This window comes from Tenrec ecaudatus, chromosome 9, assembly GCF_050624435.1.
Source record: "Tenrec ecaudatus isolate mTenEca1 chromosome 9, mTenEca1.hap1, whole genome shotgun sequence".
Taxonomy (NCBI): Eukaryota; Metazoa; Chordata; class Mammalia; order Afrosoricida; family Tenrecidae; genus Tenrec; species Tenrec ecaudatus.
The window spans coordinates 14,281,236-14,353,324 of NC_134538.1; the positions used below are offsets into that span (position 1 = coordinate 14,281,236).

Here is a 72,089-nt window from a genome sequence, read left to right on the forward strand (position 1 = left end):
CTAAGAAGGATTGGGTAATGTGTCTAAAGTCATAACATAGCTAAGCATCACGGCTGGACCCTGAATTCAAGTGTATATGATACTAATTTGGTTGAAGCCCATTACTTCATCTCATGACTCGCTGACTAGAAACATTTACAATCCATGAACTTGTTCAATTATGAAGCATTTTATACTAAAATGTTTTAATTCTATACAGTTTCCAACTGCCACAGACAATACCCAGTTCTACTCTTTATACTTTCCCTCGTTCGTGGTTTATGAATATCTACCCCAATGGATGCCAGCCATTGGTTTAAATTTGCACCTGCTGTATCATATTTTCCTTTTCTGGATATCATATACATCCTTTAGATATGGCCAAGCTTAGAAAATCATATATACTATTACCTAGAAGTAAGACAAAGTAAATAAAACATAACAATTCCTCAGAGAATATTATGGGTACTTACACTTTCCATTATTTCTCTCTAGCATTGCTCCATACACATATTCCATTGTAATCATGTAGTCTCTATATGGCTTAGGATGAATTTGTTAGGCTGCTATTGCTCAGGTTTGAAATAACCTTAAATATGATGGTCAGCAATGTCACGCTATGAAAAAGGCAATTAAAAACACAATCCATTTTCCCCCTTTTTCCTCAAGATAAGGCAATTTTGGTTTTGTTTCCCCCTTCAGCTCCGTTGTACAGAGGTTGGATATACTTAGCTACACTGTAGTAACAATTAGTTCTACTATCTCAATGACTTGAAATAACTAAGGCTACTTTTTTCTCTAGTTGGTTCCCTGTCCAACACGGTTTGTCAGAATTCTACTTTTAGGAGACACTGGATTAATACAGTACGTCATAACACCAGCGTGGCGAAGGGTTCCTTCGGCAATGAGATCCTACATGTAGAAGTAGCCTACCTCCCTTTGCTTACAACTCATTGACTAGAACTTTATATGACCCTACCTACTCACAAGGGTGCTGTGTGCCTGGGAGACCTCTCCCTCTCCTATTTGGCATTTTGTATTCCTCTCCCAAAGGACTTTTCCTAAGTTCGCTGATATTAATTTTTGCCTCAACCTCCAAATAAGTCATTGTGGTACCATTGAACAAAATTCTGAGATAAAAGCAATTTAACCCGAGAATACTGATGGCCTACATCTTTATTAGACAAAGACTATTAAGAATCAATCATGTTATAACAAAAACCTATATTTATAATACATTTTCTTTTTGTGATATTCAGTAACTATGGTCTTATTTAATTATCCACATTGGTGTAACGTCGGTGTGTAGTGATTCTTTATAGAGGGTGATTATTTTTATCTAGTACATCGTAAAGTATCTGAAATAATCATTTTTAAGCAGAAATTAAAGAGTGCTACCCATTTAACCAAGAACAAAAGCATCGTTTTAAAATGCTAGCAAGCTATTTCACTCATTTTATGTAATTGGATTTAAGATATTCATTTTGTCACCTGTTTTTCTGGACATGGTGGTCTAACATATTTGGAACATGGCTGTGGCGTTTCCATCGGATTCGCTTGATCGAGTTTTCTCTTAATTTTGTCCTGCATAGTGAGCCCCCTTAAAATAACATGCAATGTTACAAAAGAGAGAAAAAGGACTTGTTTCTATTTTTTTCCTACTATAAATCTCAATGTACAATCTCTCCTCCTTTTCTTGAACCGCATCACTTTATTATTGGGGGAAGACAAAGTATTATGAACCAAAAAGCCCTAATTCATACAGATAATGTACCCAACTTTGAGCAATCCTGGGACACGTACATATTGTCTGTTATTTTAAAATCCTTTTGGACCTCTTAGCACAAGGCTCTATTCTCAACCTGCTTAATGCGAAGCCAGCCTACACTTAGCCAGATTTAGGGCAAATAATGTCAGCATGATAACCGTATAAAACTATATGGAGACACATAATTCGGTCTTATCCAAGCAATTGGTAGAGCCTGGTGGTGCAGAAATTCCGAGAGCCCCTTCTGGTAATACATAGGCAGCTGGAGAAGCGACCGGCAACTGCTCACTGGTTCCATCAGGGCCAGTCCTCTCTGAAGTTGTCTGCAAAGTCATTATATGAAGCTCACCATAGGAACACAGGGAGAGTTCTTTGCTGCAAGGACATGCACAGCTGTGATGTCACAGGCTCCGGGACAATAATACAATGTGGCTAGTGTGGTGTCAACTACACCTTGGGTCTTTTGTCTTCTTTCCCCCTCCTCCTGGAATGGTGTATCCTTGTGTGAATCGCCTCATTAGGGAAAGAGACTGAAAATTGGGGTCAGGGTATTTAAACCTGACCTGTGCAGAGGCCAGACAAGGCCGAGGCCCACTGAGGTTTCACTTCAGAGACCCAGACCACCCCTGAGGTGACACCAATTCAAGCTTCATTTTATAAAGGCCTTATTAATTATTGTCCTTATAAGAAGGAGAAGAAGCCTTATAAAGAAATGTGTCATTCTTCGAGTAGGAGTGGGCAGACCAAAAAAGGGAAGAGAGAGAGAGGGGGAGAGGGAGAGAGAAAGAAACATAAGATCAAAAGGGAGCTTTTTTTCCCTTTTGCTTTTCATGCCTCCAAACCTCAAAGGAGGTCGAGGAACAATCAGGCTTAGGGGTCTCGTGTGCTTGCTGGAAATTAGACTCAGCTGATGGGCTGAAAGGGATTGAATGGCAGGGTTCAGGACTCTTCTCCTGAGCCGCAGACAACAGGCTTTTCCAAAGCAGCCGGGCAGCAGACACCGTTGAAATCATTTCAAATGGAGACACACAGCGAGGATTCATTAATTCACTGGCCTCGACAATTACGGGAACATAGAATGTCTCTATAAACACTTTGATAAAAACTGTTATCTCAGACCTTCATTTTCCCTATTTTATTAGAGATTTTTTAATGCCATGTCGCAAAGGCAGCTTTTATTTCTCCAATTACTAAATTATAAACGTCTTTGCTGAAAATCACCCACCCTCAAATAATTGAATATTTCGTTTTTTAACATTTGGCTGCAAAAATCCTTGAAGTGGGGTGGGGGTGGGGGTGGGGATACAAATGATCCATTGTCCAATCTATAAAACTCAAGTTGTCATTTGCCTTAAGTGTAGCAAACTCACTCTCTGGTTTGATTATTCTTTCCTAGCCCATATTCCCTTTCAGGTTTGTCGCTTATCAACCTAATTTGTGAAGGGTGGGTGGAGAAAGTGAAATTTCACAGCTAACCTGAGGGGAGGAAAGTGCAGAAATCTGGCAGGGAGTTTAGGTCATTATAATTCGGACCTCATCTTTAATAATCAATAGAGACATATAAGAATACGCCTAAAATCCATTGACTTCGGAGCTAGGTGGAGGAGTAGAAACCTTATAGGAAAGTTCTGGGGCACACGCAAGTGCAGGACGAATGAATGAAGCTGGGAGTGAAGGACCCCACTTCCTAAGTGCAAGCCGCTCAAAATCATCGCGATGAGTTTGGTCACTAACCCCAGGCGTGGCAACGTGCAAGAGAGGACTGTCAACTAACCTTTCAAGCGCACGAGGCCGGCTTTGAAACACAAGGGGAGCGCTTGTGCGACCGGAGCTCCGTGTGGCGTTTTCACCTGCAACGCCTGGCGAGGCTTTGCTCAGAGGCAGTGCTTGCTGACCTGTCACAGGGCACCAGTAGGGGACAATGTCTCTCTGCGTGTGGTGTGGTCACATTGGGATGGGCAGCACAGCAAGGGCTCACTACTTACCCACTGCCAACTCCTTTCAACCTGGAACCAGGAACCACTGCGTGTGGGCAACCCCAGCAAGCGCGCGTGGGCTTTCGGTGATTATTGATGACGAAGTAATGATAAGAAATATGGCTGTGCTCCGAGTATCTTCCGTCTGCATGCAGCGGGGCCCTGGCTGCAGTGTGAGCTTTGACCTTTGCCATATTGGGAAGCCGAGGGCTCAGAAAGCATCCAGGCTGACCTGGCAACAGAACCCAAAGCGCGTGATTTATGCACCCCCTTTGGGGGAGAAGGGCTCTCTTTCAACCAAAAGAAAACTGGCGCGTGCTTTGGGGACGTCTCCTTCGGCCCTGTGCACCCTGTGGCGGAAAGAGAGTGAAGTGGGTGTGGCTACACAAATAACAAAATTTTTAAATGTGGTTTCCAAGAGAACGAATTCCTGGGCACCCCAGCCCTCAGGGTCTAGAGACAAACTTTCATCCGAAACATGCAGAGTGGATTAGAGTAATTCTGGGTTTTCAACCCTGGGATGTGGAACTTTTGTGGTGTATATTTAAAATCATCCTCTTGACTTTCTGTACTAGGACAGGAGTGTGCACGTCTGCAAGCATGACTGTGGAGCTGTTGGCACGTTCACCTGTGACCCCAACGCCCTTCCCGGGCAGTCACTGTGAATCAGAGCCACCCCATTGGGCGGAGCAGAACTGCTCCATAGCCTTTCCAGGCTGCACCATGATGGAGGCAAGCCACACCTTTCTTCCGCAGAAGCTGAGGGTGGGTTTTAACCGCTGACCATTGGGGCGGCAGTCCGTCTATGGTCCCCCACGGCGCCACCAAGGCTGCGCCCAGCTGTTTGGTCCTTCAGAAACGTTGTGCACTGTCAACTACAGCAATAAACACCGGTCTCCGTGGTTTTGCCTTGTGGAATTTCTTTTCTTTTTCCTTTTTTTTTTGCAGCTTGCACACTGATGGCATTTCCTTTAGAGCAACGATGTCACTGAGGGGATGTAGGGATTCATGTCCCCACCAAACGTCAATGTCTGAGGGGTGATACCGAAATGAGGGACTCTAAAATGTTTGTGTGCTTTGTCAGGAATTGATCATATCTTAGTTTTAAAAATCCCATTGTTACAAAACATGATTCATGAACCCAGTTCATATGCATTCATATGCCAATCAGGCAGAATGTCTGTGCTTTTGTTTTACTTATAAATGTACACCAGTCAGAACTGTCCTGACTTCCTGAGCAAAATGATACTTCATATCTCCGAGCTTTGCTTGCATTTGTTACAAGCATGTGCAATTGTGTTTATTACTGCTGATATTTCTATCGCCAATCATTTGGTCAAATATACCGGCATTTTCACTACAAGATGTGGTGATTAGCATTTGCGAACCCAGATCCATAGCTTTTTTTTTTTTTGAGAATGAAGTAGTAATTAAAGAAAATGAATGAAGAAAAAGCAGAAAAGTTTCCTCTCAGTTACAAATAATGATGTAACTAATAATGTTCTTCCAAGAATAAAGAAAAATGTATGTTGTTACTACCCAGCTAATGCAAGAGATATTATATTTAGGTAATTTACAACCACAGCGTCACCTTTTACAAGATTAAAATTGATAGGACAGAGTGCAAAGGGGTCTGCAGGTTCTAGCATTGGAGGAGGTCCGTGGGTTGTGAGGTGATGAGAGGAGAGAGCAGGTGACAAAAATGAGCTGCTGAACTGGGGTGGGGACCAATCGGACTCCAAACCAATCTTTCCTCTGCTACAGAGACTGTGTGGTACTCCCACGTTCGGGTCCTCCATATCCCTGCACGTGGTTGAGAGGGATGCCGTCCTGGCCTTCCTGGCTCCCTGAAAGAAGGAGGGTCATGATCATTTTCTGAAGGCCAACTGCTTGCTGATTTGCTTTCTAATCAAACCCCTGCCTTCCTCGGAAACCAAGCCGTGGGATTCAAGAGCATGCAGCTCACAGAGCTGGAAATAAATGCTCCACCAACCAGGCTTTGAGCAACTCATTTTCCTTCAGGGGTAGCTTCTTCCCACTTCACTCATTACCTAGCTCCTTCGTTTCTCCACTTCGTCATCCATCTTTTCCCTCAAAAATAATGCCTTGCAAAAGCGCTGAGTTTATACACTGGGCTGCATAGCTCCAGAGACTACAGTGAATACTACACCTACTTTTATAAGTAGCAAAATCTTAAACCAAATGAAGCATAATTTTTCTTTGTGGCCCAGATTCAACCCAAATAACCCAATTCAACCCAGATTCAACCCCAAATAATCCTGTAACGTAGACTGTGACTAAGCTTATCGAAATATATTAATTGTCTAAGATGGGTAGGTAAACACACATTCTATTTGCTGATGTGGTGAAAGCATTAGACCTATTGGATAAAATTTGCAGAGACTAACACTAAATCAAGTTGTGAGAGTTCAAGATTTCACTAAATTTATTCTAATTCATGTGCTGGATAATTGCTGTCTTTATGGGGTTTTTGTTGTTGTTGCTTTTGTTTCATCTTATTACAGTTGAATTTTAAATTTTAAAAGAAAAAAAGGCAGTTCTGTTGGGAATATAAATATCTTCTCTTAAATCTTGCTGAATGCATTTTATTTCTCAAAATTATATTCTAAATTCCCCATTTGTTAATTTCTGTAAATGTCCTCAAAATTCACATTTAAACTACATACATTCTTCCTTTTGTTTAGTGCCAATTAAATTTTGAGTCAGCCTTAGGCAGTCTCTTAGCTTCCCCCTTTCCAGTGAGTTCTCCTTCTAAGAGCGGGGCTCTGAGACGACAGGTCGCTGTCTCACTGTGTGACATGTAAGTTCTTCTCTGGTAACTGAAATATTAATGGCCAGCGTCAGGCAGCACATTACCAGAAGAAGCCCTAACTCGGAGATTTGAATTAGCTTCCTCACTCCTGTCTCCTAACAAGCTTGGCAAGCGTTGATATTCCGCTGAAAGAGATACATTTTAAAATCTACCAGGTAGATTGCAGCATTGAATTTCTTAAAATGCCAAGTTAAAAATTGTCAATTGTATCATCTTTTCAACAGGAGATTTAAATCATTTATTCACTTCTAATGATTTCCATGATCTGTCTTTGTTTTCTTTTTTGTGGCATTTTCTTTCTCCCCACCCTAAAGAAGACTAATGTAGTATCTTGGTTTAACAGGAGCAGAAGGAGACAGGGTCTGACTAAAGTGACAGGGAGGAAGAGGTCAGGGCGGCAAAGAGTCTGGAGTTTTTCCCATTCAGTCTCGTTATGCCCACCCCAAGGAACCTTTGAGCTATATTTAGGGAAAATGGGACATAGTTTGAAATGTTGATGGATTAATTTTGCTGTTGTCAATTCATTGTTATTTGGCTACTTCCAATGATCTCTTTGTTATGCAAAATACTGGACGGCACATTACCCTTCATGATATATGTAAGACATATTTTATTTCACCTTATCCTCCAAACTTACACTGCCTTCCAAAATCTTCCTCTACGTTATATCTCCAGAGTACAAAATCTCATTGGTTTTAACCCCATTCAAATCTTCAGATTCCATCCATTCTCTCTCCTAGCCCATCACCTATTTACCTATTTCCATCATAATAAACAGTTGTTATTTCCTTTCTGCCAGCCACCTAATCCTCTACATTTGGAAGCAGATTAATCATAAGCCTTTCTTATAGCGATTGGCTATTCTTCTCTGGCCTTGGATTTTGACTCAACATATGTGATGTATTCTGCCCATTTCTTGTGGCCAGTGGAACTATTTTGACACTATTTAGGCCACTTGCATGAATTCAGTATGCGTGCATTCAGCTTCCCCCTGGGGACCTTTAGACGTGAATCTGTCTCACTCGTGCCTTTGAGACATTGAGAGACTAGAGCACCTTAAAGCATGTACTTTTGGGTATGGATTAGAAGGCGACAAAAATCCATAAGTGCACTAAACAGGAAAGAAGCCATGACTGAGAGACTGCTGGGTCCCAGGTATTTTTTGGCTCCTTATTGATTTATTTTAGATGTTTGTGTCATCCCTGCAAGTCAGTACAATGTTATCAGATGAGAAAACTGAGTCTCAGAGAGGTGAGCTGAATGTGCTCTGATAGCAAAGAGAGTGCTCCTCCCGTTCTGATAGCAGGCCTTGGCACCACTCAACAAAGAAGGTGTAGGCCCACGATGCGCACAGCGACAGGACACCTCCCTACAAAGCGCACAGCTCCCTCACCACGGTCCTGCTTGTGATTTTCCTCCAACAGTCCCCTTTCATCTCGACTTCCATCCACTCTAAACATGCCCGCATGGCAGCGACTGGAAGACACACCGCGCCTTCCGTCAAATGGCATGAAACCCATGTAATGATTTCCTCTTGGATTCCAACAATTGCGCTGAGCTTCCGAGAGGGAGGCCACAGGCACCCAGCCCACCTGCATGGGGAAAGCGACTCTCTGCTCTCCCCGTAGAGAGGCCCCTTCTGGTAGACAAGGTAATGAAAATGCTCCAGGCTTGGGTCCGATCATCTGCAAAGGATATGTGGAAACGCTTAACATTTGGGTAAATTCTAAGAATTGATCTAGGATAAAAAAATAAATGAAGACTAATTAGAGTGTCTGCAGATACGTTAAATTCCCCAGGCAGTGGGGGGGGGGCACTTAGGAGAGAATTCCAGTCACATGATCTGTGTGTTCCAGACATTTTATGAAAGGAAACATTTTTGTAGATGATATTCAGGAATGCATGGGAGTGGAGGGAGGCATCGGCAGGGAGGGAGTTAACCGAATATGCCCCGAAGCCATCCAGAATTTTCAGCAAAGAGGGTGTTCACTCTGTTGCAAGCCCCAATTAAAAATAAAACCCCTAGCTGGGTGAGCCTGCCCCGTCCTTAGGATAAACAAGATTTGATTCACTGCAATTGCGCTGTACAAACGGTGTGGTAGAGTAATACAGTATATATGCCTCCTCTGGGCGGCACAAAAGAGGCGGCTTAATTATCATCTAGCCAGAAGGATGGGGCATAGTTAACACCTTTCTGGGTGGGCTGAAATTAATGACCCCTTCCCCCTACGATTGCCTACCTCCAAGCCCCTTTAGAAATGACTATACAACACAGTAGTTGGTATTCAGATCACAAGAGAGGGCATTTAGCCAAAGCATTTGTCTACAGGGTTTGATCTCTTTTTAATTTTATTCAGATTTACAACTGTGCTATTAAGTGAGATAACTGGATCCTGTCTGAAGTAGACCAGAGCCTTCCCTATGGCAGCCGGAATATTTGAAGTGAACATTAATTTTTGAGATTGGACTTAATGCTTTTCCCCTAAGTGTTTTTACAGGCCGCTCTCTGGTAGCCACACTGAATCACCCATTCTGTCGGGCTGTGCATACAGTCTGCCTGCTCGCTGTAGGCGCAGAGAACGGACTTTGGTGACAAAAAGACAAAACTTGCAAACTGTGTTGCAAAACTTTCAAATGTACAGACGGCCAAATGCCGAGGGCATTCTGCTTCCTCTCTGCGCAAGGAGGGGGCAGTGCCATATCTAATCATCGTGCTTGGATTTGATAGAGCATTTCTGCTTTTATATACACATATTTGTGTATGCTGTGCTGGTTAAGTGCCGTTCAGGCAGTTCTGATTCACAGTGACCCATGGATAATAGATTGAAACACCACCACGTCCAGCCCTGTCCACACAGTCCTTTGTATTTTGGAGCCCTGTTTTAGAGACAATATGTCAATCGATCTCTTTGAAGTCCTTTCTCTTTTTTACTGACCATATACTTTACCAAGCAGGATGTCTTTATCCAGCAACTGGTCCCTGTCGATAACATGTCCCAAGCACATAAGACCACATTTTTCCATCCTCACCTTTAAGGAGCCTTCTGGCCAAACTCTCCTGAAGTCCACGGTGTAGCCAATATTCTTCCCTAACACCATAAGTCAAAGGCATCAGTTCTTCTAAAGTTTTCCTAATTCATTGCCCAGATTTCATATGCTTATGAAGCTATTGGATGTACTGTGCCGTGGTACCAGGGCAGACTATGTGCACGGCACTTTAGTCTTCAAAGTGACATCTTTGATTTTGAATACTTTAAAGAGGCCTTTTGCAGGAGATTTGCCCAATTTAATGCATAGGTTGATTTCCTGACTGCTGTTTCCATGGGAATTGATTGTGGATCTGAGTAAAATGGAATACTTGAAAACGTCAATGTTTTCTTCATTTATGCTGAAGTTGATTATTGGTCTAGTTAGGAGGATTTTGAACCTTGGTGGCTAAGTGTTTACTCATTGGGCTGCGATCCACAAGGACAGCAGTTTGAAACCACCAACACCTCTGAGGGAGAAAGACAGGCCTTTCTACTCCTATAAAATGTCACCATCTCAGAAACTCACAGGGGCGGTGCTACCCTACCCTACCCTAGAGGATCACTATGCATCAGCATTGACTGGACGGTAGTGAGAGATTTTTTTTTTAAAAAAAAGAGCATATATATATTTTTTTCTCGTGGGGAATAATTCATATTTTAGTTTTTAATATTCATCAGTAAATGCTTTAATCTCTTCACTTTCAGGAAGTAAGCTTATGTGATCTGTTTATTGTAGTTTATTAATATCCTGTCTTCCTCTAATCAGAAGCTACATTTTTCACATAGCACAGCTTCTTAAATTATTTGGTTAGATGTTTCCCTAAATGTGGTTGGAAATATTTTGCCTGCTATGAATTCAATTATGTTCACTAAAGATATGCATTGCAAATCCTAATTTAAATCTTTTTTTTAATTGGTTGTTTTCCTCTGCCAATAAGGTCTCAGGTTTTGTTTGTTTGTGTTTAGAAAAAAAGAAGATTGGACAAGCAAACAGAGGAATTATTTCAAATAGGTGCTAAACCTATGGAGACCATCAAGAAATTGAAGGCCTTCCACTGGAACTGACAAAGGGAGGATGCCTTCGCCTAGGATTTACATTCTGAATCGAAACATCTAGCCTCCTACACTGGGAGGGAATAAATTCACTTACTAAAGTCATCCCTTGTGGTATTTCTGTTGCGACGACGCTGTATAACTAAGAAACCTTTCACTAATGGTATGCAAGGTGGTGACAGAATCAGATTTCTCCTTTGAACTGTGGGAATTGTGACTTTGAGAGACAAGTGTTGTAGGTAAGAGAGTGTGGCCATTTGGAAGAAGTTGAGATAAGTAAATAAAATGGAATGGTCTACGGTGGGAACTTACAGTGTTTGGCTGTGGTTGAGTCGTTTTGGAGATTCATTATAAAAAAAGACAAAAACAAATCCATTGCCATCAAGTTGATTGAGAGCATTCTCACCCTATCTAGACGAGCTGACAATACCAACCTTAGCAGGAGGAGAGAGCCTCACCTGGCTCCTGTGGAGCTGTCGGCAGGTTTGGACCACAGCCCTTCCTCGTGCCCGTCCAGTGCTTACCTGAAAGCACCACCAGGAGAGAGTCAGAGGTTTCAATTTGAAAATATTAGGAATCAAGTAGATTATTATATCAAACTGTGAGTCCTTAGCATTTGAGGTACATTAATGAGGCCATTGACACAGAGGGGATTGATTCAGGGTGAAGGAGAGAATGAAATGAAAAAGATAAGAGTATATTATGCATATAGTACGACGATAGCAAGTAGGTAGCTTTAGCAAACAGAAATATGTTTTCAAGAAGTCCACATTCAGGGCACTCCCTAAAGGAAGATTTGTCTCTGTCAGCTCTGGTGGAAGATTCTTTTCTCTCCTGGGATACTTCCTTGTGTCATGTTCACGTGACTTATGACTTCTCTTCCTCCATTTTTGCTTCTTCACTTTGCTTGTTGGTTTGTTTGTTTGTTTGTTTTATATCTCAAAGGAGATTGATTTAAGAAATGTCTTACATGATTCCTGTCTCATTAACATTATAAAGACAACCTGCTCTCAAATGGGAGTATAACCATGGGCATAGATGTTAGGATTGGACACACATGTTTTTGAGGGCTACCATTCAAATGCCACATTCCACCAACTGTTTCCCTCACCCTGAAATTCTTGTTCATGCCACATGCAAAAAATAAATAAAAATCCATCCCATCACATCATCCCTAAAGTCTTACATAAATTATAAGCTCAAATTCTCATCTTCTGTATCACATAAATGAACGATGATGAGGGCAAAGAATGTACAGATGTGCTTTGTACAATTGATTTATGTATGGATTGTGATAAGAATTGTATGAGTCCCTAATAAAATGTGTTTTTAAAGAATAATCAAAATAACCACTAAGATTACATTAAATCATAATTGACAACAACTACAAAAAATAAATTAATAAATGACCGATAGGTAAGACATTAGACATGGTGTCTTTAGGCAAAAATCCTTTTCTTTTGAAAACCTGTAATATCTAAGTACTGGTCATCTGCTTTCAAAACACAGTGGTAGAATAGGTGTAGGCACATATTTCCACCAGAGTTAGGAGAAAATGGAGGAAAAAGTTGGGATAATAAGCGAGTCCAAAGCCAGTGGAAGAATTTACATTTACTATCAGTGCTTGGTTTTCCACGAAAATCAAAAAGGAAGGTCGCACTTAGCACATGTTAACTGAATGAAAAAATAAGAAATTCAAGCCTCTAATTGCAACATATAAAGATTCCACGGCTATTGGCCAGGGCAGTGTTTCCTTCTGTTGTGCATAGGTTGCTATGAATCAGAGCTGACTAAATAGCATGAAGCTACAATGGGCCAAATATTGAATAAGGCAGGAGCTTAAAAAGAAGATGGAAAAACTGCAAAGAATTGCTGTATCAAAAAGAACTCGTCAACACTCAACCATTTCAAGAGGTAGTACATGAGCAAAAACCACTGGTGCTGAAGGAAGAAATCCAAGCTGCACCCAAGGCATTAGACAAAAACAAGGTCTCAGGAATTCAGGGGAATACTCATCGAAATGTTTTTACAAGCGGATGAAGCATTGGAAAGCACCCACTTGTCTTTGTGGGACATTGGGAAGATAGCTACATGGGCAACTGACTAGAAAACATTGATGTTTGATTCCATTCCGATGAAGGTATGACTCATAACAAACTATGGATATCCTTGAGAAGAAAGGGACTTCCAGAACAGGGAATTACACTCATGAGGAAACGTGTGCAAACTGAAAAGGGGAATCCTGCATGGTTTAAAATTTTTTTATAATGCACAAAAAGCTTGAAGTTAAAAAAAAAAAAGGTGATTTTAAAAACTTGCATGGAGTCCCCATTGCCTGTGAATAAAGTTAGCTTGCTGACAAAAAAAAAAAAAAATTAGGAAAGGTATGAGTCAGAGTGGTACTTCTCCCAATCCTTATTCAATCTGAAGGCTGAGCCAATAATCAGAGATGCCAGTTTATATGAAGAAGAATGTGGTATCAGGATTTGAAGAAGGCTTATTAACAACCTGTGATATGCAGATGATACAACTTTTTTTCTAAAAGGCCAGAGAATTTGAAGAATTTGCTAATGAAGATCAAGGATTGCAGCCTTCGGTGTGGATTACAACTCAGTTCCAGAAGAACCAAATCCTCACACTGGACCAATAGATAACGACATGATAAAGTTCTAAAAGTTTGAAGCTGCCAAGGGTTTTTGTCTTGCTTGGGTCTACAACCAAAGTTCATGGAAGCAGCAGTCAAGAGCTCAAAAGACACACTGCACTGAATAAACCTGGTGCACAAGATCTCTTTAAACTGTAGCAGAGCAGCCACGTCACATTGAGGATTAAGATGCACCAGACCCAAGCCATGGTACTTTTAATTGGCTTACATGCATGTGAAAGTTGGACACTGAATAACGAAGACTGAAGAATTGCTGCATTTGGACTCTGGTGCTGGTGAATATTGACAGTACTAGGCACTGCCCAAAGAACCAACACATCTGTCTTGAAAGCGCAGCCAGAGGGATGAACCACAAAAATGTGGGTGAGGGGAGACAGTGGATGGAGTAAGATATGAAAATAATTATAATTTAAAATTTATCCAGAGTTCACAGAGGTGGGACAGTGGGGGAGGAAGGGGAAAGAAAGAGTTGATACCAAGGGCTCAAATGGAAAGAAAATGGTTTGAAAATAATGAAGGCAACACATGCACAAATGTAACTTATACAATTGACATATGGGTTGTTTTAAGAACTGTAAGAGCCACCAATAAAGTGATTAAAAAAAAGAGCAGAGCCAGGGTGCTCCTTAGAGGCGAGAATGGGGAGACTTGATCTTGTTGTGTACTTTGGACATGTTGCAGGAAAGGCCAGGCTCTGAGCAAGGCCATCGTGATTAATAAAGCAGAGGGACAACAACAACAGAAAGAGAAGGTCCGTGACAAGATGGATTGACTTTGTGTCTGCGGCAATGGGCTCAACATGAAACCCATTGTGAGGTTGGTGCAGGACTGGACGGGGTTTCATTCTATTGTGCATGAGGAAGCTGTGAGTCACAAACATCGCGAGCAACAATAACGTCATGGTTTGAAAATAATATTCTGTTTTCTGATAACTCTGGGCCAGGGTCCTATCCTCCACTGTGGGTGCTATTCACCCTCTAGACTCAGGGTGAAAGCCCCTCTGTTTTGGACTTCAGTATTACCTACTTTGTACACCCACTGAGGCAGCAACTCTGCTCTATCAACTTTGGAAGGCTCCATTTAAAAAAAACATTTCATTGGGGTCTCATACAACTCTTATCACAATTCATACATACATCAATTGTGTAAGGCACATTTGTACATACATTGCCCTCATCATTCTCAAAACATTCACTCTCTACCCAAGCCCCTGGCATCAGTTCCTCATTTTTTCCCCTACGTCCCCACTCCCCACTTCCTCATGAACTCTTGATAATTTACAAGTTATTATTTTGTCATATCTTGCACTGTCCGATGTCTCCCTTCACCCACTTTTCTGTTGTCTGCGCCCCAGGGAGAGGTTTTATGTAGATCCTTGTAATTGTTTCCCCCTTATCAACCCACCCTCCTTTCATCCTCCCAGTATTGCCACTCACATCACTGGTCCTGAAGGGATCATCCGCCCTGGATTCCCTGCGTTTCCAGTTCCTATCTGTATCATTGTACATGCTCTGGTCTAGCCATATTGTAAGGTAGATTTGTGATCATGATAGTGGGGGGAGAGGAAGCATTTAGGAACTAGAGGAAAGTTGTATGTTTCAACGCTGCTACATCACACCATGACTGGTTCATCAGCTCCACGAGACCCTTTTGTAAGGGGATGTCCAGTGGCCTACAAATGGGCTTTGGGTCTCCACTACACACTCACCCCCTCATTCACTATGATAAGATGTTTTTGCTCTGATGATGCATGATAACTGATCCCTTCGGCACCTCGTGATCACACAGTCTGGTGTGCTTCTTCCATGTGGGCTTTGTTACTTCTGAGCTAGATAGCTGCTTGTTTATCTCCAAGCCCTTAAGACCCTAGATGCTATATCTTTTGATAACTGGCAACCATCAGCTTTCTTCACCACATTTGCTTATGCACCCACTTTGTCTTCAGCAATTGTGTCAGGAAGGTCAGGCTCCATTCTTGTAGTCAAACAGAGCATCAACCCAACCCACTCATCTTTGGGTGATGACTCTATTGCCCTGGAATGTCTTAAAAGAAGTCTCACACTTGAGAACTCAGTGGGAAAGATTCAACTCTCTGAAACTTGGTGACTGGGCCCCCATCCTTTGAAATCCAAGAGGCACTGCTTCCTAGACATACTCTGGGAATATTTCTTGTGTCTATTGCTTCAACTTGGCTAGGCTAGGGTTCTGAGAAGTTTGTCAATAATCCCTCACAATGTGATCTAACACAAAATAATCAACTCCATGATGGGTTCCAACATGCTAGAATCAACTTTGTGAACAGTCAACATGGTTTGTGGAGGACTGCAGCCCTGGTAGTCAGGCCACAGCAATTGTAAAAAAGACTCTTCAGGGTGTGGTCTACTCCTCTTAAGGCAGGCTCTCAAGGACAGCTTGTCACTTCTGTTGGATCTGGATCCTTCCATATGGCCTGCTGATCCCAGGAGCCAGCAGTGGCTTGCCAATGTTGGATTAAAACCAACTTTGCATTCCACCAGCGTATGGTCTTCCTGCATCCTGATTTGCCAGTGCCCTCGGCAATGTGAGTCAGGAAAAGGCTCCAGCTTACCATCTGACTCTACGACGTGAATCAGAATGAACTTATTAACTTCTACAACTGTGTGAGCCATTTTTTTATATAAATTTCTTCTAGACAAATCCACATACAAGCTTCACTGGTTTTTCTTCTGTAGACAATCCAGCTGGACACAACCCCTTTATTTTCTTGGAGGACAACAAATGCAGGTCCTTTGGCCTCTTCCTTGCCTGTAGATGATGAGAGGCAGTATTATTTTAATCATTTGTTTTCTGCAACCTTCAGTCTAAGCTATGCGTTTTCTGCTCTGGTAGTTCATTAAAGTCATCAACCACAGGGAGATTATTTAACCGTGCCCTTAGTGAACATTCTAGAACACTTTACCTCATTTTGTTCAATATGATTTTCCAAATCATTTTCCATTCTATAATTTGTTTTTATCATAAGCAATAAGGGATTTATTATAAACAGCAAGGAGAAACAATGTGATCACTTTAAGCTCTTGTTTAGAAAGTGCCTCAGGTAAATATCCAGGTTCATCAGTTCCAAGTTTTACTGTCCCCTAAACATCGGAACAGAATTCAAACAAATTGGGCTTTTTGGGGGTCACTGCATAAAAACAACTTTCCTTCACTGTCCAATAACATATTCATAATTTTTGCTTAAAGCCCCAGCAGAAGCAAGTTTAACATTCAAATTTCTAGCAACTTACTGTTTTTGGTGCCAAGTGATGATAAAAGAGACATTTTCTGTGTCTGAAGTAGTTTATTGTGCCACCCTGGCCGATAAACACATGTGGGGTTAATTGAAGGGCAGAGGGATAAATGACTCAGTGAGCCTCACCTTTCTAGTTCTCTGGTATCTTGCTTTGTGATGGTGGGACCAGGATGCAGTTGCCTTAGCCAATTCCCTGCTTTAGCTGGCAAGGCTGACTTCCTGCAAGACATCCCTGAGGATAAGCCACATGGACCTACCCCGATGCAGCCCTGGGTGCTGGAGCAGCCATGTGGAGACCCCCGCCAGCGCCGAGATGCGTACATGTTCACTGACTCCACTTTCCTCCTGCAGTCAGCATCATGTGTCTGTTTTGTGAGATGGAGGAGGACTTTGTGGATTGGTGTTAGACATATGGGTTAAGGTTGGACTTGTGGGCTTGGGCAGCACTGGGTTGGGATGCTTTCTTGATGTGCACTTAAAAAACTCTTTCGTATACAAGAGTTTCTGTGGATTTGTTTCACTAGAATACCCAGACTAATACACTGGCTCTCCTTATTTTTTCCTGCAAAAAACCAAAATCCCCAGATCTTCCTTGGCTGTCCATAATTCGACCAACAGACTCTTCAAGGCAATCTAGTAGTTTACTATTAGGCAACTGAAAATCCTTCCCACTACCACTCATCACTCAATTCCCAAACCACACTAGCAACCGTAGTTCTTGGTAGCAAATGGCCCATTATGGAGGGTTGCCATAAGGAAGGCTGCTGACGTAGAGGGCACATGTTAGGTGCTAACCACTGGTTCAAATCCACCAGCTGATCCAGGTGAGGGTGAGGAGAATTTATGCTCCCATAGGATTTACAGGCTTGAAAGCCCCAGAAGTCCCTGTGGCCTGTTCTCTAGGGTCACTGTGGGTTGGAATGGACTTCACAGCAGTCAGTGAGTGCTGCTGGCTAGCATTTGCAGAACTTTATGTCATTGCCATGTAGGAGGCCAGAGTCTGAATTTAGGGCATCAACGTTTGGAGAAGGTTTTCTTTTTCTGTTAGCTCTGGAGGAAAGTCATTAGCTCCTCTCAGTTTCTGCTAGGCGATATTCCCTTTTTTAAAAAGAACTCTTCGATCATATGCACCTGGGGGAATACAGGCAAGCCCCAGGCTGACTAGGGAAGGGCATGATCTTCTCCCTCTGCCTCCAGGTCTGCTTGGCACTGCTCTTGAGGTCACATCCACGAGTGGAGGTCAATGTCGGAAAGGACAAAAGCAAGGAGGGAGAAGGCAGGGCTTGCACTAGTCTCAGACGGTGGACGTCAGAACCGGTTCACTCAGCAAGGTCCTAGGAGCCTTCCACCCCACAGTTTTGTAAATGCGTCTGAGCCATATTCCTATCCTGAGTCATGCTCCACTCTTTGGCGGGACCCTCACAGACTAATTCACAGTTTTTGGTTTTCTTCACAGCCTCCTCAGCAGCTTCTCCATCATCATCTCCCTTCGGATTTGATGTCTGTTCATCCCATTAGCCGATGCAGCATCAGTTGCTTAAATCTCTTCTGGGCCTGTGGCGCCCTTCAGCTGCTACCACATTGATATCTTGTGTAGTACCGCCACCCCTGTCAGGTACAATTGCCCAGGGTTGGCCTCAGTCTTGAACTTCTTGGATGGGTTGCTCACATTTTGAACTCTCTCTACAGATAGGTGTGCCCCTATGAAATATCTTCTGAAACTTTAAAATTTTCTGGACCTTTCTCTGTTCTGCTGTAAGTTTGCGGACAGCATGGGCCTCTTCATGAGCTTTCTGTCATTCTGCCAGTTGAGCTCTGCCATGGGCTTCTACCTTGGTGGGGTCTTGAATCCCTTCTGTTCCTAATTAGAAAGCCTCACTTTGGGTGATGGAGGAGGCATTGGGGCCAGTGTGGAATACCTTCTGTGCGTCTTTCCTCATTTGTCTCTGAAGCTTCCTCTGTTCCTCCTTGGTGGGCTGTACGCCCAGAGTAACTAGTGTGTCACTGGCCACTGGAGGATTGGGCTGGGCTGGATGTTCAACAAGATTTGTGATTCCAAAATCATCTTCTCTCTTGGGAATTTCCTCTGTAAGATCAAAAGCTTTGGGGGTGATGCAGAAGTCCCACCACTCCATTTCAGAAATACCCTCTTCCTTTAGTTGTTTCTTAGGGGCAATGAGGGCCAGCTTAGTTGAAGTACGAATGCCTGTTTTTCAAGCTGCCTGGGAGATTTCTGCCTAGAGTTTCTCCAGTTGAGCCCTGCTCATAATCGTAAGGCAATCTTCTCAAATGTGCCTTTGTGGTGGAATTTAAAAGTGCGTCTCTGGTATAGGGAAGGGACAATGGAGACTCAGGGATCAAAGATTGTGCTGGCCTCCATGTCTTCTGGTGGCTGTTCTTTAAGCTATTGCTTGAGCTGTTCCCACGTCACAGCATGAATATTGGCTTTCAGAAGAGGCAGCCGGTGTATCACCCCAATCTCTTTGGGTGTTGCCTCTGTAGGGAGACTCTGCTCATCTAGAATCGGGTGTAGGCTTAGTTTGAGCTTTTAACTCCAACTTTCAGGGGAGCAATGCCCATAGCATGAAAACTGGTCAGCCCACCATGTGGGCATTGCCAACCAGGCGTGGCTTCAGTGCCAGCTGGACTTGGATGCGAGCTTGCAGTTCAGCTGCTTTTCTTGCCTTCTCGGTGGCATCCTTCATGAAGGTGGCAGCTTGGGAAGGCTGAGTATTGACGCCAATTGGAAGTCACTCTGGTTGGGAGGAAGAAGGAGTCTTTGCCTGAGGGGTAGGTGGGTTGATGCAGCTCAGCTGTTTGTCCCTCTCCTCAATTTGTCCCATTGCTGCTTCCATCATCTGATTGTTCTGGAGCTTGGTCAGCATCCTAGGGCTCTCTGATGGAGGCCCAGGGATCACCTCTGGCTCTTCTACTACCTCCTCAAAACGGGGTATCTGGCACTTCTCTACTCCTTAAGATTCTTTGGAGATCTCAGAGCCATCACCAAACCCCTCCTCTAACTCCCTCTTTGTGCTCCTGTCGCTGCTAGACTTGGAATGCTCAGAGCTCTGGCCTTCTTCTACAGCTTCAAACAGTCTGTCCACAAACTGAAGAGTGGAATCACCAAGGAAAGGTTTCAGATGGTCGGTGGGTTGTCTCCGTCTTGTCCATGCCCTTCCCCACAGTTCAATGGTGCAGTGACCACTGTGGGCTCTGAGAAGCCCCATCCCCTCTCCACTGTCTGCTCGATCCATGGTCTCAGCTCATCCAGCTCCCTTTAGACAGCACCGTTTTTATTATTTTTAAGGGAGACGGATCGCTCAAAGGAAAGTCGATTCGACACCTCACAAACTTCAGCCCCGGAGACAGATCCCAAACATTACACCCTAAGTGATAGGGTTTCTTTTGTTTGACTTGTCACCTCACTCCTTCATCTCTGCTTCATTTGCTTGGTTGTTTAATCTATTTTATATCTCAAAAGAAATGGCTTAAGACCTACTCCTTAGTGCTCTTGTATCACTGACAGGAAAAAGATAACCCAGACCCAAATGGGATTATAATCACTGGCATAAACATCAGTATTTAGAACACATAATTTTTGAGGGGCACAAATCAATTTCTAAAAGATACTTCAAATGGCAGAATATCTGTACAGATGGACAAGTGTGCAAAAGTGGCCCAGAAAGTGCAGCAAAAAAGAGTCAGAGGAGAATGTGAGAGAAAAAAATCAAAAGGAAATGAGTTCCTAAGTAAGATGGGAATTACTGTGGGAAATCAAAAGCTGAAAAATGATCCCACGGATGTAAGAAACAGTGACCGTGGTCCTGAAGAACTGCTTTGTCAAATCATGTAGAAATGCTCATTCATGGATTGTACTCGGGGCAAGTGGGAGTTTAGACAGTTGAAATAAGGAATGCGTGCAACTTTTTCAAGGCATTTGGCTATAAAGGCAATAAAGAAGTGTTTGGAAGATTTCACTCTATGCTCATTATATTTACATCGATGTAAACCTGTATTACCTGATGGATTCCCTCTATGATGTCAAATTCCTTTTCATTTGACTTATGGAATTCTTCAGAAAATCATACACAACTCAACTGCCTCAGGCTGAAAATGAAACTTGTCACAGTTCCTTTTGGCCCAGACCCCCTCTTCCCTGCTGTGACCTTCAGATCAGCAAATTACATTTTTTTATTCACCCAGATCCTCAACAGATAAATTTTACTTCATTCCCACTCCACCATTTGCATAACATCTTTATTTGTATTTAAAATTCATTTCTCCAATTGGCAGCGCAAACTGCCAACTTTTGGTTAACCTCCAAGCACTTAGGTAACCACTATACCAACAAAACTCTTTGCATATAGAATGCAGAACTTTCTCTTTGCGTGTAGAATACAGAAACAAAATAATTGTTTGGGCTGTCTGTGAACCTCCTGCTTCCCTCCCCTCGGGACTATTTGTAACCCTATGTATAACAGAGTGAAACACTGTCTTGATACTTAAACTTGATACTATGTTGCAGCTCATTGTTGCAGCTACTGTGTGAATCCATCTCTTAAGGGTCTTGTTCTATTTCATTGACTGAACACTTTATCAAGCTTGCTTTCTTTTTCCAGAGACTGCTCCTCTTGATGACATTTCAGAATCATATGAGACAGAACCGCACCATTCCCATTCCTAAGGAGCATTCTAGGTGTACTTACTCAAAGAGAGATTTATTTGTTCTTTGGGATGATCACGGCACATTCAGTATTTTTTGATAGCATCATAATTAAAATGCACCTGTTCTTCAATCTTCTTTATTTATTGTCCAGCTTTCATATATATATATAATCATATATATAATCATAAATATACTCATATATATCTCTGGTGTTTGACAATACCTTGGCATGAGTCAGGCACTCCTTAGCCCTCAAAATGACATCTTTGCCCTTTAACACATTAAATAGGTCTTGTGCAGCAGATTCGCGCAATGCATATCTTTTGATTTCTTGACTAGTGCTGCAATAAGCGTTAATTGTAGATCCAAGTAAACTAAAATCCTTGACAACTTCAAACTTTTCCCTACTTATCCTGATGCTATCTACTGCTCTAGTTGTGAGGACTTTCTTTTGCCCTTTCACATGCTGAAGGCTATTTTCTTTGACCTTTATCAATAAGTGCTTTAAGCCCTCTTGACTTTGTGCCTACCACATGCTGTTAAGAAACAGTCTTCCATTCGTGATGCTGCTTTATTTTTCATTGAGTCTAGCTTCTCAGATTATTTTCTGAGCATACAGATCAAGTGACTGATGGAAAGGTACAAAAAGGATTCATATCTTTCCTGATATTAAACCAGGTAGTGTTTCCTGGTTCTTTCTGAGTGGTGAAATAGTCACTTGGTCTAGCTAGCTCATACTTAAGTGTTCTGGATTCCAGTTATTTACAGAGCTATACAAGGATGTTTTTTAAATGTCTTTGCAAATAAATAACATAAATGAATACCTTACTGTTAATCTCTGACATCAATAATTATATATATGTTTCCACATTCTATTCTGAGTTTGGCTTGAATTTCTGGTAGTTTTTTTTTAATTTGGCAATTAAAATTTGGCAAATTTAAAAATTAGCTGCTGCAAACTTTTGGTATTTCTTGATGATTTTCATGTTCTGTTGGGTCCTCTTTCTTTGAAATGGGCATATGCCTATTGGTTGGCATGGCAGTTGTCTTGGCATAGACTGATAGGTGCTCCTAGTGCTGCAGCATCTTATTGAAACACTCAGTTTGTATTCGATTCCTGGAGCCTTGTTTTACACCAATGGCTTCAGTGCAACTGCTTTCAATGTTATTGATCTTGATACCTACGACCTCTTGAAATGGTTATATGTTGACCAATTCTTTTCAGTATAATGGCTTTGTGTCTGGCATTTTCTTCTGATGTTTTCTGCATTCGTTTTGTCCATAGAATTATTCAATGTTACAACTTGAGCCTTGAATTTTTTCTTCATTTCTTTCAGGTTGATATGTGCTTTCTAAAGTTCTAATTGTTGGATATCCACCTGCAGAAGTATGAAACACGACCCATATCTCATGCCACAAACAAAAAAAACTCAAGGTGGATCAAAGACATAGATGCCAAACTCAAAGCTATCAGGATCGCCAATGAGAAAAATTGGAACGAATTCAGGAGTCCTAGTGCAGAAATGAAAGACAAAATAAATGAGTGGGACCTATTAAAAATAAAACACTTGTGAACATTGAAAGACTTCATTAAATGAGTAAGAAAAGGGCCCTTAGACTGGAAGAAGATATTTAGGAATGACATAACAGAAAAAGGACTAATTATGAAAATCTACAGTACTTTACATGCCTGCAACAAGAAAACAACCTCATAACCTTCTGAGAAGTTGGGCAAAGGACCTGACCAGGCAATTCACAAAGGATCACACTCTAATAGCTAGTAACCACATGAGGAAATAAACACATGAGGTCACTAGCCATATGGGGAATGCAAGTCAAAACAATGATGAGATACCACCCAGAATTGTAGCATTGAGAACAACAAATGTTGGAGAGAGTGTGGTGACATTTAGAATTCTTGTCTACTGCTGGTGGGCTTTTATATACCTACAGTCACGGTGGAAGGTGATATGGCAATACCTAAAACAGAAGGCAATAGAAATACCATATGACCCAGCAACACCATTCCTGGGCATATATTACCCCCCCCCCCCAAAAGAAAAAACAGACACATTCACCCCCATGTTCATTATAGCACAGTTCTCTAATAGCAAAAAGCTGCAAACAGCTTCCATTCCCATCATTCGACTACCGGATAAAAACTCTGGTGTGTACACACAATGGGATACTACACATCCCTCTAAAACAGTGATGAAACCAAGGAACACCTCAACAAGTGGTAGAATTTGGAAGACATTATTCTGAGCAAAGTTAGCCAAGAGCAAAAGGGCAGATAGTGTATGAGTCCACTGCTGTAGGAGCGTGCAGCAGACTGGGCACAAGCTCAGGCTTGTAGGGCAGCGGGTCTCCTGACTGGGGGGCCAGACAGCTTGGTAGAGAGCCTGACCGGTACCAGTGATCCACATACCATTGGCTCTAGGTATGTATTTTGCAGGTCACTTGTATTTTAGAGGGCTCTGCCATATGCTGTTGCTGTGAACTGGAAATAACTTCATGGTAGCAATTTTGAGTTGGAGTTGAGACAAATTCAACATTTTCTGGTGGCAGACAAAGGATACGGATGTAGACACAGAAAGTGTAAACAAAACACTTGTGCACTTGGAATCAGGTGTAAGTGTCACATTTGAGAAATTTATGGCATGGATAGGAATTGCTATATCTGTTATAGAAGTCGTATGAGTGAAAAGCATAAAATTATGAATTTCTCACTTACTCCCCACTACTATTTGAAGTTGACTATAATTTCCTATTATGTCAGTGGTGAGTTCTTAATATTAATACATTATATTTTGTTCGAAGCATTAACTGAACTAAGTATGATGGTTGGACCCAACAAAGCAAATCCATTCTGTACAAAACTATAAATATTATTATCTAACCGATCTAGATAGAAAAAAAATCATTAGGTGTTCTGTGGAAGGCAAATTAGTCTTATGAGGGGAAATTTCCTCCCAATACGGAAGTGCATTTGAAGTCGCAGAGGAGCAGGTCCTCCCCTGAGGTCGTAGATGGTAGGGGAGGGGCAAGGCTTCCGATGTACCTTCTGCAGTCACAAGCTTTGTCAACGAGTTTGGTTTTGAGGACCGGAGTGAAGCAGGAATGAAGTGAGCATAATGAATGAATGGATTGGGAGAGATTATTCTACAGGTGAAGAGAAGTCAGGGAGGCAGGGTAAAGGAAGGAATCAGCAGCGGCACGGCCCTCCGGGGATTCAAGAAAGTCCGTCAGAAGCAGAGTTGAGAGAAATGGTTGAGCTTTCAGTGAATTCCTTCAAGTTTATAATCTCCGTCTGAGCAAAGCATGGCACGTTACCTACCTCCCTGCCCGCCGCCCCCTCTCCCTGCCTTTCCAATAAATCATTCATTCACAGCCCTGCCCAGGTAGAAAAGAAATGGTCCCATTTTGACTTCTAACTGGTACTTCCCCATCTCAGTAAGAGGAATGAGTTTTCACTCTATAAATATCCTCCAATTGTGAGTAACGCAGTAAGAAGATGTCGACACCTGTCTGGCAAACAACAACTGTTTTATTCTTGGCATTCAGAAACTGTCACTTCTGGGTTTCCTTTGTGAGAAACAGTTCCCATAACAGCATGCGAAGCCAGACCTCTGGGGGACCTCCTGTGGCGCCCTGGAATCTTCTTTGCTTCAGAGGTAGGGAGGAGGATACCTACCATCCTGCCCAGGCTCCCTTCTTGTCACACACTTGTATCTGGAAATGGGTCAATCCCCTCAACCCACAAACAAATCTACTCTTCTCCCAGATTGCAGTAAATTGTGTGGTATTTCAAATGGAAAAGTGATATTTTTAAAACTATTAACTGATGATGAGAGGAGAAGCTTATTATAAAACAGTCTCATAGTTTGTGAAGTAGAATGTGTCTCTGGGCATTTCAAACATTGAAATAGATAAATACTTTATGCATTTCAAATGCATAATATTCATCCTTACATACTTGCATCTATGTATATTCCTTTTAAAATATCATTCATCTTAAAATATCTTCTTTGTAATTGCTCCTTAGATATATATTTCTCCTTTCATGAACCCTAAAAGCAAGCAGGTATAAAAAGATATTTAAATTTAAATGAATTACAAAATATTTTATAAAACTATGTACAAATACACTTTATCTAATAAATACACTTTGCAATTGCTCTTAGCTTTAAATGATCATATTCTGGTTATTTACATATATGACTTAATGACAATATCGTCCATTTATATTTAAAATTTGGTTAGATAAAAATGATTATCGGGGCAGAGTAATGTCTGTGTAATGTGAGGTTGTGACAGTAGGCCACGGTCTCTTCACATTATTCTATATTTCTAGACCTGCTGAAAATAGCCCAAATGATTCCATTATACAGATACTTTTCATAATAATGTTAAATTACCTTTACTTTTCCATAAGTTGCACCTAATGATTCATGTTATATTCATCTTCTTTCTGCTGCTGGTTGAAATCAGAACTGCCATGTGATTTTTAACTCTAGCTCTTCCAAATGTATCCAGCCTTTGCTTGAAAAAAGTAAACAAAGAAATTGGAGCGAAGTTTAAAGGAATTTTGTAACCAGCCAACAAAAGATGAAAAAAAAAAAGAATTCTCCACAAGAAAGCCCAGATTTGACATTCTCTAATGTATTTAAGTCAGTTAATACACTTAAGTTTTGTTCCACTATAATACAATATTATGACATTAGGAGTATAATAGAATTTTAAGAATTCTGTCTTTATAAATATACATTCCTTACCCTGGTGTGACTAGTAATTAATTAAAATGTAACTTTATCCTACTACATTGGAGGACAAAATTCTACTTAATAAAATTATGAAAAAATTTTGTTTTAATTTCCTTTTAGTAAAATATGACATTGACACGTTTGACAAATGGAATAGTTTGGTTTTCAGATACATGTTTTTGCATGGTTTGCGTCAGACTGGATTCATTCTCGGTCAGATAGTGCATTAGAAATACGGTTTCCTTCTCCGCAGTCACCTCTGGGTGTGGATGATGCCCAGCTGTCTGTCTTTGGCAATTCCAAGTGTGATCCCCCCAGTCAAGAAACTATCTTATTCGTGCGTTGCATGTTGTGACCGGATGTCATTGAGCCCATCCGGACACAGGGCTGAACGTTTTACAGGAACACACCATTAGGTCTTTTCTCCTTGGGAGTCCCTGGCGATTTGCATCACCAACCTTTCTCTTGGCACAACGTCACCACTGTGCTAAGTGAAAGCTTCTCTCCATTTCCTAGTATCTATTTCTTCATTGCTATGACCCACATTCCTGGGTGCCCAATCGAGAGGCTAGCACTTCTGAAGGTTCGTCTGGTGGTGCCATGGAATAAGAGGCCTGACAGTAGGCTTCGGGACAGATTACAGTCGGGACAGCATTATGGAGTAATGCTGTTGTCGCCCCAGGAGCCACTAAATGGGGAATCCACTCAAGATCGGCTAAATAATCACATTATATGCTAAGCAATTTATGGGACGATGTTTTAAGATGATCCAATAAACCCACACCTCATCAAGTCCCCTCTAGACTGCTGTATTATTCTTTTCTCTACACCTTATTATATAGTGTTCCTCTGACAGTGTCTCTTAGTCTGTGTCTGTCTAGCTTTTGGAAGGTTCATTTGTCCTGGGACTCCAGTCTTTGGATGTATTTTAGAAAAGCTTGATACTCATAGTTTTTCCATGGGAAAAGGATGGACATTTCTGATGTTTAGTTATGTCTCTAAACTGCTATTCTAGGGCTCCATTTTTAATATTTAACTGTTCAGTCAATTTTCGGGTTGATTTCTTTATATGGACCTTACAGTTTATTTTTTTTAAATTTATACCCTTTTACTTTAACATGCGTGATTGCACATGTCACATATTAATACAGCGATAATAACTTCTACATCTAGAATGCTTTTTGTGAAATATAGCATTGCAATTTGAAAAAGAGAATATTGTGTTTCTGGGGTCAAGTTGCCTCTGAATGATTGAATACTGGCATGATTAGCATGGTGCACTGAGGGGCATTTTTATGACTCCCCAAACAACCAAAGATCAGTGAATAAGCATAACAACCAATGTGCCTGCAGGTGCAATGGCAACTCTACTACAAACCTAAGCGATATCAGTTCAGATCCACCCAGCAGCACTGCAGAAGAAAGTCCTGAACAACGCTTCCATTAAAACTGAAAACTAGGGGACGCTTTCAGTTTGTAACTTATGTGCCTACCCTAAGGTGGACTGAATCCAACAACAATTAGTAATCATAATAATATTTTAAATTCTCTAGTAAAAGGCTTGCTCAGAGTCTCTTTCAATATTTCTATGGCTATTTTCAGAGAATTGACTCTTTGCTATCAGCTTTAAGTCACTTAAATTCCTTTAATAAACTCTGGCTGAAAACAATTAGAGATAGGAGTTCAGGTTAAGTTGCTGCCTCTGTCTTGAATCTATATTCTTGTAGCCTTAGGTTCCATGCTTGACCTCTAAGGACTACTTTTTCCCCTGAGTCTGCACTAGTGCTTTTTGTCAGTTTACTGCATTCAGCATTTTGTCTTACGACCATCTCCACTTCCTGGAGACATCTGCCTTAACTATGCATCTACAGGGGATATTCTGCCTCCAGTATATTTTGCTTCTGTTTTTCATTTGTTCCACTTGGTTTGCCCAAATTTACACTGGATGGTATTATTGAATAGAAATTTGTTCTTCATATAGGCCACAAAAAAAAAAAACGTGGCTCTTATTTGAACTAAACTGGTGGCTTTAGTGATTCTTCTTCAAATACGTTTATGCACGTAGAGTTAGATAGAGTAAAGGCACTGTTGAGTTTATTGAGTGTATAACAAAACAAGCCTTGTGTAATTTTCATGACTGTTAATATGTGTGAACCGGTCTCATGTAAGGTTTCCATCACCCTTACTGTCCCTCCTTTCCACCAAACATGTCTTCCCTGCGAATGATCGCTCATGCTGATGTGTCTAAAGTAAGTGAGAAATAAAATGTTCTATTGTGATTCATAAGGTTTCTATTGACTAATTACCAGTAGATCCCCAGTTCTTTTTTCTTCATCTGTCTTGATCTGGAAGCTCTACTGAAACTTGTTGACTTTGGCTGCCTCTTGTCATATTTGAAATACCAGTGGCATCGCTTCTGGTATCACAATGACTCACCAGTTGCCACAATACAAGCTGACAGGTGGTAATGTTTCCCCCTACCTGAGTCTGAAGTAAACCTATGAAATCTACTAATGATGAATTCTTCAATTCTGAAACTTTATCACTTGTCTTCTTAATAAGCAACTTTAAAGTTCACCTTGTAGAACATAATGTTCTTGCTGACAATTTTTTTTAAGTTTAGCACTTATTTATATTTCACGTCTTTGTTACTGCCTCTTATGAGGGTGAGTCACAAAGTACTGCTACCAGTTGAAAAATACACAGAAGGATTTATTCCAAATAAAACATATATACGGATGTTGCTGTGATCAGAGAGCGGTTGCAGACATGTTCTCTACACAAATGTCATAATTTGTCTTTCTTATTAGGGGGCTTCCAAAAAAAAGATCTAATTATAATAGTGGCTTGTAAACAGATGTGTTGGGCCAGTTAAATTCAAATCAGAGTTGAACTCCAATGTTTATGGTGATTCCTTCAGGATCTCCAAATGGGTAATCTTGATATATCTTACTGAGGGACACAGACCACTAATCAGGGCTTATTATTGAAAAGTTTAAGAAAATTAAAAAAAAACTGTAATGGTGAGAAAAAGGCCAGGAAAATTGAGCTATACAAGTCAAAATTCACATATTGTGTTTTGTAGCCAGCCTAGACTTGGATGCTTTCCTTTTCTCAGCAGTGTGTTAAATCCTATAAACATTGAGTAAATGAATGACATTAGCAATAACTCCTTTATCTGCCAGGAAGATTACTGATACTGTTCTCCAACATAAAATGACAATGATGTCTCCTGGGTGAACCAGAAACCTATATAAACCATAGGTATATGAATAGAATTAGGGCTCACACTTAACACTAGCCCCTAAGAACAATTAACTCTAATGAGTTTGCCCTGCTCGATGCTCACCCTCATGAAGAGATCACTAAAGACATGGGTGCTACAGCAAGATGTGGGGAAGAAATTAGGTAGTGCCTGTCTGTCAGAAAGAGGTTTGTCTCTCAAACAAGCAGCTATCTAAGTGAGATGCCAACTAAGTTCTCATGGAAGAAGCACATTAGACTGCGTGATTCAAGGATTATAAATAATATTACCCAAATCTGCAGGAGGGGATGCTATCAGAGATTAAATTGTGGACATCTGGTTTGCAGAAAGCTATGGATGACAGTGGAACTCCAAACCAATTTTCAGGGTCCACCCAGAGCTTATTCAGAACACTCCATTGTGCTCCTGTGGAACTTGTATGTGGATGAAGAGGCTATAGTGAGGACAGAATCAGGGAATGTTGGCAGGCTTAAAATGAGGAAAGGTGTGTGTCAGAGTTGCATCCTCTCACCATACTTATTCAGTCTCTATGCTGAGCAGATCATCAGGGAAGCCGGATTCTAGAAGAAGAATGTGGCATCAGGACTGGAGGAAGAGTTATTAACAATTTGTGATAGGCAGATCTGAAATTGAGAAGAACTTGGAGTACATGTTGATGAAGCTAAAGGACTGCAGCCTTTATTATGGATTAAAAATCAATGCCAAAAAGACACAAATCCTCACAACAGGACCAATCGGTAACGTCATGACAAATGGAGAACAATTTGAAATTGTCCAGGATTTTGTCTTGCTTGGATTCAGAATCAATGCTTATGGAAGCACATCAAAATGTATGGTGCATTGGCTAAATCTGCTGCACAAGACCACTTTAGAGTATTGACGTATAAAGATATTACCTTGAGGACTAAGGTATGCCTGACCCAAACCGTGGTATTTTCAATCACCTCATGTGAAACATTGACATTGACTAAAGAAGAACAGAGAACAATCGATACATTTGAATTGCAGTGCTGGTGAAGAATATTGACATTCCATAGACTGCTGAAGGGACAAACATCTGTCTTAGACTTATCGCAGGAGTGTTCCTCCCAGGGAAGAAGAGGGAGACCTTGTCTTACACATTTGGGACATGTTTCCAGGAGAAGCCAGTCCCTAAAGAAGATCATCGTGTTTGCTAACGTAGAGAGGCAAGCAAAAGGAGGAGACTCTGAATTGGATACAGTGACACCATGACTGCATTGATGGCGGCATAGGAACCATCCAGAAGATGCATACTGTTGCTGTGGGTCAGAACCGGCTCTGTGGCACCTAACAGCAACAACACATAGCTTAAGCCTCAGGTGAATCCCCTCTGATTGTAGTCACCTGATACAAATAAGGTCATTATCAAGCAAAGAGCCTTGTATACTAAATCATGGAAGATACAGCTAGGCTACAATGTAATTTCATTTGCTTTCCCTTTTGACCCATTTAAACATTGTTTTAGATAGAAAAAAAGGGAAGGAAAATGCACAAGGACTAAATCCTGGTGAATTCCCTCTGACCATAGGCCAGGAGTGGAACAGCCTTGCTATCAGAGAGAGTACAGTGGAAAGTAGATTATTGAAGATGCGATTAGGTTAAAATAAACACCCACAGGACAGGGAGAGATTGGGGGAAAGTAGGGGAGTGTCGACAAACCCAGGGATGAATAAGTGATCTAAAATTGATGGCAAGGGGAGCATAGGATGCTTGGGGGGAGTGGGGCCTCGATCAAGGGCAATGTAGCTGAGAGGAATTACCAAAACCTGAATAAAGGCCAAACATGGTGGTGGGTCGGGAGGAAAGTAAAAGGAAATAGAGGGAAAAGCTGGGAAGCATAGGACAGTTATAGAGGTCTAAATACAGGCATGTATATATGTGAATATATTTATATACAATGACAGGAAAATAGAACTATGTACATATATTTATTTATTTATAAAGTATTATGGTAGAAGGTGGACATTGGGCCTCCACTCAAGTACTCCCTCAATGCAAGAGCAATCCATTCTACTAATATGGCACTCTCTGAGGTTCACCTTCCCTGACATGATCGCTGAAGGCAAAATGGGTGCATAAGAAAATGTGGTGAAGAAAGCTGACGGTGCATGGCTATCAAAGATATAACATCTGGAGACTTAAAGGCTTGAAGATAGACAAGCAGTCATCTAGCTGAGAAGCAACAAAACCCACATGGAGGAAGCACCCCAGCTGTGTAATCATGATGCTTTGACGGATCAGGTATCAGGCATCAAAGACCCAAAACAAACCAAACAAAAAATATACCAGTGGGAATGAGGAAGAGCGCAGAGTGGAGACCCAAAGACCATCAGTAGTCAATTAGACAGCCCTGTCAGAATGGCCACAAGGAAGAGAAGAGCCAGTCAGGGTACAGTATAGCACCAATGAAGCACACAACCTTCCTCTGGTTCTTTAATGCTTCCTTACCCCTACTAACATGACTCCAATTATATCTTACACATCTGGCTAGACCAGAACATGTATACTATTACAGGTAAGAGCTCACAACACAGGGAATCCAGAACAGATAACCCCTCAGGACCAATAAGGGGAGCAGCGATACTAGGAGGGTAAGGAAAGAGGGAAGTAAGGGAGAACCAATCACAATAATCGATGTATGGCCCTCATCCCAGGGGAACAAACAGCAGGAAAGTGGGTGAAATGAGAAAACAGTTGGCATAAAACATGAAAAAAATATAAGTTATCAAGGAGGCATGGGAGAGAAAAGGTAGGGTAGGGAGGGGGGAGATGAAGAGCTGATGTTAGGGGCTTAATTAGAAAGAAATTTTTTGGAAAAAGATAATGACAATGTATGTTCAGATGTGCTTAACAAAATGGATACATGTATAGATTGTATAAGAGCTGTAAGAGACCCAGTTAAATAAATTTTTTTTAAAAGAATTCTCTTTAGAAATTTCTAGTTCCCGAACCTATCAGGAAGTACCAGTCCCTGAAAAAGGTCAACATGCTTGGTAAAAAAAATCAAAATGAGCAAACTCACTGTCATCAAGTCAATTCCTCCTCATAGTTTCATAGACAGAAAAACATATGAAAACAACGTCAAGCTAGTAATTGTAAAAAACCCCAATTGCAAACAAAAGAGAAAATATCCAAAAATAAAACAATTTCTAAATTGGTCAAAAGATAGGACAAATAATGTGTTGATTTTTTTGAAGCATCTTACTGGGGGATATATCTTTGATAGCCATGCACCATCAGCTTTCTTCACCACATTTTCTTATGCACACATTTTGTCTTCAGTGATCATGTCAGGAAAGGTGAACCTCACAGAGTGCCATGTTAGAAGAAAAAATTGTTCTTGCATTGAGGGAGTACTTGAGTGGAGGCCCAATGTCCATCAGCTACTGTAATACTTTATGAATAAATAAATATATGTACATAGTTCTATTTGCCTGTCATTGTATATAAATGTATTCACATATGTACATGCCTATATTTAGACCTCTATAACTGTCCTAAGCATCCCAGTTTTTTCCTCTATTTCCTTTTACTTTCCTCCCGTCCCACTATCATGTTTGGCCTTCATGAAGGTTTTCATAATTCTAAAGAGCATTCTAAAAAGCATCTAAAACAGAGTTGTGTGTCCAATATTGGCCTTATGTGTGTGTGTGCGCTAACATCCTTCATCTCCAGTGAACTGCTTCTTTTCCCCGCCCCCTTCTCTCTACAAATATATATGAAATTTATATATATATTTACATATATTTTCTTCATTATTGGCGTTTCTCTTTCTTTTAAGATTCACTACCTATTAGTGAGGATCCCTGATGCTGTCATAGTCAATCATTGGGCTGCAAACTGCTAGGTCAGCAGTTCTAAACCATGAGCTGTTCTGAGGGAGAAAAAGGAGGCTTTCTACTCCTATAGTTACAATCTTAGAAACCCACCGAGGCAGTTTTAGGAGTCACTATGAATAAGAATTGATTTGATATCAGTGAGTTTTCTTTCCTTTTTAAATATGTCAACAGAAGTTGATGATTCTATTTTCCAAACTTGTATGGAATCTTTTGATGCACATTTACCACCATCACCTCTTGCCTGTTTCTGACTGATGTCTCCTAGCAGTAAGGACCTGGACAGTCTGAATTCTGGGGTATCCCCTTCTAGTCTTACTTCAGCCCCCTCGATTGCTGACATCCTGTTTCTTCAGAATGACATACAGCTCCATGTGTCATGAGCACTGCTTCTCACGCTCTCACGCTCTGCCAGGGTTTTCTCCACTTGACAAATGAATACACAAGTGCCATCTCTCCTGCAAAACACAGCTCAAATGCTCCCCGTTTCAGTAAAAATTCCCTGGTCCTCAAAATCAAAAGCAAACTAGCTCCTTGGAAACTCAAAGATCTATTTATACTTTTGTTACATCATTCTGTTTTAAACTACCTATTGCTATGTTTTAAATTAATAAAATAGAACAACTTTGTGTTGTAAGTTGAGACAACACCGAGGTATAAATTTTGAAACAGAAGTCTCTTTATTTCCCTTCTTTGGTCTATCCCTTTATTCCAACAAAAAACAGTGGGTAAAAATTTCTCCTACTGAAAACATATTTTTCAGTCATATACCTTTTGATTTTGTTTTTTTTCAATTGCTCTCACTTTGCTGAATGTTAAATTACTTTTACCTTCCTGAAGGCAGTCAGTATTGTTACCTTTTATAGCATGCAGTATCCATATAATAATCACAATGTCTTAGATATTGACAGTGTACAGCTAGTTTATATCATGGAAGAAAAAAACCCCAATGATATGCTACCAGAATTGTAAAGAGATTTCTTATTGAGCAGTGTTTAAACTGTAATACAGTCTATGATATATAATCAAAAGTCAGCACTTAAGCATGGATTTCTATAAATTTTTGTTATGCACCCCATAGCATGGCAATTTGTTATTGAGCTGATTTATAACAACCATACCCATCTCCCTTTTTAAGAAACCATTTAATTTTAACAAAGTACATGCCTAATGTTTCTGTCCTTGACCTTCTTATAGATATTACTGAAAAACCAAGCTAAAAACTCTGTAAAATCTCATAAATTACCTCACTTCTAAAGCTTACATCATCCTGCCTCTTCCTTGACAACTGTATTAATTTTATGAAGTCCCTTAGCGTCATCCTCAGCCATTCATTATCCCAGGTCTAAAACATAGTCCTATATAGACATTTGCCAAATTGCCCTTTTAGCCATCTCCGAATGACGATTTGACCTTGAGGTATTCTGCATTCTATCCCTGGCTCCTCGACGATGCACTTCTTCTCCTGCAGTCCATTGTTCCTTCTCATAGGGATATTATAGGAATCCAAAGTCCCACAACAGAAACAAAGACTAATGTAATCACTATTCATGCATCAGCTAGAATCATACAGTTCTATCAAATCAGTCCACGGATCATTCTGCTTCTCCTACCATATTTTAGCCCTGAGGTCATAAACTATTTCCCATCCCAATCATAGCCTTGCCTTATTCACACCTCTTTCTCAAGATTCATCCTTCCTTAAGATCCCTGCCCCTTTCTCCTTCATGATAAAGCTGACAATTTGAAAATATGGGTTTGATGTGATAAATGTGGTTCTCATTGAATGTCTGTGGATCAGGATATTATTTTATTTTTTAAAAAAGAAAATTGAGGGTAGAGTAACTTTCTTAGGCTCCACCATGAACAGTATCAGCCTACCTTTCCTTGCTCAATTACTCCATAAATATTTACTCAGAGGCAAGCACCTTTTACGCAGCTCCCTGTGCCTCAATTCAGAATCACGTTAGGAAAAGGAAGACCAGACTACATGTTTTATGAACCAACACTTAATCTCTCTTATGCTTGTGTCCAAGAACTGAGAGATCATAAAGGAAACATGAGATGGCGAGGAGCTGCTACTAGCCACTGTAGGCAGCCACCCCACATTGGGCTCAGGCATAAAGAAAAGGGGCTGATGGTGTCATAACACAAAAAGAGGAGAGCTCTAAGGAGCTGTGAGGCAGCTTCCTGAGAGGGTGGTGTTTCCTAGGATTGCTTGCGCCCTCAGGTAAGGCTGGTTAAGGGTTGAGCAGAAAGTAGTTGGGATTTGAATATAGGGCTATTATCAAAGCAACCAGGACAAGGACAAGGAGAGGAAGGATAAAGTCTTGTTTTGTGGCCCTTCCTGCCTCTTAGGCCTCCACTAACTGTAAAAGATGCCAGGAGATGTATCGTTCCGTATTTCCAAGTGTCTGCAGGTGATGGTCACACAGACAACCTCTTCACAATTAAACCTTCAAGTATATTCCACCATGTAAAGAAAGCACACACACACACACACTGCAAAATGACAAATCACCCATTTAACCCTAGATGTGGAAGACTTGCAAGCTGATCTCATAAAAGGATCATTTTTTATCATTCTAAGTCTCATGGGAACTCTTAAATTAAGAAATACTGCGATCAGTACATTAACTATCTACAGAAATCATTATAGTCAACTTGAGGTCCCTGAGTGGTAAACAACAGATACATTCGAGGTTGAAATCCCTGCAAGAGACGCTTCAGAAGACCTATCTGGTGATTTAGCTCCCCAATACTTCAGCCGCTGAAAAGTCTATGGAAGAGAGTTCTCCTGTGATATACATAGAGTTATTGTGATCCGGTTCATTGCATGGCAATTAGTCCATAGTAAGCTTTCATTATATCATTTAGGGAATGTTTTATCCAATAGCACACCTCACAAATATTAGCGATTAAAATATTCTACCTCAAAAAAATTCTTCCTCTATGATCCGCCATTCCTGTTAGATATCACACAGTGTTTCCTACTTTCTCATATTTACAAGTGCAGAGACAAAGGAGCACAGTCAATTAGACAGACTCAACATTAACACTGGGTGAATGGTAGGAAGCAGGTGGAAGATGTTCAGGTATAGAGATACTAGTTCAAAGAACTAGTTTAGTTTATGTTCTTTATATATCATGTTTCTAAGTTAAAACTAAATAAAAGGTGAAAATGATTCTCCTCTGCTCTTTAACCTTGCTCCATCACCCTTCAAAATGACATTATGTATATCCATTTTCATAATTAAAAAAAATCCAACCTCAGAGGCATAACCAATTTTATTATGATGTAATAGGAAGGAAAAAAAATTTAAATGACCCTGTTTCAGAAATGAAAAAAAAACTAAGGCAAAGGCATGATAAAATTTTTGATTGGTTTAAAATTAATTTGGAAAGGATAAAAGCACCTGACACAGCAGGTGGGGCCTGGAGTGAGTTGCCAAAATGATAAATATGATAGCAATGTAAGGTATTAAGCATTGCGGCATTTATTTACATTTTGACAAATTTCGCCTTAGGCTGATCCCATGCTTGAAGTTCCTTCAAATGACCCTCAATCCATGGTGAGCCCAAACTTAATGAAACAACATGCCGCTAGGTATTGTGTCATACCTATGATCAGCTGTGGAGCAGACATGGTACTTCATCAGGCAGTCATTGGGTAATGTTCAGAAGTAGAGCTCTGACCTTTCTTCCTAGTCTACCTTGGTCTAGTTATGGCCTAGTTAATTAAAGCATGTTGGGTTTTTTTGGGGGGGGGTATTTAGAGGGATCGGTGGTAGCATGGTAGCATAACCCAAGTGTAGCTCGGTTCCTTTCCCACCCCACTGGCACAGGAGACTTGTATTGCTATGATGCTGAACGGGCTGCAGGGCTTTGAGACTAACTCAGTGTTCTGCACCCTATTTTTCTCACCAGAGGCTGCTTTCCTTTGACGTAGGACATACTAGATTAGGGACCACACAGAGGGTAGCCAAACAGGCATCATTACACAGGCTTCCTACTTACTGAGCGCTTGGGGATATTCCCAAAGGTCTTTTGTGAAATAACATAAAGTATCTTTTACACAAATCAGCTCCAATTCTTTATGGCTTGGGTAACCATCAGAGGGCTGATTCAGGCAGAAACGGTTGATCTCCTGGGACTGGGATTGGAGGGAGCCAGGGATGATGGTTCCTGCATTGCCTGGGTGGACAGAGTGCCAGGTTGGCCTGGGGAGATCAGTATGGTGAGGCGCAAAGGGTCAGAGGGCACAAGAGTGGACTCCATGAAGTTGAATAACCAAAACTCTTTCTTCCCTGTAACCAATCCAGGCAACCTAGAGGGTCCCAACAGTCTTTGGAAAGCCCCACGCGGCCTGGAGGCCAACACCGACTGGTGTTTGTGCTGACGTCCTCCACACATTTCAATTCGTGCTCACCTTTTTTCCATCCCTCTCTCCTCGTGCCAGTTGTCCCAATGTTTCTCGACATCACATTAACTCTCCTCACAGTACAATAATCGACTCCAATCTGCTATTATCACGCAAAGAGAAGAGGCAAAGTGCTTGTAATAGGATCCAAATCAAATCACTTTCACTTCAGTCGGCTTTTGCTGTGGAGTGAAGGCTTCCCCAGGGAGCTTCAATACAGAGAAACACCTGCAGACACAGGCTGAGGCCTGCGGAGTAGATAGAACACGACAGGCCCTGCTGGCCTGTAGCATCTCTTTATTTACAAGCTGGTCACCTCCAGAGTAATGACCTCAGGCAGCCTTTGATAAACTTGAGACTAGAAGGCAAAAGGAGACTCCAACTCTCCCTCTCTCCCCCCCACTTGGAGCATCATGAGGGCTGACAACTCACAGCATCGGGGCGACTGAAATATTTGCCCCAGTGGGTTTGGTTTTGTATGAATTACTGTTGGTTCTTTGAGCAGAACACTCTGCCAATGGCGTGTGTGTTATTTTGCCTAGGAAACAAGAATGTTCAAGGCAAATAGAATCCAATGTAATTCAGACTCAGAAAGGGGGCGAGAGCGTAAAATCCAAGCATCCCTTTCCTCTGGGTATTTCAGATATGACAGGTGTAGTCCAACCTACTGAATTTCACAGAGGGTTGTGATTTCACTTCTTCAGAGTGGAGTCCTTGGGTTGTCATCTATTTTGTTGACTTCTCATGTGTATCTCTGGTTGGCAAATAATATTGCATACATTTGTCACTGGTCCCTGACTTCCCAGTCAGACATGGGGTTTGACTTAGATTTGGCAGGAAGATCTCATGGTTGATATGTACACTGTGCCAGATGGAAGATTCCAGCTACCTAGACTAATTGACAGCTTCACTAAGCAAGTTAGCAGATAACCAATAAGAGCACTGTCTTTATTTTGTAAACCTATTAAGAATCATGGAAGAGATTTCCAAGAAAAATAGGATAAAAAGTGCCCAAAGGAGTCTCCTTTGGTGTTCTTTCACAAGGTTTCTGTCAAACTCCAAAAACAGACAAAAATCTCAACTCTGAGGAAGCCAGTGAAAGAAGCTGAATTTGCATTAAAGTTTCACCCCTTAGTAGCCATGTGTTTTTGGACAAATTACTTACCCTCTCTGAACCTTAATTTCCTCACCAATGAAACTTTTCTACATTCACCAGCATGAGCATTTCACAAAGTCTGATATTTGAAAGATTCTATAATCTTTAAATCATTATACCAATATAAGAATTTGTAAGTTTTCTGTTAGTCTGGGTACTTTGGAGAAACAAATCCACAGAAACTCATGTATAAAAGAGAGTTTTATATGAAGGTTAAGTGTGCATCAAGAAAACATCCCAACCCAGTGCTACTTAATCCACAAGTCCCACATTAACCCATTTGTCTGACATCAATCCACAAAGCCCTCCTCCATCTCACAAAACACACAGTCATGCTTACGGCAGGAGGAAAGCCGAATCAGTGAATGTGTCAAGCATCTCAGCACTGGAAGGGGTCTTCACCTGGCTGCTCGAGCACCCAGGGCTGCATCAGAGTAGGTCCATGTGGCTTCTCCTCGGGGATGTCTTGCAGGAAGTGAGCCTTGCCAGCTGAAGCAGGGAACTGGCTAAGGCAACTGCACCCTTCGACCATCACAAAGCAAGAAACCCAAGAACTCAAAAGGCGAGGCTCACCGAGTCATTTATCTCGCCACCCTTCAATTAACCCCACATGTGTTTATCAGCCAAGTTGGCACAAAAATTAATTCATTTTTAACAGTGCTGTGTGATAAAGTTGTGAGAGGACACAGCAGTGCCTTGTTTCTAGAAGTCAATAGAGAAGAACCAAGTAAGACCTTTGTCAATTTGAAATATGGAAGATTTCTCAGAGGTGGTTCTTCTACCATAATTAGGTTGCTGAGAAAGCTATGTATAACAAAAACCACAATCTCACTGATAGGACAGCCTGCATATATGGTCCATCTTAATGGAAACTGGAACCGCTGTTTGGTCTTCCGGGGCCAACTCTTGGTGCTTCATGAACCGAGAGAACACAGGATTCAGAAAACCTGATAAATATATAAAGTTCAATGTTGTGACTCTGAAAAGTGATTCAGGAGTCTGTGAGAAGAGAAGAGGAAGAATTACCAAGGGGACGCCTTGGAGAGTTTCTGAGGATGAAAACCCCTCCATCCAAGCCCTAGAGGTGGACAAGAAGCTCTTTTTGTGACTCAACCCCCTCTCCTCCACCCGTCCTTCCCAGCCCCATTCCCGACTGAGTATCATCTATACAAGACTAATGCTGAATCATTTGGTGACAACCACCAATCAGATTCAAGTCCGTGTTCAAAATGACTATGAGCATAGGGTGTGGGGAGTCATCTGTAGTCTCAGCTACTCCTTTGCCTGACTAAGCAAGTGTTTTAACTTTGGGACCTTTCATTTTGGACATTTTGTGTACCTGTGTTGAGCAACTTTGGCAAAGTATGCTTTCTTGTTCTGAATTCTGTATTTGGCTTACTTCCACTCGATCTCCATTTCTTGGGACTTGCTTTGCATCCTCTTCCTTGACCTGATTTACCAGCTCCTGCAGCCTTACGAATGAAGAGTATTCCCCAAACTAACTTCTGAACTTCGGAAAATCCCGGTGCCATTTTCTTTTTTGCCTAGTCCATTTTTCAAATGACTTGCTCAGCATAAAGATGGATCAATATGCTGAAATGATACAGCCCTCCAGGGTACCAGGTGAGGACCACAGGATAAATGGGATTTGACCTTACGCAGAGATAAGAAGGAATATCTCAGAGGAGGTGTGATTCTGGAGTGTAGATGGGTAAACAGAGGAGGAGAGATATGGTAAAGATTGTTCTAGGGCAGCAAAAGTGCTCATGGAAGGTGATGGGGGCATGGGAGTGCCTGTAGCAACTACCTCTTTTGTATATGTCAGCTCATGGAAAATTCCTGCCTCTTGGGAAGACACGTGTTCTTTTAAAAACACTGGCTTAACTTTCTAGTTTATAGATGTGCAACTCTGGGGTCCAGTACTTTAGCACAGCTGCGACAAGCACAGTGAACGATTACCAGGAATAGCAGGGCTGTGGTGAACTGCCCTGTATCCCAGATATGCTCCTCTTTTCCTCCGCGGTCTCCATCTTCTCTGTAGTCATCACGGCCATCTATGGAACATTTCATAGGAGCCAAGTGTTGCCATCCCTTTGTTATAGAAAAATAGGCCAATGCTCGAGCACTTGGTTGAAACTATAGATGAAAGTGGTGAGGTCAATAAAGCCCAGAGCTCTCTGCCCAGGTTTCCTACATTAGCCATATCCCTTTGGCTCCTTTCCTAGGTAACAATTCTTGAGTATTTCCACATCCAGTCTCCAAAATGATAAAGACAAACAGGGAAGAGAAAATTGAAGTGATTCTTCTAAAACCGTCTTCTTGTTGATGCTTTCTTGGACCCCCAACTTGTCTAGTGGCAATGTTGCATTGCAAAGATAGCTCGCTGCCCTAACATGCACACACATAAAAAACGGACTTTCATTTACAATCTGGGAAACTTTGTCTATGGCACCCTGACATTAGGGATGCCAAATGCATGTTCGCACACTTAAAATTCTGGAAAATTCACATATGGAAGAAAGCTGTTGGATTCCATGGTGCGCATTGTTTCTGAAAGCCATTTAATGTCAGCTCCCCTGTGTACTTACTGACTTGATGGGGAATTGGAGTCCGAGGAATACAATTTGGAAAACGTTAATCTATGCAATGACTACTTCTTCTGCAGCGTCACCATAACCACCTTGGATTGTTCTTGCTTGATTTCTAATTATGAAAAACAAACAAACAAACAAGCAAACAAAAAGCTACTTGACATCAAGTGTGTGTCACATTAGAACTGTGTGTGCTTTACTGGGTTGGCAATGGTCATTTTTAGAAGCAGAGTGGCATGGCTTTCTTCTGAAGAAATTCTGAGTGGGCTTGAAGCTCGACTGCTCCAACTAGCCACCAAGTTAGCTACATATTTGTACTCTGCTTTTTGGCTAAGTGATCCTTTTCCCCACCTCACTTGTAGGGCAAAAATTATGAGGGATGCCTGAATATTTTTCTGAAATATACATTTCCTTTGGAACTTTTACTTCAGTTAGAGTACTCCTTTAAATCTCTGGAGATCCAGTACAGGATTAATCTAAATGAAAAACAAACAAAAAATAAAAAGAAGAAGAAAGAAGAGACCATGAAAGTAGAGATACTTCTTCATCACACTTACTAACCTTTTTTTTTAAAGGACATAGGACTTTGGAATGTATGGCACCGCTGGGTGATGCTGAAACTCCAACCTACTGCTATTCCCTGGGCACATTAACTACTTGTGCCACCTGGGGACCCTGGCATTGTATTGGCATTGCTTAACAGAAATTTATGTCAAAGACCCAGAAACTAACATCTCAAAGGTAAAGTGGTCATGACTTATACTGGTAAATGCCTTCTTCACATAGTTGTGAGGATCAAACTAGTATCCCTTTACAAATGCAATCAGTATAAAACCTGGTGTTGCTCTCCTTCCCTCTTTCTTCCTCTTCTTCCCTCTCCCCTTCTCCCCTTCTCCTCTCCTTTCTCCTTAAATTTACTCTCAGCTCACCTTCTCCTATCTTTCTAACTTTCCTTTCAGTGGCTCTAGTTTTTTTACACCGACTTTTAAAAATCTGTCATTTTGAAACTAACCTGCCCACCATTTTATACACTTTTATTTGTTTTTTTCTCGAGATGAACTTGTCAATAGACTCCAAGACAATATTACTGAGGTTGTTAGTTTATTGAGCCAACCTGGCTGATAAACACATGTGGGGTTAATTGAAGGGTAGAGAGATAAATGGCTCAGTGAGCCTTGCCTTTCTAGTTCTCGGGTCTCTTGCTTTCTGATGGTTGGACCAGGTGCAGCTGCCTTAGCCAGTTCCCTGCTTCAGCGGGCAAGGCTCACTTCCTGCAAGACATCCCTGAGGAGAAGCCCCATGGACCTACCCCGATGCAGCCCTGGGTGCTGGAGCAGCTGTGTAGAAACCCCTGCCAGCACTGAGATGCTAACACATTCACTGACCCAGCTTTCCTCCTGCAGGCGGCATGATCACATGTGTTTTGTGAGATGGAGGAGGACTTTGTGGATTGGTGTTGGCCATATGGGTTAATGTTGGACTTGTGGACTTGGGAAGCATTGGGTTCGGAGTTTTTCTTGATGTGAAAATATGGGAAAAAATCTTATAAGGAAAATGGCTCTTAGGGGAGATTGAGGCAATACCATGCACATAATTCCTTCTTTACATTTTATTTCAGAGCATTGTGGGCCACAAAAAGTTACGTCAGGGGCTGCATGCAGCCTGCCGGCCATCAGTTCAACACCCCTGCTCTATGTCATCCTGTTGCAATTGAATCGGTTCCACATCATGGTGACCCCATATGTAAAAGAATGCAGAATGGACTGGCCATGCTCCATTCTTACTTAATAGGTCTCTTAATCCATTGCATATTTTTGACTTCTGCTACTTTGACTTTAAAAGAGAAAATATGTAGACATGCCTCTGTATAGAATTATACCAACTCAGAATGTTTCATTCATTGGACAAATGTAGATAACATCCAGATAGTGCTGCCCAGAGACATATTCCCATCCATAGAAATATTGTTATTAATACCACAATTTTATGTGGCTGTTGTTGTGGTTAGTTAACACTGACTTGATTCCAATTCATGATGGCTTCCCTGGGTGCAGAGGGCACCTATCCCCAGGGTTCCAACACCGTGATACCTTTGGATTTAGAAAATCTGCCTTGTCTTCTGAAATACCTCTTGGTGGGGTCAAACTGCCAATAGTAGTCAATTAGAAATCAATCACCTAAGCATTTGTGTCACCCAGGGGCTTCATGACTTTATAAGCCTAAGAGAAAAAAAGGCTATTATATTTGAACTTGATGTTGTGCATTTCTTTTAAAGAGCATAGACATCTCTTAGACAACTAGGTGTCCTTGTGTGTCGAGGGTCAATCCATGTTTTCCTTTATGAAACACTTAAGTGTGGAATATGAGAAGTGCAAAAATATCTCCAAATCACACTAAAATTATAATTGTTATTTCCTTGTACTTTAAAAATATTTGGGTAGAGAGCTTATTATCTGACTTAAATATACAACTGACTGAGGAGATATTTTGTATTATGCTCAATAATAGCCAGATGGAACTCTTAAAATAAAATATCATTATGTCTGTAAAAGATGAATTATCCCTATTCTCTATCATATTTCTAGGGAAACAATTACATATTGTGGATCTTTTATGAATAAACAGAAACACTCTCCCACATTGCAAACACCACTGTAGCATTTATATCATTAGAAAATTGGAGTGGCGGTGAGAATTTTTGACTAATTAGGTTTCTTGGATAATAAGAGCTTTTTAATAAGGTACATATCATTTACAATATTGCTAATGAAATGTGAAAGCGATTCAGTACTCAGTAAGATAATGGCTAGCTTGTTTTAATTGTGGACATTTTTTCTTGCCTTCAATGACACAGTCATTATTTCACAGTCACCGCTTATCGTGAAATCCAAGAGGATTAATGGTTTCACTTATACTGGCGAAAATGTTTAAGCTGTCCCGATTATCAGTGCCGTTGGAAAGAATAATGGTTATTTGTCATCTCGTTTAGCAAGAGAATGAATTGTCCCCCAGATACGGATGCCATTAACCCTTTGAGGACAGGGCAATGGAGTTTTCCTGCTGAGCTGGAGAACGTCAAGAGTCAGGAGTGTATGTAGGTGGCTTTCTCATACCTGACCACCTCCAAGAATCGCATCCTCTCCCGGCAAAATGGAAGACAGTTTAACTATACCTGCTATCACAAGCCTCCAACATTTTGCACACCTGAAATGAAAATTAGATAATGACTGACCTATTTTTGTGATCAATGAAGTGATTAAGGAAAATGAGATATCAGGAAAAGGAAGAAAGAAAAAAAGTGCATCATTTTAAATCCTCCTTACCGCCTCTGAAAAAAAAAAAAAAGACGAGGAAATAAATCTGGATTGTTCAAATCAGTCTCTTGTGGGTTCTCACATTTAATTCTAAATTAATTCTAATTCAAATCTTATATCTTAATATATTCCATTCCTCCTTCAAAGTGTCTCATCATACATATTTGACTTACTCCTGAGCATATAATAGCTATGTGAATTTTCTCTATAATTAAAAGATAAAAATTATACTCATAAAAGATGAAGACTGATAAAGACGAATAGTGGTCCATGCCAAAACTTAAGTCTTGGGTATAGGAAAAATAACCCTGTGAAAATGGACTTCTACTATATTATGTTCAATATTTCAGCTCTGGTAAATTATAAAATATATAGTCATGGTATATATACAAGTATGTTCCTTCCACCCCCCAGAAAAGGAAAGCAGGGATTTCATAGTATGCATTTTTCCATCTGGCGAGCATGAAGCAACTTGCTCTGAGTTAGTGCACCAAGTGGCGTCACCTGGAAAGGTTCTCTTTGCTTACAGTGATTTTTTTTTTCTGAAAGCAATGTCACTTGAACCTTGGTGTGTGTGTGTGTGTGTGTGTGTGTGTGTGTGTGTGTGTGATGGTCTATTTAGAATAGAGTGCGACTGTGGAATTTTGTTTCCTGCTTAAGAAAAAATGCCACAAAAACTGTTGTGATGGTAAACATAATTTACAAGAAGAGGGCAATGGCAAAAACTCGAGTGTATGAGTCGTTTTCTCATTTCCAAAAGGTGAAATGTCGCTTGATGACAAACCTCATTTTGGATATCTGACAACTTCCCCAACGGATGATAATGCCAACTCATAATGCATTTGGAGCTCATTCCACCAGGTCAGACTGTTAATCAAGCTCTCTATTTAGATGCTTTGCAAAGATTGTGAAACTGTGTGTGGGTGAAACTGTGTGTGGGTACAGATTTGTGGCAGACAGAGTACTCATTTTGCCACCACAACAATGCACCTGCTCCCATCTCAGTTTGCCCCATTTTGGCAAAAAAAAAACAGCCTGTCCCTCTTGCCGCACACACCTGACTCACTCACCTGACCTCACTCCATGTGACTTCTTTTTGTTTCTGCAATTGAAGAGGGACATGAAACGACAGCAATTTGATGTTAAGAAAAAAAATACGGGAAGTTAAGAACAAATGAGGGAGGTGCTGTCAGCCATCCAAAAAGGTGAGTTTGAAACACACTTCCAAGAATGGAATCACAGATTTGGCAAATGTATTAAGTGTAAATGGAGAGTACTTTGAAGGTGATAAGGTTCTTTTGGCAATAAATAAATAAATAACATTGGGGGAAATTCCATTTTGGGGGGTACCCCCTCGTGTGTGTGGGGAGGGGTAGTTCTGTCAAGAAAATCAGTGTTTATCTTTAGCAGAAGGAACTGAATATATCCCCTTCCAGAGAATGGCATTGGCTGACATGCAATATGATTCTTCTCTCATCAGGTCACCTCTCAGTACCACTAACACGGTTAAGGGCCTTGCCTTGCTGCCTTTACTCTGTCTTGTGTCTGAGATCCAGCATCGCTCTAATTCAGAGTGTGCTTATAAAGTTTATATGCTTTTCACTAGGGCATTTGGGGCTAACCTGGAGGAGAGGATAAGAGGGGAGAAGGCCACAGAAATAAAAGGAGACAAGTGCTATCTTGTTACAGAGAAAACAGAGCCCTGTTTCCTCCAGGGAAGTGGGTGCAGCCCACCCCGGTCTGGCATGTGAGAGCCAGTCTGCCCAGCACCTAGGCAATGAGAAGTCTTTTTCCTGAAGACACTGAGTTATGGAAGCTTCTATTTCTCTCAAAGGCCCCCATTTCAAGAGGAGGCCATCACCTCTTTCAGCAGAGACCCCACACACAAACAGTTCCCTTGATAAAAGTTCTCTTGCTGTGCCCAATATAATCAGGAACAAGTTTCAAAGTGGAGCAGGATGCTTCTAGAAGTAAAGTGTCAGTACTTGCAATGTGAGTAGAAATTACAGTGTTCTACATTATTAGAGAAAAATTGCCTCCTCAGGTGCCTTCCATGCTCAGATTCAGGATGGTAAGTACATGGAGACTTCTAGCATCATCATTTTTGTTATTTGTAATCTATTGCCAAGCTGAAATTTCTCCGAGATGGTAAACAAGACAATTTCTACAGGAGTCCTATGAGGTGTTGCGAAACTACACACACCAGTTGCTTTCGATGTAAGAGGTCAGAGCAAGCAGCTGCTACTAGATGGATAGGACCAGGGGCTGGTGGGGCAGGGGAATAAATAAAACAGGGAAAGACAGGAAGAGCTAAGAAAAGAAATGATGAGAGGAAAATCAACGCAAAATATTCAATGACAAGAGAACTATGGTCCAGACACAGAGCTGCAAAAGTCGCGGAAAAAAAGTGACAGAGGGAAATTAGTGAGCAGATCCAAATGAGAGTTTTGACAGACACCACGAAATTACAATCCTCTCTGCAGATTGGAGCCTTTGTTTCCAAACACTGCTTTTGACTCCCTTCACTTTATTTGGTGAAAAGTGATTCTTGTAAAAAATGAGGCAGAGTGCAGGATTGATGATTGCCTAGTGAGATGGTACAAGCAAAATAACCTATATGAAATTAATTCCTTCCTAATGGAGCTCAGCCCCTTCTCCGTTATAATAAAATGGTAAGATAGACTTTTTCAGTGCGCCAGATGCTTGAAATCACATAAGGATAAGCCCTGATAAAATCTAACTTTTAAATGTAAATGCATAAGGTGAGTACGTAGAAAAGCAAAAATCCCAACCAGAACGTTCTTTAGAGCCCCACAAACAGATGGTGTTGTTAAAGACAGAAGTACACGGGCTCTAGAACCTAAGAAGTTGAGTCACAGGCTTAAAATAAAATTGGTTGAGAGATTTTTCATTAGGATCCCATCAAACCTTGCCTCCTTGCCTCTGTCTGTTTACAATGAATGTGAGTGTGCATCTTTCTAGGTCCTGAGCATGAAAGCTAGTGGTTTGGTTTACATTTCTCTACTCCCTTATTTTTCACTCTTGAACATCTTAGACTTTAATTCAGAAGCACATAAAATAGGCTTCAAAATTCTTGGGGGAAGAGGAGGATTGGTGTTGATTGGAGAAGCAGTGCTTATGTAAATCTAGAAAGGCAATTAATAATGAGGCCCTGGTGGGCTAAGAAATAGCTAATAAACTCAGTGGATAATCTTCTCAGAGTATCTCCGAAGAAAAGTCTGGTGATCTAATACTGCAAAGTTAGCCTTTGAAAAACCTGTTGAGTATAGTTCTACTCTGATTTCGTCGTACCTACTTTGGCCGTATTGTCAGGAGAGGCCAATTCCTGAAGAAAGACCTCAAGCTTGGTCAAGTGGTGGGCAGCAAAACTTTGGAAGGCCCTCAATGAGTTGAACTAACCCAGTTAATGCAATAATGGGCTCGAGCCTAAGAAAAATCATGAGTATGGCCCAGGCCAGTCATGAGGATGGTGCAAGACCAAACAGCTTATCTGTTGCCCATAGGCTTGCTATCCTTCAGAACAGCCTGGATGACATCTAACAACAACAACCTGACCACGTGCGGTGGCTGTGAGTTGGGTCCATTAAGAAAGCATGGTAGAAGAAGGGTTCTTTCATCACAGTGGGAGAAAGTTTAGTCTGAAGAATACCAGTCCTGCATAGGTGCACTGATAGGTCAAGTGAGAGCTTGATTGTATTACATGGCTTCCAGGTTTTATGTTTCTTGTTCATAACCACCTCAGCCATGCCCGCTGGAAACCATGTTCTAATCTCCTTGCATGCACTCTCCTGGAATCTAATCTCCTTGCATGCACTCCCCTGGAATCTGTCTTCCTTACCTCTCCTCCAAAGGGCACCTTTTAAATGGATCTATTTGTGGACGTATATGAGCTTAATTCAGGTGAGAAGGAGTCAAATAAATGTGAGCTCCTAGGTCTTTCATGAAATGATTACTTAAATCATTGTATTTGAATATGATTCCTTGAAACACAAGTTCCTATAAAAAGAATCTCCTACTGTTTGAACATTGAACTTCACAAATCTGCCTCATGTTTTCCTCCCTTAACTACATAGGATATCATATAATATCATACATAATGAGGTAGCTTCAATGTGACTACATTCTGGAGGAGGGTCATCATTTCACCAAAAATAACATCTACTATGATTTGTTAAGCAGAGCTAATGGAAGATCAGGTGACACAAATTCTCACCAGTAATTGACTCACCTGGTTACAGTAATGATTGTTTTAGGGGCAGGAGAGGCCATTATGCAGTGCCCTGTGAAGGGCCATTGGCACTCCCTATTTACCAAAGTTAGCTGTCAATGGGCAATACTATTAGAACACAAAACACTAACCTGTTTCTACTGAATTGGAGAAAGCACTAGATTAATACATTAAGAAAGGGAAAAATATGAAACCATCTCATTCCTACAAGAAATAGAGTTCTTAGTAGAAAATAAGGTGAAAATATTTTGAGGGAAATCGTTGTGTCTTTTCTTGCACTTTATTGAGCACTAAATGGGTGCTCATGAGTTTGGCTTACCAACCCATGCAACAGTTGTACAACAGCACTATTATTGACCCCGCCTTGCCAAACCACCGTGTTTCATCAAATTGCCCTACATGAAATAGCTTGGATGTAATAGAATCTACAGTAGGTTACATGCAAATTGAACCCATAGCCTACCCACTTATCTAAGTACTATTATTTGCCTCTTTTATTGGGAAGAGAAATCATCTCTCACACTTACGAATGGGCGAGACATCAATAAGGAAAAATGGCATGTCTCGATCTTAAATTCTATGTGTATATGCCTCTTCAAAGTAACAGAGTCGGATTAAATTTTAGCTGTTGTTAGAGGCCATTGAGTTGGTTCGGAAACACAGCTACCCCATGTAAGACAGGGCGAAACACCCAGCCTTGCTTCCCACAATGTTTACGTGTTTGTCCATTGTTAGAAAGGACCTACTTTTAATGATAGAATTATATAGAATCAAATGAAAAGGCCTCATTCAAAGGATTTCTCATGAGCTTATCAGTCAAATGAACCTATCAAAGGTTCTTTACCTCTAGAAGCCCACTTTCTTCATCTGTAAATTAAGGAATAAATACCTCTGTATTTAACATCTGTGTTTGACTCCATGCCAACCACAACAAACTCATTACCATCCACTCCATTCAGACTGAAAGTGACCATATAGGACAAGGTAGACCTATTCCTGTGAGTTTTGCAGACTGTAACTCTTACTGGAGTAGAAAGCCTTGTCTTCTCCTGTGGAGTGGCTGGTGACTTCAAACTGCTAATCGTGTGTTCTATGGTTCATAGCCCAACATGCAGCCGGTATGCCACCAGGGCTCCTTTCGGCTCCAAGCTAGTGGTAGCCAGTATTAATGTGATGTCTATTGAAAATCTTGGCTTATATGAACTTTGAGAGATGCGCTCAGCTTTCCCAGATCTCGTGCTAGTCGACATGTCTTTGTTCTATAAACAAAGAAAATATATAGCTAAAATATTAAAATGTTTTTTCAAAGACATTTTGTGTTTTCCAATTTATTTTAATTTCTCAGAAAATTAGGATGAGACATTAGATTTTCGGGTTAAACACAATATTTTCTCCATATTACTTAATTGGTTACAATTTTTACTAGTTATCTTTTTTATCTACCATGAAATACTTTTAAAAAAAAACTTTACTCCGGAAGACACTAAAGCCAAGAGAGATCAAGCCACAAAGACAAACTTGCTCAGTAAATTGATGCCAACGATAAAAAATCATCACTTAAAACATATATTTTGTTCGTCTTTCATTTAATGTCAAAATTGGAGAACGTGGTTATTAAAATATATCAACAAGTCCTCGTGAACGCAAGCATGTCAGAGAGCTGTGCTTTGTAAGGCTGCCAGCCATTAGTTTGTTGGGTATTAGATCACCAGGTCTTTGTCCCTGTACTCCTCAGGAGGGACTTGAACCACCGACCTTTTGATTACCAATCAAGCTCCTTAACCATTCGCAGCAACCTGGATCACCTAAAAATATACCTGCTGTGACAAATTTCATCTTTGCATATTTTTGGATTTCTGCTGGTCAGAATATGGGTGTATTGTGCTTATCTACAACTGACTACTCCACCAAATTGTAGGTTGCTGAAAATACAAAAGAACGCTCAAAAATAGTTGTATTAAAACAATCACTGACACATTATTCATCCTGGGGATCCAGCAATTATTGTGCCCTTCTGAAATCTTCCTCAAGTGAAACATTGAGCAAAGGCGTTAATTCTCAAGTGAGATCACAGATCCCTTCAACTGGGTCCTTTATCTTGAAAGGGGTTCTTGGGGCTCTGTTAAAATTGATGGCTTACACAGGATCTCTCCAGGCCTTGCAGGTTTTGCCAGAAATTTACTTTTCTTTTTCTTTATTTTCCTTTTTATATTAATCATGTTAAAAGTGTACTGGAAACAAGAATCTTAGCAAGACCTCAAGTGGAAAGAAATGGAGAATCAGTAAGGTCACATAGATTTTCTTAAGAGATTGAACAAAGAAAATGGTTTTGTTTTTCCTTTAGTTCATTAATATTAGGTTTATCGTGTTGATCTTGGCATACCACAAATAATCTATAAGTTCTTAGTGTATTGCTATATATATACTTACATATATATGTTTATGTATGTATATGGATGTGTATCTAATCAAATTACACAGAATTAGCATTGCTTCCAGCTACCATGATGATTGATTTACATATTTAGGATTATAAACCTCTGAAACTTTCTGGTATTAATTCCACGTTGATCTTTGGCATTTATTTCCCAAATTTTAATATTGATGCTAGATTATCTATTTCTTCCCAAGATATATAAGAAGTTAGAGTATATTTCTTCATTGCTTTAATTGGTTATTCTCTTACTTTTTCCCTCAGTGCTCTGAATATATATATATAAATATGTAATATTTATATAACATATAAAATAACATTTTATCTTTATTCATTAAGTAAAATGTATTTATTTATTTTCTTTAAAAATCAGTTTATTGGGGGCTCTTACAGCTCTTATAACATTCCATCATCAATTGTATCAAGCATATTTGTACCTATGTTGCCATCATCATTTCCCGAACACTCTTTCTATTTGAGCCCTTGGTTAATTAATAGGCTTTTTAAAAAACATTTTATTAGGGGCTCATACAACTCTTATCACAATCCATACATATACATACATCAATTGTATAAAGCAAATCTGTAAATTCTTTTCCCTAATCATTTTTTCTCCGCTTTTCTTTTTTTTATATTTTATTAGGACCTCATACAACTCTTATCACAATCCATACATATACATACATCAATTGTATAAAGCACATCTGCACATTCCCTGCCCCAATTATTCTCAAAGCATTTGCTCCCCACTTACGCCCTTTGCATCAGGTCCTCTTTTTTCCCCCTCCCTCCCCGCACCCCCCTCCCTCATGTGCCCTTGGTAATTTATACATTGTTGTTTTGTCATATCTTGCCCTATCCAGAGTCTCCCCCCCCCCCTTTTCTGCCATCCATCTCCCAGGGAGGAAGTCACATGTGGATCCTTGTAATCAGTTCCCCCTTTCCAACCCACTCACCCTCCACTCTCCCAGCATCGCCCCTTACACCCTTGGTCCTGAAGGTATCATCCACCCTGGACTCCCTGTGCCTCCAGCCCCCATATGTACCAGTGTACAACCTCTGCCCTATCCAGCCCTGCAAGGTAGAATTCGGATCATGGTAGCTGAGGGGAGGAAGCATCCAGGATCTGGGGGAAAGCTGTGTTCTTCATCGGTACTACCTCGCACCCTGACTGACCCATCTCCTCTCCTAAACCCCTCTATGAGGGGATCTCCAGTGGCCGACACTTGGGCCTTGGGTCTCCACTCTGCACTTCCCCCTTCATTCAATATGGTATATAAATATATATGGTATATATATATATACATACACACATATATATACATACATATACACATACACACGCATATATACATACACACACATATATACACACACACATATATATATATTTTTCATGATGCCTTATATCTGGTCCCACCAGGCAGTGCGATCATGAGGTAATTAATAGGTTTTAATGAATATTATTTTTAAAATAGTGCTGGTTTTAGTAGGACCCTTAAAACCCATCAAGTTTCAAATAGTGATATGGGTGTTGGAGAAACTTTGTGATGTAGTAGTAAGAGATATGTTTTTGTTTAGACAGATCTGAATGCTAAATGATCCAAGACAATTAAATTAACCACCTCAAAATTGTATTGCTTTATGCTGACCATGGTTCAAATCGATGCTCTGGGAAAAGATGAGACTATCTGAGTCGCTGTGAATCAGGTGCTACTCAATGACAATGGATTAGGAGGAACATTACTGAAACCTTCACATTTGCTCTTGGGATTATGTGAAAATGTATGTGCTATGAGCGATTCACGGTAGGAACTCAATCAATGGTGCCAATCTCCTGGTCTATGCTATGTGGGAAATGAATGGGCAAACCAAAGACCTGCTCTTAGCACTCCTATCATTATTCACCAGACCACAATGATGCATAAATTGAAACAATTGAGATATTTTCACACTGGGTGGCTCATAACCAGAACTGTGCTCTGAGTTGTGGGTCAGCAGAAAATTACTGTGGTGTTTAGGAGTGTGTGGAGCCCACACAGCATCTGCTTCCACAGTACCCAAGTCCAGATGGTCTTGTTTTACTGTCACCAGCATAAGCCCTGGACTGCACCATGCGTACGTCTTTTCTCCTCCCACATCCCCACATTAATTGTAAACAAAAAACTAGCTACAGTCAAAATTTTAAAATAGATGTACACATATAGCTATATAATATGATTGCATCCTTTGGAAATACTGCCCCCTAGGTAATCATCCTCCATAACCAATGAAGCTATTGGTGAACGACTTCCCAGTTCTGACTGTGTCACTCTGGCCACATGCGTTCTCTCTTGCGCAGCCACCAGGCTGCAGCCGACATATTATCATTTAGTTCATTGTTCTAGAAAGTGCTCAGAGTTGCAGTGTTTGGAAAGCACCAAGGCACTGTGGTGCAATTCAATTTAGTCAAATATCAGGCATCCGCCTAGTGTAAATGTAATAGGAGTAAGAAACCCGATCCAAGTGCCTACTGATGTAATTGACTCCACAGAGCCAGCCTGTGTCATTAGTCCTATAAACAGTTGCATTTACAACAGTAAAACTGAAAAGCATGGAAATTAAAAGCTGTTAAGATTTTCTCTGGTGTATATTTATCTGTGGAGATATGTGTATACACTCTAAGCATTTTTTAAAAAACTCTTTGGTGAGCTAGCATTCTAGTAATCTGTGTCAGCAATGTCTTATGTACCCAGTGCTGATAACATTTGAAAGGAGTGGAATTAAAGCAGCGAACAGTATAGTGAAGCAGCAATGAAATTATCCAGGGCATGACTTCAGACCTAACATCCAGTGCCTAACAGCAGCCTAGTCTAACAGCGTATAACAGGGGAAGTTATCTGGGGGAATATTGTAAATCATATGGAAGAAAGAGGGGCTTTCAACTCCCATGAAGTGTTACAGTCTCGGAAGGCCATAGGAGCAGTTCTATCCTGTTTTGTAGGTCGCGATAAGCCAGAATTGACTTGGTGGCCATGAGTAAGTAATATACCGTATATACTCAATTATAAGCCAACCGGATTGTAAGCTGAGGTGCCTAATGATTACCTGGGAAACCAGAAAAACTGATTGACTCGATTATAAGCCCAGGGTAGGGAATTCAGGATGTGAATTAACACAGAGACCAGAGGGGAGAGATAGAACACAGCCACAGACACATCCTTACCAGTTCAGCTGCCCACATAAGTGAATCACTACGGGTGCTTCTGTGAATTGGAGCCGTCCATGTCATAGGACGGCTCTGATTGGTTAGATGTGAGTAAACAAACATTCCAAGCCCTGCAGTGTCAGGGGGCCTTTGAATGAACAGTAGAGGAATGGCAATCAGCTGAGAGATGTTACACCTCTCTGGGGTACCACTGACCCATGTATAAGTTGAACACCAGTTTTTCAGCACATTTTTTGTGCTGAAAAACTCGACTTATACACGAGTATATATGGTACTTGTTGTCTAGCTGAATTATGCAGCTTAACTAAGTGTCAGCCTTAAAATTCAAGCTGTGCTGATTTGAAGTATTGCTTCTCTGTGTCTGTCTGAACTGATGGACAGGTATCCCCCCCAATAACGTTTGGCTAATTAGCTGACCCTGTCAAGCAAGCAGAAAGCACACTGTAGAAGTGACCTTTTGTTCCCCACGACCACCTCCACCCCCATTAAAACGAAGCATTGAGCATCCCCTCTGTTCATTGCATGTCAACAACAAAGAAATTTAGTGTCTTTTCATCTCTAGTGATATGCTACTTAACCAACATCGAGTGCCTATATTACAGGGTTACAGGCCAGAGTTCAGAGTTGGTTATAATTCTCATTAAGAGATATGTAAATGAACTGAAGATAAGTGAACCAATCAATATTTCTACCTTAAAATGATTTGATTTGGTAAAGTTGGTTTTAATTGGGGACATGCTGTTATAGAGAGAGCATTTATAGGTTTTCATGACAATAGATAGCAGAAGTCCTCATACGTTACGTGGTCAGTGTCAGGATGTGCTATGACAATTTAGACGGCATAAGATTTTGACATTTCAGGTCTCTCTGGAGTAGACATTCTGCACAGCATTCAGGATTGGCTCCTAAACTTCCAAATCCCATCAGGGACTGATTTGATGCACGCATAGGGAAAAGGAAGGTTGGTGGTCTTTTTATTGTTCTTGTTTTAATTTGCTGTTATTTATAAAAATGCATTAAAAGCCAGGATTTCTGTTATATCATAAACTTTCTATTGGTTCAATGTCCCAATTAGAAATAAGAATTAAGTAAGATTAAGCTTCACCATTGTCCAAAGAGAGGCATAAAACATTCAAAATACTGTTATTTTCCTGGAAATTTATTTTAGGGAAAATCTGTCAATAATATTCAGTCACAAATCCAGAGCCATGTCTACCATGTCTTACCATGTGTTTCCTAGGAATTTTTATATCAAATATTTTCTTAAATAGAATTTCTATAAAGTATGAATCAATATATTTCCATAAACAACTTGATAAAATCTCCCACTCATAACTGCATGAATCCATATTGACAGAGTATAATTATAAAAGAACTACTTTTTAAAAAACAAAGAAACTCATGAGATCCATGTGCTGTACTCATTTGATTTTCAAACCCTAATATTGTAAACACAGGGAGTAAATCAACTCTAATTTTCAATAGTAGCCACATAGATTTAATTTCACAATTTTAGCAGCTACCTTTGTGTCCACTCTGATACGTGACAACCCCATATGTGTCAAAGTAGAACTCTGCTTTCTGGTTGTCAATGACTGATTTTTTTCAGAAATAGATGACTCCAGGCTGTCTCTAGGTGAAATATAACAGCCCACCTGTTGGTAACTAAGCAGTGCTAACCATTTTCTCCATCCAAGGGCCTACGTCTGTAAGAGTTTCCAAGGTGGTGTGCGTTTAAAGATTTAGAATGACAAATAATGAACATAGTGTTGCTTATTGAAACCTTGACTGTATGCGAATTTGCTAGTTTTTAAAAGAGCTTCACAAATCTGCCCTGTTAGCCACTTCACCAGGAAATTCTAGTGAAAGCAATTGTACAATGACATATCACATGGAATTTTTAATATATATTCTATGTAGTTTTGGAAATTCATATCTAAAACACACTTGTAACAAGTACTGTAAAGAACTTTCATTCTTCTAAACTAAATGGCTTATGTTTCCAACCATGGGAGAGGAAATACATGTACATATACATATACATCTTCACATATGCCAGCTTCTAGTCTCCAAAATCCATTAGTAGAATTTGAAGGAGTTACACAAATAAAAACAGTGAAACTATTAGAATAGAAAGGAGAAAGACAGGTTATTTCAAAATAAAATGTGCTAAATTAAGAGTAAAAATGGAAGCATTCCACAGGTGGATAAGACTTTGGAATATTTTTTAAAAGCTATAAAATGTAATATTATAAAACATAATTCATTCTTAAAATCATAAAAATGCTTGAGTCTAAAAGCAGAAGTCATTTTTAACCAAAATTATTTTGAGCTGACAAACTTTTCCTTTCTCAATGGTCCCTTAACTCATAAAATTGATAATGAGAAAATATACATTCTTGAAAATGAGGAAACGGTATTGAAGGTAATTCACCACAGGATACAACTAGGTAGCACTTGAAGGAATTTCAAGAAGCAGTATAAAAGGTGGAGTCATAGAGATGCTTTGGAGTTTTCTTTAAAAACATTGCCTAGACCTATATGGTATAGAGTCTGGGAGTATGTTTCACTGTCAGTTATTGCTCTGTGTGGAATCAATGCCAATATATTAACCAATTGAAAATTCACATCAATTCCCTTATTACAATGGCCTGAAACTCTCTTTTGCTTGGAAGAAGTCAGTGTCCACTCTGCGAGTTTGCCAAAGTTGGTCACAACATTGTTAGTAATGATCTATGGGGACTGGGATCACAGATCAAGAGAAAGCAGTGATCTCTGATGGAAAGAGAAGCAGGAAGGCGAGAACTGCAGACTAACCTCGATGCTTGCAGATCTTATTGCACGTTTGCTGTGCTGGTGCGAGGTCGTTCGTTACAACTCACTGTAAGCTTACGTATAATAGATTAAACAGGCAGTGTGTCTGATACATCACTAAAGGCAATTATCATGGCAATTATTTGAGATGAGCGAAATGTTTCGATTAGAGGTGACAAAAAGAAGCCCCTTTCTAAATAGTTGACCACATGGACAAAGTAGAGAAATGGAAAACCTAGAGCTGAATACAGTCTAGTGGTTTCACATTGGCCTGTTATCCCCATGGTTGGCAGGTTGAACCCCCAGTACCACAGCAACAGAAAGCCTGTGCTTTTTAACTCCCACAAACAATTGAAGTCTCAGAACCCCCCCAGGCAAATGTCAGTGAGTTGAACTGAGAGAAGGGAATGCAAGCCTTTAAATCCAATGGTGCTCTACTTTCACTCTCTAGGGGAAGGCTGTAGGCATCCTCCAGCTGTGGACTTGAGTTTTCCCTTCCACTCATTAATAATGGATTTGAGAAGCAGGGGCCCTGATGGGGAAATGGTTAGGTATTGCATGCCAACTAACTGCAAGGTCAGTAGTTCTAAAACCCCAGCTACTACTCAGGAGAAAGAAATTTTCTACCCCCTTAATGATTTGCAGTCTCGGAAACTCACAGGAGCAGTTGTTCTTAATCCTACAATGTCTTTATGAGCAGCAACGACTTGATGGCTGTGTTTATTTTTTTAATAGAAACTTAGATTACATATGCATGAAATAGAATTAGTTCCACAATGTTCTGTACCACGAATACTGAATCCTCAATAGGAATACTACTTTCTATACTGGGTAAGCATGGGGCCGTGATCTGCATAGTTAGCAGTTCAAAACCACCGCAGCTCCACGGGAGAAAAGAATGGGCTTTCTATTCCCCTAACCAATTCGTCTCAGGAATCCACAGCAGGTTGGCATGGGTCAGCATTGAGTCCATGGCAGGGAGATACATACCTGATAGCACATGAAGGCCTGTAAAGAGACTTTTTCTCCCTTATTTTCAATGGTGTAGGGTAGATAGCAACACTCTTTTAAAAAATGATTTTATTGGGGGCTTGTACAACTCTTATCACAATCCATACATACGTCCATTGTGTCAAGCACATTTGTACATATGTTGCCATCTTCATTCTCAAATCATTTGCTTTCTACTTGAGCCCTTGGTATCAGCTTCTCATTTTTCCCTTCCCTCCCCACTTACCCCTCCTACATGTACCCTTGATAATTTGTATATTATTATTATTTTGTCATATCTTACACCATCTGATGTCTCCCTTCACCCACTTCTCCACTGTTGATCCCCCAGGGAGGAGGTTATTTGTAGATCCTTGTGATCTGTTCCCCCTTTCTCCCTCACCTTCCCTCCACCCTCCTGGTATCACCACTCTCAGCACGGGTCCTGAAGGGATCATCTGTCCTGGATTCCCTGTGTTTCCAGTTCCTATCTGGACCAGAGCAACACCCTTTTTAACCGTTTCATCGGGACATTATCCATAGATCATAAAATTCAATTATATCAAGAAGAGCTGCGGAATAATTACCATGATCAATTTGAGATTTTCTTCTTTTTTGTACTCCTTGTTATCAGCTCCTCATTGCTCCCAAAATTCCCCCGCCATACCCCACAAAATCAGCAATTTAGTTACTGTATTTATAGATTGACCCAACTGAGATTTCATATACTTAAAAACATACAGAAATAGAAAAACAGTCAAAAAGGGAAATAATAGTAACAGAATAAAATCAAGAAAAACTTCAGACAAAAAGAAAGAAGAAAATATAAAAATAAAACTTTAAAACGGGTCAAAAGGATAAGGTGTTAAATTTTAACATAAGCGTATCTGCCAAAATTCACTTCCCAATGAATTCTGCATGATAGCAAAGCTAGTCACACCCTGGCTACGGGCAGAGGGAATTCACTGGAGGCACTCCACATGTGTTTCACTTCCTTTATCTTCCTTCTTTCTTTTTAAGAATGCAACTTAATGTAAGTCAAATAGGGGATCAAATAAGATGTCATATTTTATCCTAACTTTAGTTACATAGTGGAGAGGGTCCCTATGAGTCAACATCAACTCAAAGGCAGTGAGTGTGATTTTGGGGGGATATCTGCTACACTGGTCTCTGCAATACTCTCTGATACCAAGACTACTCACATCCCTCGACTAGGGTCAGAGGGGCATTCCGCTGAGGCTTAATCTATGTGTGAGCCTTGCATGTGGACTTTGGACTTCCCCTGTTTTTCATCATAGCCTATTGCAAACCAGGTGTTTACAATTTAAGCGCTTCCACCCTACCCTCCTTCAGATTTAAATTATATTGTTTACAATCCTTGGATCGCACAGGTTGGTATGATTTTCAATGGGGACCCACTTAAATAGCTACTTGTGTAAAGAAAAGCCTTTGAGAACCTAGACAATGTTCTTGCTGATAGCCAGGCACCATCTACTTTCTTTATCACACTTCGTTATAGCATCCACATCTTCAGTGAGGCAGAGGATCAAGCAGAGCCATGCCATATGAACTAATTGTTTTAGATTGTTGCTAGAATTAAGTGCAAGCCCACGATTCATTCACATAACCATGGTTTATATATGTCTTTGGTTCACCTTAGGGACATCATCATCATTTTATGTTAGTGAATATTTTTTTATCATCTTCCTGAGGCACATGGTAATTCTATTGTTAGTGTCATTAATTTAGCCAATGATGTAGAATTTAAATCACAGTTGAGCAAGGGATATTATGTGAGTATAAACTGGCTATGGACCGCAAAATATGAATTATCGATGTGCACAAACAAATTCTTAAGTGACTAGACACTATTTACACAAAAAATGGGGGTTGGCAATGAGACAAAACTTCTCCTAATATTCTTTGACAATGGCAGAACCAGGTCTACCAGATTAATACATTTTTAAATAAAACAAGGAAGGCATTAAAATAAGATGTCCATGGTAGTCCCAGATCACCAATCATTGGGCAACATTAAGGCAAGTGATCCAAGGCAACAACTGACAACTTCTAGTTCCATCCCCTTGGTAGAGCAGTCTTCTGCTTCTTCTCACACTATGATAGTGTCCCATTCACTTGACAGGGTTTCCACATTCAGTCATTCTGGTGTGGCCTATAAAGGATGTTGTGTCTCATAAAAACAAAGTCTAAAGTCCCAATAGTCTTTAGCATATGTCCTGAGTCATCAAGGGCTGGACAGAAACTAAGTCAAAAATGTCTACTTAGGAAAATAGTACCAGATAATGTCTTCCCTTGAGTTCTTTATAAGTATTGCTAAGAATTTTTTTCCAGTGGGAGGTTGATCCTCCCTGTTTTCCTACCAGATACCAAAACACTCTAAGTCTTATTTAAATTCAGTTACTGAATAACTTGACATACAAATAAAATAGATTTTAATATATATTATTTGTTAGGATCATAGTAGAGGAGCTCTTTTTTAAAAGATAGGTATAGATTAATAATATAAATATAAATTGTTAACTATAAAATGAAAAATTGTCTTTAAATTGCTTTTTTAAAACAAATTTGGAACATTGCTTGCCCAGTAAAAACAGTTCTGATTAATTTTGTATAATGACAAACTCATGTGTGTCAGAGCAAAGCTGTGCACCAGATTTTCACTGGTTATCTCTTCAGAAATAGATTGCCTGACCTTTCTTCCGAGGTTTCTCTGGGTGGACTTACACATCCAATCTTTCCATTCATAGCTGAGCATATTTACAAGGTAAAATCACCTGAAAGCAAGTTCCTAATGGGTCTCCTTTCCCTATGTGTCATGCTTTGATGAACAGATATATAACGCCAATATGAATATATTTAATATCACCAAGAAGGACATAATATATGTCTAGATATCAGAAAGCTGAAAATATTATTATAAACATGAGAACAAGATTCACATTTGTCTTCTTTGGCATCCAGGCAAGCATAAAGAGACTTAAAATTGTTTCCACCATGTCAGTGTTAGGCGAATTATCAAGTACAGCTGGCTGTGTTTCTGTAGCTTTATAACTCAAGACTTATATTTTGAGATAAATTGTGGAACAATACTCTCTACTACTAATGATACTCATTGAACTTTAATAAAGAATCATGAGAATTGGACGTCTTGTAGTCATTTAGAGCCAGACTTTTAGACCATATGGCATATCTCTAAGTAAATTACTGTAAAATTTCATTACTGGTTTTGGTCAAGTCTTCCTCACCTAATATCATTGCCACAATAACACACTGTATTTTGATTTTGAATAACCCATTAGATGAGGGCCAGAAAGGTCACGTGACTACAGAGAAGCATAAACAATCCAACCTTGTTCCAAAGATCAGAAGGAAGAGGCATTCTTGGCATTAACAAAGAAGGAGGCACAGTATGAATTTCAAAGGTGTTTTCATGCTTTTTCAATAGGAATTGGTGACTCCATGATAGAATTGTCTCCCTCCCTGGGGAAACCTGGGATCCCTTTCTGAGGAATGCACTCCATGTACAGTTCCCACCTGTTTGTGGAAGCTTGTCTGGTGCTAGGATGCTGAACTGGCTTTGGTAGAGCTGGTCAACTAAGAGGAATAAGAAAGCAAGACCCCCAAAAAAGCAAGACAGAGCAAAACAAAGCAACAAAAGAAAACAACACCACCAACAACAAAACCAATGACAAAAAGAAAAGCCTGTAAGTAGTTCAATATCTGTTGGTTTGACTTTTAGGAGTGCTTTCCACTCAAATCTGATGGGGTGCAAAGTCTATTTTTGGTATTCCCTGGGGACTTCGTTGCTCTGCTCCCCTTGCTGTTCTGTTGCTCATCCATAGTGTTTTGCCTTGCTGTGGTGGGGTCATATTGGGTGCAATTCCCGCATTGTGTCTCCGGTGTTGTCCCCATACCGCTCTGGATCAGTAAGGGACATCATGCCTCATAGCGGGCTGGCCATATGGTCCTCTCTGTGCATTGGCTGCTCTGAGCAGGGATATTGTCCTCAGGGCTTGGTGAACGAGGATGTGCTCCACTCTCTCTTCCTTTCCTTTCATTTGCTCCTGTGTGCTCTGATCTGACATGTCCCTCTCCCTGAACTATAGCTTCAGTGCTATCCTCTGAAGTAAATTCTCCTGAGTAGTTGGGATTGTGACTGGCCACTCAGACTTTGCTACTGCTTCCGTGCTTCATGCCAGCATGTTGCATTCACATCTTGGAGCCCCAGGTTGAAGTCTGGTCCCTATTTCCCTGTGGAGATAGAAACAATAGCCTCCCCTTGGGTGGGTTATTGCCCTGTTCCCCGCTATCCATGTCTCCCCCCACCACCTCCCTTTTAGTTAGCTAGCATATGTATACCTGGATTTGGTCTGGCCCCTGCCATTCTACCTGGACCTTACCCCAGGAATGTAAGTATGCAGTAGCTTTTTCCCAATGCCTGGCATTCCATGATGTTCACCTTCCCAACACAATTGCTGAAGACAAAGTGGGTGCATAAGCAAATGTGGTGAAGAAAGCTAATGGTGCCTGGCTATCAAAACACATGGCATCTGGGGTCTGAAAGGCTTGATGATAAAAAGAGGCCGTCTAGCTGAGAAGCAATGAAGCCCACATGGAAGATCACACTCCAGCCTGTGTGATCATGAAGTGTTGATAGGATCAGGTATTAGGCATCAAAGAACAAACAAATCTTATCATTGAGAATTAGCGGAAGTGTGGAGTGGACACCCAAAGCCCATCTGTAGACAACTGGATGTCCCCTTATAGAAGGGGCCCAGGGAGGAGATGAGTCAGTCAGGGGGCAATATAACACTGATGAAGCATACAACTTTCTTCTAGTTCTTTAATGCTCCCCCCCCCCCCCGCCCCTCCCCAACTATCATGGCCCCAATTCTATCTTACAAATCTGGGTATACAAGAGGACAGTGTAAAATATGAAAAAAATTATTTATAAATTATCAAGGGTTAATGAGGGAGAGAGGGTAAAGGAGGGAGGGGCAAAAAGGAAGAGCTGATTCCAAGGTAGAAAGAAAATGTTTTGAGAATGATGATGGCAACAATTGTACAAATGTTCTTGACACAATGAATATGTTGTATGAGGCCCCAATAAAATGATTAAAGAAGAAAAGAGGAAGGAAGGGCCAACAAACTATTTCCAAAACTCAGTCAATGAAAACCTTATAGATTTTAAAGGTTCAATCTCCAATTTTATAAGATGATCCAGAACCAGGTGGTCTTTCATTTCGTTGTGAACGGTGGGACCATCAATCGGGTTGACTTGCCAGCAGCTAACAATGACAATGCGTTAGGAAGGGCAGCGGCCCAGTCCAACTGACCTCAGATGGAAATCATAATCAAAGTACAAACTTTTCAGGGTTCAGGAAAAGAAATCTCTTCAGCTATATTGCATCTGTAAGTGGATTTTATGCTCACTTAAAATATACCTTCTCTCTATGTCGATATGGATGTGTAATATACACATACATACTTGTATATTTATAGCTATATAAAACAAACACATATAGAGAAACTTTGAGCATAATAAGAGACTCTAAATGCCAGTGAATCCCTTCGGCCAGAGTTAAGGGATGTGGATAGCCTTACTATCAGAAAGCATTGTAAAGTCAATTATTAGATGAGCATAGGCCAAAAGAGAGTACCTTAAGTGCACTGGTATAAACTGTGCTAGCCCAGGTCATTCGTTTACTCAATTTCTTGGCATCTGAATCAACTGGTTCGCAATTCAGAATTTTAAAGGAAATGGATTTCCTTTTAAGGTTTTTCAGTTTTAATATTGGATCCCTTCTTTGAATGAAGTTCCTATATGTTTTGTCTAGACATTGCTGTTGAGATTTTTGTTGTTGCTGCTGTTGGATTGCTTCCTGTCTGTATTTCATGTGGTTTTTTATGTAGGAAGCCCATGACGGGTAGAGCTCTAGAGACAGTAATAGCATTGCTAATCACCTAGGGGCATGGCTGGGGAGAATGGGGGGAAATGGGGAGCTAATGGCAATGAGAACAGAAGAAAATGTTCTGAAATTCTTGTGTCAATGATTTGTGGCCCAAATCTTCTTAATATAATTGAACAATTAAATTGTATGACATGGGAAGTATATTCCAATAAAAATATAATTTAAAATAATATAATAGTAAACTCTGAAAAAATCAATAGTTTTTTTGCAACCAATTGATAGCATGTTTTGGATATGAACAGAATAAACCAGAGGCTGACCTTCTGTTTCACCAGTCTTCCATTGCATAAGGGCAGGTTTTTAACACCTCTGAAAAACGCTGCTAATATCAAACAAAGAAAATGATTGAGTTCAAGATAAACACCATGGAGATGCAACCTGAGGTAATCACATATCCTATGGTTGATATCTCAGAGAAACCTTCAGAGTTGACCTCGCACTCCCACCGGTCAATGGCTCCATGACCCACAGATGCTAGACTTAATTCTCAGAAGCAATTCTATTTAGAAAAATAAGGAATAAGTAAATCAAGGGAAGAAGGCAGACAGCTAAAGAGCACAATTCAGGCTGCCTGAATCCAATTCAAATCAGAGCTCGAGTTTTACTCTTACAAGCCCTGAGCCTACTTGTCTTCAGAACATGAGGCAAGTTAGCGTGGGAGAATGAGAGGTCATTCCGTACACATTACATTGCCAGTTGCAAAGTGTTTCATGAACAGCAATTAAGCACATGCTGTGGAACCATCGCAAGGGGCTGAACCAGAGGACTAATGCCATGGAGATAGGGATTCTCTAGCTCAGGGCTTTGGGACTGCAGCTTTCCAAGGGTGAGGGTGTCATGGGGCTGAACCCCATTCCCAGGCTCTGACCTTCCCTCTGTTGAAGTGGATTTGTTCTGTCACTTGCATCGAGGACCTCTTCATGTGCCAGGAGAACCCCATAACCTTTGTGTTAATTCCCATGACATCCTCCGTGTTTCCCTGTAAGATTCTGTGAGTAGGTCTTTGGAGGCGCAGGGAGAACAAAGGATCATTCGGCACATCTGAGGAGTCCCAGTTGTGTGTGCCTGAATGTAGGGTCATGGTTTGAAAAAGGCTCAAAACCCCCTACCTTGCACTAAGAGGTTTTCAATACACTGGAACACACTTTTTAAATGCACTCCTATAAGCTGAGCTAGGCCCCGTTCATTTGTTTATTCAATTCCATTGCATCTGAATCAACTGGTTCCCAATTCAGTGAATGGATGCAAAAATGCTTAGATGTCATTTTTATTCTTTCATATACTTCTTTAAAAAAAACAACTATAAATTTACACCAATGAATCCAAATTGTGTTTCCGCACATCATCCGCCTCACCCCAAAACTGGGTCTTTAAAATTCTCTACAGATAATTTTCTTAGCTATTTCTCAAGAATAATGATTGCAATCCGATAGAAGTGATGCAGGTATTGTTTGAAAGAATAAGTGAATTCTTCAACCTAGTTTGCATATATTTTAAATCATTATAGAATTGTATAATTAGTGTATTGATGAGGACCCTAAGCCAAATGGAGTGAGATACGATGTGTGTATGTGTATGGTTTGCCTGTATTTCACAATAAAGATGTACTCAAAGTGTTATGTGAGTTGATGATTGTCTGACAGGTTGTTAAGGGTAACATTTTACTTTTCCAGTATAGCAACAACACAGAAAATCCAGGGAAGTTTCATAATAATATTGATAGTAATATTTGCAAACATTATGAATTTGCTTCCCTCGTCATCCCAAGTGATAAATACTTGATGCAGAATGTGCAGAACACATTCACCTGCTTTTTTGTGAAGGAAGCTGAGCAAGGGAGCCTTTTTAAAGTGACAACCAACCACAAAAAGACAATGTTCCATTACAGGTTGAATAGCTTCATCATTCAAATTTCAATGACTTTAATAATTAAAATTTTTTACATTTTAATTCTATGCAAAATTTTAATATTTTCTATTTGATTAATATTAATCATTTGGTCAATAAAATTATTAACACTTGGGCATCATACTTTGTAAAATGGAAGGGCAGATAAAAAGAGAAAGACCCTCAATGAGATGGATTGACACAGTGGCTGCAACCATGGGCTCAAATTTAACAATCATTGTGAGGCTGGTTAAGGATCAGGCAGTGTTTCTTTCTGTTTCCCCTGTAGGGCCGCTATGAGTCAGATCCAACTTGAACCCATTGTACAAGAACATCAACATTTATTGAAAATGTTCGATAATTCTAAATGAGCATATTCATTTTAAACCAATAGGAATATTTTTTCACCAGGTGACATGTACAGCAGTTGACTGATTCCCTTTAGTCAGTGTTCCGGCACTGCGATTGGTCCATTTATGTACTATCATGAAAAGTACTACCAGTGAGTTACATTCGTTCCACTCTGAAGAGCTATGATCTACATGTATTGCCACTACACTGGACAGTAAAACAACCGAGGTTCATCGAGTCACCTAATGCATGTGAGGATAGGTGAAGAGCTGGAAAGCAGTCTTGCCCATTTCATACCAGTTTTAACTATTTCACAATAATAAGAATTTATAGATCAACGTTTGAAAAAGACTTGATTTCCTACAATAGCCTTATTATCCTCTAACAAAGCCACTTTGGGTATACCCTCATGCTCTGTTCCCCAGCACGGGGTAGACACTAGTACTCATTGTTGCCGACTCCTCTACCCTCCGTAGAGTGATGTCAGAAGGTTTCCTGTGGAGATTTGAGATAGGAGCAGTGAGCTACCTCCATGCAGTACAAATTACAAGGAATATTAGATGCCTGAACTCTTTGGTGCATTCTATTAGAGCCTGGAAATTTACCTACATGGTATTAGCAGATAATTCAAAAAATAATAATGTGGATATAGATACATTGGGAATAAGTGTTGGAATGGAATTTGCCTGTTTCAATTTGGTAATATATTTAATTATTAAAAATGGGCATGCTTTTGTTGCAGAGTACTTAATGTTGAAAATATATCAAACTATTTTTTGAATTGTTTTGTGTGTGATGGAACCAAAGACTTGCCAAAGACTCATTCCCTTTATTCTTCAGCCCATGTCTACTTTAAAAATTGTTTAACTCATATGTTTTTCTGATGTGTTTGAACTTAACTCACCAAACTGTTGCCTCTCAAAAAATTACTTTGATACTGGAAAGGTCTTTAAAATAATTTTGAAAGTGCTTTTCATTTCATAATTTCATTATCTAAGGGGAGTCTATGAATCAGAACCAAACACAGTTTTTGTTAATTTGCACTGTTAAAACTCTACAATGGAAGCAAATGGTCACCGTTTCTTCTATTACTAATAAACATTATCACTATTGGGATGATTGCTGCTTTACAATTAAATAAAAGAATGCCATATTTAATGAGATGCCACAACCATGCACATCCTCATTTAACTATAAAATATCTGTCAGAACATAATACACATTGTACCTTTCTGGAATCGACAAAACTACTGTCCTTCAAGTCTAATCATTCTCAGCAAAATTTGAACCATCCAAAAATAAGGTTTTGGGGGAATGTGTTTGAACCTAGGGGAATAGTCCATCCCAGATTCACTTCAAGATCTCCACTAAGTCCTCACCTATGCCAAAGTAATAAGGAATTACTTTATATATATGAAATGTCCACTGTAGATTTTTTTAATACCATGCTTTAAAAAAAGACATAAGAAAAACACTTTCTAGATTCACCAGCTCCTAGTCAGAATTTTTGGTCCCATAATCAGAGTTAAAGGAGGAGAGCATTTTTGAGAAAAACAATATATTAAAGAATGAATAATTATTCACAGTCATGAGGCCAGCTCATGCTTCAATAAGACAAATTGGCTGGAGTGCTTCAGTGGCAACCAATGATAACGCCTGAGGCCAAGATACAGTGTGTAAAAAAGGAAGGGGAATTGATGAAAATCAGGAGCAAGAGGACAAATCACTTTAAAGAGAGAAATACCGGTATATGATTATTTCCCCCCAAATCTCCAGTTTTATAAAGGTTGAATCTATTTTATTTGAAAAATATATATATAGTCATAGACACTACATGTCAGTGTAAAATGTTGGCATTTGTTTATTGCCAAAAGCATATTATTAATTCCTCTCTCTGGATGTTGAAATAAGCTCGTAAGGGCAGATATGTTTCCAAGGAGAAGTCTTGTGGTCTGGCTTCATCTCATTGGTTCCCTTTATGCTCAAGCATGTAGGACCCAGGGCGGCTTCCATCCCTCCACTCTCAGTGGAGGTCTGCATTTTTATAGAAGTATATATATTTTTTCAGAGCTGAGAATTTATTAAATAATGTATTTATATTTTTTATAATTTTGAACTCATTTGGGAATGAAAAATGGCCATGAAAACCTGGGCAACGTTCACAATATATAATTTAGCAATGATAACATTGGGGTTATTAAACGCTTAAATGGGTTCATTGTGTAAGGTGGGTATATTGTCTGGAATTCCCTATACCTAAAACTAAATAGTTGAGAAAAGGAAAATATGCATGCATAGAAGATAGTTTTAGATTATAATACATGTATTATTGACTAGTACAGATCAGAAACCTATTTCTGCCAACAATGAGAGTTAGATATAGGGAAAACCCTTCAGTATGTTCATTCCCTAAGGTAGAATCCTGCCTGCTGGACTCAGGCATTGCCTTACAAAGCAAAGCGAGTATGAAAATAGAAAATACATGGTAACCTTAAATTGCCATTTATTGGGCACCCTCAAAGCAAAAGATTTGAACTGAAGTCCCATGACTTCAAAATCCACAACCTTAGCAGAGTAATCATCTGCTTATTTTCATACGTGGGCATTTTAGCCTACATCGAAGAGAGTGTTTCATTCCTTGAATCTGCTACAGGTGCATTTAAAGGTAAAGTCCAGTTTGCTTAGTGGGGTTTCCAAATCAAATACTTCTGATGTGGTCTGTGGAGGACGACATCTAAACTCTCAGTTACACAGTACAGATCATCAAAGGTTGGAGAGAAATTTTGTCAATGCTTGATTAGGAGCATAAGATAAGGCATATTCTCCCATTGGGGAGTCTCTCCTAGTTTGCCAACCACAGGTGTGAAATAACCTTCCCGGAAACAGACTTGTCCCAGCCCCACCTGTGGACTTGAATTTCCATTATGCTCACTGAGCACCCTTATGAGAGTGTCCGTTGATGGGAGGTGACTATGGAACAATGCTATCTGGACAGACTTGATGGTTTTTCGTCCTTTCCTCCCCCACAAAAAAAGGAAAGAAAGAAAAACTACCCCATTGGAGGTGAGCCCTTTGCTTACAGAGTGGTTTTTAAGATGTACAAATAAGGGCGGCTATGTATGGATTATGAGCATTAGGCAATCACCTCACCTCATTGTTTGGGAGACCAAACTAGATTACATGCCCTGAGAAGAGATGCCAGTCTTGGTGTTTTTCCTTATAGTAGCTGCATCATACAATATTTGTTCCTTGCAGTTGACTGATTTATATTGTTCATTGTAGTGGTTTCCCAGGTCCATCCATGTGTTGAGGAGATTCTGGCTAGTGATTTGGAATAACGACTCATGTGTTTGTTCTCCATTTGAATGCCATTCTAGGGGAACTGCCTATGTCTTTTGCCCACTCTTTATTTGGACTTTGTTGTTGTTGTTATTCAGGTATTTTGGAATTCTATAGAGTTTAGAAATTAGTCCGTTGCCCATTGCATCATTGAGAGATTTGGTAAAGTAGCAACTTGCAAGGGTAAAAAGAGGAAATCAGTTGCATTCCTGTACACCAGTGAAGAGAGATGTGGAAAAGCTCTAAACAAACAATAGTGTTTACAATAAAATCCAAAACCAAACTCACTGTCATGAGGTGGATTCCGACGCACGGCGACTCCATAAGACAGGGGAGAGCTTCCACGACGGTAACTCTTTACGGGAGGAGAAAGCCTTGTCTTTGTCCCATGAATTGGATCATGGTTTCAAATTTCTGAACCTTTGGTTGGTATTCCAACTAGACCAAAGTTAGCAACCATAACACGATCAAAGTTCAATTTACAATAGCTCTAAAGAAATGAGCTAAAAATCTTTTTCCCCAGTCAGGGGCTCTATTTTCACTCTTCTGATTGTATGTATATATATATACATATATACATACATACATATATATACATATACATATACATATATATATATATATATACAATTTTAGTAGGTCCTAGCTATCTATTCTGTCTTCTGTCTGTGCGTCCTTTGTTATATTTGTTTGAATGTATATGCCCTGTAAAAGGGTGCTAAAGTCTGCCTCCATTTTTCATTGATAGTCCATTTAGTTATGGGCCTCTGATCCATCTTGTGTTCGTTTTTGTGCATAGAGTGTGGTATGGGTTCTGTTTTTCATTCATCTGCAGATGGAGATCCAATTTTTCCAGTGTCATTGTTGAAGGGACTGTATCTCCTCCATTAAATAGTTTAAAAATATATGTTTGTGGAATTTCAGTTGCCCGTAGGCTATTTATTTCTGGGTGTCTTATTTTGTTCCATGGGCCTATGTATTATTATTTTACTGATACTTGACTATCTTGACTACTGTGGCTGTGTAGTAGGTTTTTAGGTTAGGTTGTGTGAGATTGTTTTCTCTGACGTTCTTCTAAGGGAGATTTTGCTTATCCTAGGTCTTTTTGCTCTCCATATGAAGGTGGTGATTAGTTTTCCCAATCTTTTAAAGAAAAAAGTTGGGATTTAGATGAGAGCTATGTTGCATTTGTAGATTGACTTCAGTAATGTTGACATATTCACAATATTAAGACTTCTTATTCATGAACATTGGATATTTCCCATTTGTGGAGACATCTTTTGGTTGTTTTATTTTGGCACAGGGTTTTTTCCTATGTATTTCCTTTTTTTCTCTAGTTATTATAAATGATATTGATTTTTTGATGTCTTTTTCAGGCTCTCTTCATTGACATACAAATATCCAATCAATTTTTGCTTGTTAGGATTGTATCCTGTTACTCTACCAAATCCCTTAATTGTGTTCAACAATCTTTTTGAGAGGCCCATTAGGCTTTCTACATGTAAATATCCATCACATCATCTGAAAATACTGAGCGTTTCATTTCTTCTTTGACCAATTGAATTTCCTTGATTTATTTTTGTTATCTAATATACTGGCTAGAATTATTGCATAAGGTTCAAAAACAGTTGTGATAGGGGACATCCTTGCCTGATTGTCTTCCTCAGTTTTGTTCCAGGTTTTCTTTTTTTCATTTTACGTGAAATCTTAAATTTTGTATATATCCTTTATTATGTTGATGAATCTCCCTTCTATTCCTATTTTATTCCCTTATTTTATCAGATATGGTGTTGGATACTATAAAGTGCCTTTTCTACATCTATTGGTATGAGTATGTGATTTTTATTTATTTATTTTTTAAACAATTTATTAGCGGCTCATACAGCTCTTATCACTGTCCATACATATACATACATCAATTGTATAAAGTACATCTGTACATTCTTTGCCCTAATAATTTTCTTTTTTTTACATTTTATTAGGAACTCATACAACTCTTATCACAATCCCTACATATACATACATCAATTGTATAAATCACATCCATACATTCCCTGCCCCAATCATTCTCAAAGCATTTGCTCTCTACTTAAGCCCTTTGCATCAGGTCCTCTTTTTTTTCCCCTCCCTCCCCGTTACCCCCTCCCTAATGTGACCTTGGTAATTTATACATCGCTATGTTGTCATATCTTGCCCTATCCAGAGTCTCCCTCCCCCC

The 72,089-nt window shown here is 40.1% G+C and overlaps 1 pseudogene; it reads right to left on the bottom strand.

Annotated features, from left to right (window-relative positions):
• Positions 1–17,908: 17,908 nt before the first annotated feature.
• Positions 17,909–48,896, bottom strand: LOC142457096 (U4/U6 small nuclear ribonucleoprotein Prp3 pseudogene; annotated as a pseudogene).
• Between the last annotated feature and the right edge of the window lie 23,193 nt (positions 48,897–72,089).